Consider the following 72089-nt stretch of genomic DNA (forward strand, 5'->3'; position numbering starts at 1 on the left):
GTCATTTGGGCTGACCAATGCCATTTCAGACTTTAGGCCCACCCTGAGAAAAATCAAAATTTGAGATAAGAAAAGAGGTAAAAGGAAGAGTAAAAGAAATGAAACAAAATGTAAACGACAAAGGTCTAAGGGGGTATTTTAGGATTTTGACTTATGAAATAATTTAGGTAACTAACTAAGAAGTTTCTAGGAATGAGGTGTAAGTCCTGTCTAGCAAAAGAAATTAAAAAGGGTTGGGTGTGAGGAGTAAACTATAAAATTACCTCTAAGAGCACTGAAACACTAGAAATCTTTCAAGTTTTCACTGAAACAAAGGAAGAAAGGTATGTGGTTGTATATTGACTAGATAAAAAATATTTAAGTGTCAATTTCTTGGCATCTTAAAAGCTGTTTGAAATCATAAAGTTTGCTATTTGTTGCTAGACACTAGTTGATGAGCTCTATTGTACCGACCTGGTCGGTTATTTTGAGTGTTGTAGCCCCATTCCCCATTTATTACTTATTACATGCTCTTTTGTCATTATGTGATTTTTCGGGATAGTTGGTTTGGTTCCGGGGATATTTCGGAATGAGTTAGGACACTTAGTCCCAAGGTCGGAAGCCTAAGTTAAAACAATTTATGGGATATTAACTATTGAGTAAATTACAACGGAATGGAGTTTTGATGGTTTTGATAACTCCATATGGTAATTTTGGACTTAGGAGTATATCTGGATATTGATTTGGAGGTCCATAGATGATTTTGGATTTAATTGGCGAAAGTTGGAAAAATAAAAGTTTGACCGAGAGTCGAATTTGTGGTTACTGGACTCGAATTTTGGTTTCGGAAGTTGGAATAGGTCCTTTATATTATTTATGACTTGTGTGCAAAATTTGAGGTCAATCGGAGATGATTTGATAGGTTTCGGCATCGATTCTTTGAAGTTGGAAATTCAATAGTTTCATTAGGCTTGAATCGATGTGAATTCATGGTTTTAATGTTGTTTGATGTAATTTGACTCTTCGAGCGAGCTCGTATGATGTTATAGTAATTCTTAGTTTGTTTGGTTGAGTCCCGGGGGTCTCGGGTGTGATTCGGATCATGTTCGGCGCATTTTGGAACTTTGATGAACTACAAATTTATGTTGCTGGTTTCCTTATATGCGATCGCGAGGGGGATATCGAGATTGTGAAGAGTTTTGTCACTGATGGAAGATTTTTCTATGCGATCATGAGAATAAGTCTGCGATTATGGAGCTTTGGCATTTAATGAATCGCGAACGTGTAAGTTGAGTCACATCCGCGAAAAAGAAAAGAAAAGGCTGGGAGTCCACGAAATTTGTTCCTCAGGATCGTGTGAAGGGTTCTGCGATCGCGTAGCTTGAGGAGACTATGAATCGCGTTCGTGCATGGGATTCTGTGTTCACGGAGAGGTAATTTGGCAGCCCGTCAACCTTTGCTTCGCGATTGCGAAGAAAAGCATCTGGGTAGACTTTTAAATATTAAAAATGAGGGTAGAGTTATATTTCATAATTGGACTTTGGGAGCTTGGATTGAGGCGATATTTGGAGGTATTTTCAAGGAATTGATTGGGTAAGTGATTCTAACTTATATTTGGTTAATATACATGAATCTATAATTGTTTTTATCATTTAGTTAGTGTTTTGGGTTGGAAAAATTATAGAAACTTCATAGGCTTCAAAATTGAGGATTTGAAGGTCGAGTTGTGATCAGAATCGAGTAATTTTGGTATGGTTGGACTTGTGGTTGAATGAGTGTTTGGATTTTATAATCTTTGTTAGATTTTGAGACATGGTCCTTTGGTTAACGTTTTGAGTTGACTTTTTGACTTTTGCTTAAGAACTTAGCTTTATCATTTGGAATTGATTCCTATAGCTTGTGTTGATTGTATCGAGTTATTTGTGGCTAGGTTCATGGCGTTTGGAGGCTGATTCGCATGGCAAGGGCTTATTAGAGTAGATATTGCATGGTTTGAGGTAAGTGACACTTCTAAACTTGTTTCTGAGTGAATGAATCCCTGAATTATGTGTTACGTGGTTGTGTTGAGGTGACACACATGCTAGGTGACGAGCATGTAGGCATGCACCATGGTAATTGCGACCCGATCAATTTCGTGGTAATGTATAGTCATCAAACCTTGTTTATATTCATGTGATCCCTATGTGTTAGAGTAATTGAGTTGCAATCCATGTTAGAAATCATCTTAGGATTTATGTTTATCCGGTTGAGACCCATTGGGGTGATTTCTACTGCTGAATTATTTGCTTAGATGGCAATTTTGTTCTCAGTCACACCCGTCATTTGCATATCATATCTCAGTCTATGTTACTATTTATTTTCGTATCATATATTATTGTTTGGGCTGATCGGCATGAGATTTGTGAGCCCGGGTAACTGGAGAGATTGATGATTGAGTTGGGGCCTGAGAGCCGTGTTGTGAGTGAGATTTGTGGATCGGGCTGCACGCCAGAGTAGGCCTTTTAGGCTTTATCATTATGGGATCGGGATACATGCCGCAATAGGTCAGGTTGGCTTATTATTAGCGCTTGGGCAGGATACCCCTCCGAAGTCTGACATACCAGCACTGAGCGCAGGTACCGTATAGGGCAAAGTGACTGAGTGTGATGAGAGAGAATTGAGACAGTCAGATTGAATACTCTGAGGGTGTGAGTACATGAGGTTCTCATTGTGTTGCATCACATGTAACTTGCACATTGACATGTAGATATACAGATGTATTATCTCTCATATCAGTCATACTTAGCATATTTTATCTGAATTGAGCTTAACTGTTAAATCTAATAGCATGTCTACATTCCTGCATTGTGTCTATGTCATATTTCCTGCCCTATATGTATTCTTAATAATATGTATTTGGATTGTATTGGTTGAGCTCATCACTGCTTTCAGCCCACAGTTAGTCTTGTTACTTATTGAGTACATTGGGTCGGTTGTACTCATACTATACTCTGCACCTAGTGTGCAGATCCAGGTACTTCAGAGCATGGTGGTTGCTAGCTTTGGAGCTTTATCTATAGGAGACTATTGAGGTAGCTACTTTGCCGTTCGCACACCTTGATTCTCTCTTTTTTTTAGTTATTGTACTGTTCTATCTTTCTAGACAATGTTTAGCAGTCAGATTATGTTGTCAGTTAGATGCTCATGTACTTAATGACATCCAGTTTTTTAGGGATATTGTAATGAGTCGCGATATTTTCTTATCATTATTTATGATATTTTTACCCTTTAGTTTATTTTACTATGTTTCCAAATTTAAAGAAGTGTAGTTTATTGTGAATGTCGGCTTGCCTAGCATTGTGATAGGAACCATCAAGACATGTGAGATTTGAGTCATGACAAGGTTGTATTAGAGCCTAGGTTACATAGGTCTCACGGGTCATGAGAAGGTTTAGTAGAGTCTTGCGGATCGGTACGGAGACGTCTGTACTTATCTTCGAGAGCCCTAACCATTGGGAAAACTTTACTTTTTTGTATTCTTGTCATGCGAATGTTTTGATTCCGGAAACTAAACATCTGATATTCTATTCTCTCACATATGATGAGGACGTGTGCTACCGGATTGGGCGGACGGCCACCATTACCACCAGCTAGGGCCACGAGAGGTCGGGGTTGCGGTAGAGGCCGAGATGTAACTCGTACAATATCTAGAGCAGCACCTTTAGGTCCACTAGTTGCTCCAGCTCAAGAGCATATTCTAGATGTACTAGAGCCGATGGGACCAGCTCAGGCACCAGTTGTGCCCATTGTGATCCAAGGCCTTCAGGAGGCTCTAGCCCAGATATTGATTGTTTGCACTAGTCTTGCTCGGGCGGTTTCAGTTTCGTCCGTGCCAGGCACTTCTTAGGCCGAGGGAGGTGCTCAGCCTCCCGCCGCCCATACTCCAGAGCAAGTCATGCAGGGACGTTAGACACCGGGGCTACTACCAGCCCAGTCGATTACAGTTTCTCAGGCCCATGTAGGTCTCGTTATGTGTGATGAGGAGCATAAGAGACGAGAGAGGTTCGGGAGGCTCGAGCCTCCATCATTCAGTGGGAATGAGTCAGAGGATGCTTGGGACTTCTTAGATAGGTGCCAGCAGATTCTTCGCATGGCGGATATTCTGGAAACTAGTGGGGTCTCATTTAAAACTTTTAAGCTGATGGTGGGAGACCTATGAGCAGAGCAGGCCAGCCAATGATGCAATACTTTCATGGCACGAGTTCTCCGCTCTCTTCTTGGAGAAGTTTATGCCACCGACCCACGAGGAGGAGTTGCATAGGCATTTTGAGCAGCTATGCTAGGAGGGTATGTCCGTGATCCAGTACGAGATGTGATTTTTAGAGTTGGCTCGTCATGCAACTTGGTTGATTCCCACAGAGAGGGAGAGGATTAGGAGGTTCATTGATGGCCTCAACTATGGACTGCACTTTCTTATTACTAGAGAGAATGTATCAGGTGCTATGTTTGACGAGGTGGTTGATACTGCTTGGCGGGTAGAGTTGGTCCGTAGTGAGAAGCGTGTGGAGAGGGAGGCCAAGAGGCCTTGTGGTTTGGGTGGTTTCAGCGGTGTTTCTTATAGGGGTCAGTCCCACTACAGCATAGATCGTCTTTACATGCCTACTCAGATGGCTCGTCTGGTTCATCGTGGTGCATCTGCTAGCCATGGTTAATATAGTTCACGTTCGGGTCAATCATCTCTCAGTGCCCTTCCAGCTCAGACTTCATCTTGTTCTCCATTAGTTCAGGGTTAATCTGTACCAGGTTCTTCTAGCAATTATTCTGGTTCTTGGGGTCCGATTTAATCTCCACCACCATTGACATATTAGAGTTTCTACGAGTGTGGGGAGTTTGGACATGTGAGGAGGTATTGTCCCTGTCAGTTGGGAGGTCGAGTTCAGTAGAGGGGTCAGGCTCTGACTTCTGCACCAGTAAGCTTACCACCCGCTCAGCTAGGTCGGGATGGGGCTCAAGCAGCTAGAGGTCGCCCTAGAGGGGGAGCCGATCAGGTGGCGGTCAGGCTTGATTCTATGCTATTCCATCCAGGCCATAGGCCGTTGCTTCAGAAACAGTGATCACAACTATTGTCTCAGTATGCCAGAGGGATGATTCTATATTATTTGACCTTGGTTCCACTTATTCATATGTATCATCATATTTTGCTAGTTATTTGGATATGCTCCGTGTGTATTGGTTTTGTGTGGTGACTATTGGGGGATTGGAGACTAGAGTTGATCTCTTATTGCTTAGTAAGGTTGATTTTGACGTGATTTTGGGTATGGATTGGTTGTCCCCATATCATGCTATTTTTTATTTTCATGCTAAGAATGTGACGTTGGCGATGCCGGGATTGCCGAGGATCGAGTGGAGAGGTTCCCAGGATCGAGTGGAGAGGGTGATTTCTTATTTTAAGGCCCAACAGATAGTTGGGAAGGGGTGTCTGCCATATTTAGCCTTTGTGAGGGACGTTGGTGTTGATACTCCTGCTATTGATTCTGTTTCGGTAGTGTGATCCTTTACAGATGTGTTTCCTATAGACCTGCTTGGCATGCCACCCGACAGGGATATTGATTTGGGTATTGACTTGGTGCCGGACACTCAGCCCATTTCTATTCCTCCATATCGTATGGCACCAGCAGAGTAGAAGGAATTGAAAAGGCAGCTTCAGGAGCTTCTTGATAAGGGATTTATTAGGCCTAGTGTGTTGCCTTGGGGCGCACCGGTTCTGTTTGTGAAGAAGAAGGATGGTACTATACGGATATGCATTGACTACATGCAGTTGAACAAAGTTACAATCAAGAACAAGTATCCTTTGCCCCGCATGGATGATTTATTTTACCAGCTTCAGGGAGGTAGAGTGTTCTCTAATATTGATTTGAGGTCTAGATATCACCAGTTAAATATTCGGGACTCGGATATTTTGAAGACGGCATTTAGGACCCACAATGGTCACCATGAGTTCCCTGTGATGTCTTTTGGGATGACCAATGCCCAATAACATTCATGCATCCGATGAACAATGTATTCCAGCCATATCTTGATTCTTTTGTCATAGTATTTATTTATGATATCCTGGTGTACTCACGCAGTCAGAAGGAGCATTCCCAGCATTTGAGGATTGTATTATAGAGGTTGAGGGTAGAGAAGATTTATCCCAAGTTCTCCAAGTGTGAGTTTTGGCTCAGTTCGGTGGAGTTCTTGGGGCACGTGGTGTCCAGTGAGGGGATTCAGGTTGATCCGAAGAAGATAGAGGCGGTTCAGAGTTGGCCCAGACTGTCCTCAACTACATAGATTTGGAGCTTTCTCGGTTTGGCTGGTTATTACCGTCGGTTCGTTCAGGGTTTCTCGTCTATTGCATCGCCCTTGACCAAATTGACCTAAAAGGGTGCTCCATTCAGGTGGTCAAATGAGTGTGAGGAGAGCTTTCAGAAGCTCAAGATTGCATTGACCACAACTCTAGTTCTAGTTTTTCCTTCAGCATCAGGCTCTTATACAGTGTTTTGCGATTCTTCTCGGATTGGTATTGAGTATGTCTTGATAGAGGAGGGTAAAGTGATTGCTTATGCTTTACGCCAGTTGAAGCCCCATGAGAAGAACTGTCATTTTCATGATTTGGAGTTAGCAGCCATCATTCATGCATTAAAGATTTGGATGTATTATCTCTACGGTGCACCTAGTGAGGTATTTACGGATCATCGGAGTCTCCAGCACTTATTCAAACAAAAGGATCTAAATTTGAGGCAGCAGAGATGATTGGAGTTGCTAAAGGATTATAATATTACCATTCTGTGTCATTCCGAGTGTCACATCCCAAAACTGAGGAGCGCGACCGGCGCTTAGCAGAGTGAAACCGGCCAAGCAAGCTTGTTAGATACATTCTACCCGACTCACTTACAATCAAGAAAAGACATGATTTCATCAATTATACAATAGGTGATCATACCAGCACATTACTAAGCCAATTCATTAGGGACCTCATTATTAAGTTTTAAGGTACATACATCTTGTGATTCACCCGTGATCAAGAAAAAACATGATTTCATAAATTATACAGCAGGAAGTTCATACATACGATGCCAAATCGTTTGATTAGCCATTACACCTTTAAGTCTCAAAATACATAATTCCTATAGTTTGAATGGAACAAGTGATCAAACACAACATAACTGGTTTAACATTCCCAACACCCATAAACAACCCACATAGTGTCTACGGAGCCTCTAAAGATACAAAAGAGAGTGAAGATGGTGCCGGCAACAAGGCCTCGGCTATACCTCAAAAAGTGACCACAATATAAACAAAAGGTACAATACATGACCCCGAAATGAAATGGGGCTCACCAAGTCCGCTGGGAAGATGATGATGTACCACTAACTGCGATCAACATTGTCTGCTATATAACCACCTGCATCCATATAAAGATGCAGCGCCCCAGTAAAAGGGACGTTAGTACCATCGAATAGTACTAGTATTTAAAGCTAAAACACCATCTTAATAGAATGGACAATAATACAAGGGGAAAACAGTCATGAGTTCAATAAGAGCTTCAAAACAATACTAAAATATCAAGTAAGGATCACATAAGTTCCCAAGTCAATTTCCATCTTATTAGGTTGTGTAATCTTTATTGCCATTCAAAATAACACTGTGTTCTTACACGGAGTCCGATCTCGACACGATCGGCTAGGTCGTCTCATTTGAGACATCAACCATATCCATAATTTTAATTATCATTTCAAGCAAAGTTACCACCATGTGTGAGGCATGGCATCCGATCATGGCCCGATCGGCTAGGCCATCTCACTTGAGACATCATCCTTTCAATTGTTCAACTCAATTCACATTTCCTTCCCATCTTTCATTACATGGCACGAGTAGCCTCATTTATTAAGTCGTTCTTGGCACTTGGCCGTATCTTACAATTCAAATCTTTCCCTTTTTATACATTCAAATAACAATATCATCTATGTCAATAAGTCCTATCACATAAGGCATTGCACACATAATGGAAAAATCTTGGAAAATCTTAATCACACGGAGGCTTTTCAATCAAATTAGGTTAGCAAGCTTTATTCGACACTTGACATGAATTCTTAACCTTTCTCAACTTATATTCCTCATTTCAAACACATTCTCAAATAGCATGATGACACGATAAACATTTAAAAAAAATTTGAACATAAATCTTTCAACACAACACATTAAGGCAGCCAATTCTAGTATGATCAAGTTAGGAACTTACACCAAATACTTGAACACCAGGGGATTCTAAGAAGAAGAAAGTTAGCCATACATACCTAAATTGAGCTTCTTTAAACTCTACAATGTTCTGTAATTCTTAGCAACCTCAATCTATTTTGGAAATATAACAATTTGAAATAAAATTAGGAAGATGATCGTGATTCTAGCTCATTTGAGCATTCTATCAAACACTAGGTGCACATTAAGTCTCTAAGGTCCTTTTAAAGAGGATTTCACCAATCCACAACCTATCCTTCACCATTTTTGGCTCAACAATATTCCTATACCCGTTGATAACACATGCAAGAAAGATAACAACTCCAATACCCATGAACTTTCTTGATAATTGCCCATTTTTTAGTTAGAATTCGAAATTAAGGGTTAGGGTATAGAATATTACCTCAAGGATGAAGATCTAGTGTGTTTTCCTTGTTAATCTTCAAAGATTTGTGTAAGAACTGAAGGATGATTTGGTGAAGATCACTTTCTCACTCTAGGGCTCCTTCTCTCACTCTAAAGCATTAGGTTTCTGCTCAAAAATGACCCATTGCGTGTATTTAATGAAGTTGGGTCGGGTTATAGTGATAAAAGAATAGATACTCTGAAGTTCCGGGCCGGGCTACAGACCGCCAGGCTAAAGCCTGGTCTTAGCGTGCTACAGGCCTGGCCTCGCCAAGCTAAAGCCTGGTCTTATACCTGGCCTCGCCAGGTCAAAATATTTCAACTCCCCAATGCACTGTTCAACCCAAAAACTCCGAAAATACAATATATTAGCCTACCTTGGCACCACAAAACCTTAAATTACTTAGTGAAATTTTTTGGGGCCTTACACCGGGAAGGCCATTGTGGTGGCCGTTGCCTTGAATATAAAGGCGGTAAGTATGGGTAGCCTTGCATTTATTCTGGTAGGTGAGAGACCACTTGCATCAAATGTTCAAGCCTTGGCCAATCAGTTTGTGAGGTTAGATGTTTCAGAGCCAAGTCAAGTTCTAGCTTGTGTGGTTTCTTGGTCTTCCTTGTATGAATGCATCAGAGAGCGTCAATATGATGACCCCCATTTGTTTTTCCTCAAGGACACGGTTCAAAACGGTGATGCAAAAGAGGTTAGTATTAGGGATGATGGGGTGTTGCGGATGCAGTGTCAGACTTGTGTGCCCAATGTGGATGGACTACATGAGTTCATTTTTTTGGAGACACACTGTTTGCAATATTCCATTCATCCGGTTGCCGCAAAGATATATCAGAACTTGAGGCAGCACTATTGGTGGAGGAGGATGAAGAATGATATAGTGGAGTTTGTATCTCGGTGCCTAAATTGTCAGCAGGTGAAGTACGAGCATCAGAGGCTGGGTGGATTGCTTCAGAGGCTTGAGATTCCGGAGTGGAAATGGGACTGTATCACCATGGACTTTGTAGTTGGGATCCCACAGACTACGAGGAAGTTTGATGCTATTTGGGTGATTGTGGATTGGTTGAACAAGTTTGCGCGTTTAAATTCGGTTAGAACTACCTATTCTTCAGAGCGGTAGGAAGAGATCTACATCCGCGAGATTGTTTGCCTTCACGATGTGCCAGTGTCCATCATTTCAGATCGGGACACGCAGTTCACGTCGCAGTTCTGGATGGTAGTGCAGCAAAAGTTAGGCACACGGGTTGAGTTGACTACAACATTTCACCCTCAGATGGACGAACAGTCCGAGCGCACTATTCAAATATGGAAAGATATGTTACACACTTGTGTCATGGATTTCGGGGGCTCTTGGGATCAGTTTCTTTCGCTTGCAGAGTTTGCCTATAACAACAGCTACTAATCGAGCATTTAGATAGCTCCGTATGAGGCTTTGTATGGGAGACGGTGTTGGTCTCTTGTGAGTTCGTTTGAGTCGGGTGAGGCTAGGCTATTGGGTAATGACTTCATTCAGGATGCTTTGGACAAGGTTAAGTTAATTCAGGATCAGCTTCACACGACGCATTCTAGACATAAGAGCTATGCCAATCTTAAGGTTTGTTATGTTTCTTACTTAAGAGGATTGGAGAGGTGGCTTACAAGCTTGCATTGCCACATAATCTATTGAGTGTTCATCAAGTGTTTCATGTTTCCATGCTGTGGAAGTATGCCGGTGATGTGTCTCATGTTTTGGACTTCAGCACGGATCAGTTGGATGGTGATTTGACTTATGATGTGGAGCCGGTAGCCATTTTGGATCGACAGGTTCGAAAGTTGAGGTCAAAGAACATAGCTTTAGTGAAGGTGCATTGGAGAGGTCGGCCAGTCGAGGAGGCTACTTGGGAGACCGAGTGGGATATGCGGAGCAAATATCCACACCTATTTGAGACTTCGGGTATGATTCTAGACCCGTTCAAGGATGGACGTCTATCTAAGAGGGGGAAGATGTAATGACCCGGCCGGTCGTTTTGAGTGTTGTAGCCTCGTTCCCCTATTTATTGCTTATTCCATGGTCTTTTGTCGTTATGTGACTTGTCGGGGTAGTTGGTTTAGTTCCAAGAATGTTTTGGAATGGAGTTTTGGTGGTTCTAATAGCTCCGTATAGTTATTTTGGACTTAGGAGTGTGTTCGGATATTGATTTGGAAGTCCGTATATGATTTTGGCTTGAATTGGCGAAAGTTGAAAAAATAGAAGTTTGGAGAGTTGAGAAGTTTGACCGAGAGTTGAATTTGTGGTTACCGGACTCGGATTTTAGTTCCGAAAGTTGGAATATATCAATTTTGTAATTTATGACTTGTTTGCGAAATTTGAGGTCAATCGGAGTTGATTTGATAGGTTTCGGCATCGATTGTAGAAGTTGGAAATTCATTAGTTTCATTAGGCTTGAATCAATGTTTGATTTGTGGTTTTAGTGTTGTTTGATGTGATTTGACACTTTGAACGAGCTCGTATGATTTTTTAGGACTTGTTGGTATGTTTGGTTGAGGTCCTGGCGGCGTTGGTATGTTGGGTTGAGGTCCTGGCGGCCTCGGGTGTGATTCGGATCATGTTCAGTGCATTTTGGAACTTTGAAGAACTGTTGATTTATGTTCCTGGTTTCCTTTTACGTGGTCACGAATGGGATATCGCGATCGCGGAAAGTGTTTGTCACTGATAGAAGATATCGCGGACTTTGGCAGTTAATGAATCGCGAACGCATAGGTTGAGTCGCGTCCTGACGAGCTCGGAACACACACTTAAATTATGTTCGCTAGTCAAAGATAGTATAGTATAATATCGTATCCACGGGGATTGGAGTTAAACAGTATTTTCATAGTTTCTAGCTTGATTTCTATCGAGGAGAATCAACAATTGAGATTTATATGATGAATAACTAAAATTAACTAAGAATCTAAAGATATTAACTAATGACAATCGAAATAAGGAACAAGCAAAGAAATTGTGTTACTCCATGAAAAGTTGGGGTGCCTCTTACCCATTGCGTTAAAATTGTATTTCCCCGCAGCATTTACTTCCTTAGTTGAGGCTTGATACTCGTGAGTAGGGTGTCCTATTCCGCATATATCACAAGCTGCATGAGGCTCACTTTATATCTAGTCTATGGTTAGCTTTCGTATTTCTTTGGCCATAGCATCAAGTTGTACCTGCGTAGATGTCTTATCATCAACTTGGTGAACACTAGTTGATCTTCTTCTTTCAGCTCTCTCATAGGGCCACTGATTAGTATCTTCAGATAACTCATCAAGAACTGTAACTATCTCCTCTGAAGTTTTCTTCATCAACGGGCCTCCAGCTGTATTACTCAATGTTCTACGTGAGGCCGGTGTCAACCCATCCCAAATATTCCTGGATTTGCATCCAGAGTTCAATTCTGCTATGTTTAAACTTTCTAACAATCTCTGTAAACCTCTCCCATGCTTCAAAAATAGTTTCATTCTCTTTCTGGCAGAAGTTATGGATTTCTCTTCTAAACTTAACCGTCTTAGTTGAGGAGAAATATTTATCAAGGAATTTTATTGTCATCTCCTCCCATGTTCTAATTGATCTCGTAGGTAAGCTTCGAAGCCACTACTTTGCATCATCTTTAAGAGAAAAGGGGAATTCCCTTAGATACACTGCATCTTGTGACACACCATTGTATTGAAAGGTGTTCATAATCTCCTTGAACTCCATTAGATGTGTGTTTGGATCTTCTATTGGCTTCCGTCTGAAGACACAACAATTCTGAAGGGTCTGAAGCAACCCTTGCTTTAACTCGAAATTATTTGCTGCAATTGGAGGTGGTCTAACACTTGATAAACCTTGATTGTAGACCAGTGTACCATAATCGCTAAGTGGTCTCCCAAGCATGGGAGCTATATTTTCGAACCGGTCTGTACCCAAAGGTTGATTTTGAGTAATTCTACGACCCATTTCTTATTCGCAGATAATTTGTGCATCTCTAATAGCTGCTTCTTCTACATCCCGTGTAACTTGTTTTCGTCGTTGGGATGCCTCTCTTGCAGCCAAATCCACATTATCTTCACCATTTCCAGCAATAAGTTCTTTGGTTGAGGATTTCCCAACCTTTTCTGTTGTCTCTGTGAGATTTCTTTCCTTCTTCAGCTGTCGCAGTTGGTTTTCATTTTCTGGCTCGTATGGTAGCACTTCCTTTGCCAAAGTTCGAGTCATGCACCAATCTAACTTATAACCTGCGCTCAGTCAAAGAACACCAAACGTAAGAACAGAAAAATAAAATAATAATAAAAATTCCTGAATTAGCACTAAAAACTATTTCAAACACTGTTGATTTCCAATTCCCCGTTGCAGAACCCTTCATGCGATCGTGAAGAACAAAACGCGTGGAATCCTAGACTTCTCTTTTCTTCTTCGCGGACGTGATGGTAGGCTATAATCTCGTATTTTAGTCACTTATTTCCATCTAATTTACTGCACTTTATTCATTTTGAGATTTAATTGATAGTGTTTTGCACTAACTGTGTGTTGTATACCTTATAGGAGTGATTGTGAGCTATGTAGATGTTATGGAATGAATTCGAGTGATTTGGAGCTTTGAAGTCTGAGTAAAAGCCCAAGGGATTAAGCCGGGATCGTGTTTGGAGTCGAGGACCAAATCTGAACGGCAAAATTTGAGATTTGAGCCGTACTCTGAGAAAAATGCACTCGTGCGGTGCGTGGTGCGCCGCGACTGTGTAAATATCTGTTGCCTGTCAGAACTAGCTCTCTATATTTCCCCAATAATGCCCCGCGTGGCACTTCGCCCTATGCGGCATGCCTGTGCAAGTCTTACAGAGTGACAAGCCTATTTTGGCTAGGAGAAGGTGATTTCGTCTGGGCCCGACCCTACTTGGTATACATACATGGAAAAACGTTATTTTTTGGACTTTTGACATATTTAAGACCTAAGGAATCTAAGGAGGAGTTGGAGGAGCAAAAGCACAAGGATTTCATCATTCCTTCCTCACTTAAGACCCGAGTTTGGTTTGAATTTATGTTTTCCTATGCTTTTACTATATTTGTGATGAATTACTCCATATTTATTGAGTAGTTCTCTTTAGTGTTTGATGGATTTGGTGTATTGATGATTGTTTGTGGAATATAGCCCTAATTTTATGTATTGTAGCGTTTTGGATGATTTAACTCTTACATATATATTCACTTGTTCATGTAACCGAGAGAGACATAACTTGTGATATCTTTGCATTATATTGTTGGTTGAGTTCATTAATTATTAATCGAAAGAGGCTAGGTTAATCATTGATTAAACCTATCCTATCAAAACACTATATTTTCCCACTGATAACTTTCTTTGCTTATTCCTTATTTCGATTGTCAATAGTCAATAGCTTTAGATTTAATTTTAGATATTCATCATATAAATCTCAATAGTTTATTCTCCAATCCATATGGATACAATATTATACTATACTATCTTTGACTAGCGAGCATAATTTAAGTGTGTGTTCTGAGCTCGTCAAATTTTGGCACCGTTGTGTAGCTTGGGAGACTGTGAATTGTGTTTGCGCGTGGGATTCCGCATTCTCGGAGAGTTAATTTGGTAGCCTGTAAAATTGTTCTTCGCGATCGTGAAGAAGAGCATCTGGGTAGACTTTTAAATATCAAAAATAAGGGTTAGAGTTATATATCATAATTGGTCTTTGGGAGCTCGGATTGAGGCAATTCTTGGAGGGATTTTCAAGGTATTGATTGGGGTAAGCGATTCTAACTCGGATTTGGTTAATATACATGAATCTATCATTGTTGTTATCATTTAATTGGTATTTTCGGTTGAAATAATTGGGAAAAATTGTAAAAACTTCATAGGCTTAAAAATTGAGGACTTGAAGGTCAGGTTGTGATTAGAATTGAGTAATTTTGGTATGGTTGAACTCGTGGTTGAATGGGTGTTCGGATTTTGTAGCTTTTGCTGGATTCCGAGACGTGTGCCCTGGGTTGACCTTTTGAGTTGACTTTTTGACTTTTACTCAAGAACTTAGCTTTATCATAGAGAATTGATTCATATAGCTTGTGTTGATTATATCGAGTTGTTTGTGGCTATCGAGGCGTTCAGAGGCCGATTCGCGAAACAAGGGCTTATTAGAGTAGAGATTGCACGGTTTGAGGTAAGTAACACTTATAAACTTAGTTCTGATGGTATGAATCCCTGAATTACGTGTTATGTGGTTGGTGTTGAGGTGACACACATGCTAGGTGACGGGCGTGTGGGCGTGCACCGTGGTAATTGTGACCCGGTCGATTCCGTGGTACTGTGTAGTCATCAAACCTTGTTGCTATTCATGTGATCCCTATGTGTTAGAGTAATTGAGTTCCAATCCACGTTAGAAATCATCTTAAGCTTTATGCTTATCCGGTTGAGACCCACTGGGGTGATTTCTATTGTTGAATTATTTTCTTAGATGGCAATTATGTACTCTGTCACATCCATCCTTTGCATATCATATCTCAGTATCTGTTACTATTTATTGTTGTATTATATATCATTGTTTGGGCTGATCAGCATGAAATTTGTAAGACCGAGAGACACGAGAGATTGATGACTGAGATGGGGCCTAAGAGCGGTGTTGTGAGAGAGATTTGTAGATCGGTTTGAATGTCGTAATGGCTCTTATGGCTTTATATATATTATTATTACATGTATTGGGTTGCACGTCGCAGCAAGCCTTTTAGGATTTCTTATTATGGGATCGGACTGCACTCCGCAACAGGCCAAATTGGCTTTATATTAGTGCTTGGGCAGGATCCGCCCCTCCGGAATCTGATATACCAGCAGTGAGCGCAGGCACCGTACAATACTGAGTGACTGAGTGTGATAAGTGATAATTGAGACAGTTGGATTGAGTACTCTAAGGGTGTGAGTACATGAGATTTACATTATGTTGCATCACATGTGACATGCGCATTGACATGTAGATATAGAGATGTAATATCTCTCATATCAATCATAATTGGCATATTTTATCTCAATTGATCTTAATTGTTAAACCGGATATCATGTCTATATTCCTGCACTATGTGCCAACAGTTTATGAGTTTCTCTAAGATATTATTGTCATACTTCTTGCCCTTTCAATTTTCTTAATAATCTGTATTTGGACTGTATTGGTTGAGCTCGCCACTCTTTTCAGTCCAAGGTTAGTCTTGTTACTTATTGAGTACATTGGGTCGGTTGTACGCATACTACACTCTACACTTCGTGTGCAGATCCAAGTACTTTTGAGCACGGCGGTTGCTAGCTTTTGATCTTTATCTATCGGAGACTATTGAGGTAGCTGCTTTGGCGTCCGCAAACCTTGATTCTCCTTCTTTTTAGTTATTATACTATTCTATCTTTCTACACAGTGTTTAGCAGTTATATTATGTTGTCAGTTAGATGCTCATGTACTTAGTGACATCGGGACTTTGGGGGATATTGTAATGAGTCGCGGTATTTCTTATCAGTATTTATGAGATTTTTACTTTTGAGTTTATTTTACTATGTTTCCAAATTCAAAGATGTGTGGTTTATTGTGAATGTCGGCTTGCCTAGTATTGCAATAGGTGTCATCACAACATGTGAGATTTGGGTCATGACATCTATCCTCTTCAATTTTTACCTTTATTGGCTATTTATTGTAGTAGCCAATTTTGTTAAATGACTATGTTTATAATGATTTCGTGATTATTAGTAGTTAAATGTGTAGAATATTTTCAAATGACTCTTGTGACAGAAATTATCACTTGCTAAGACTAATGGGCCTACCCCTAATGACCCATCTCTCTCTTATAATCTCCTTCAAATACTAGATTAGCTTTAGGCTTTGGCAAGGCTGACTTCTCAGGCCCACTTGGGTTCGCTTGAATCTGCCCCACCAGACTGCGCTTCACGTGAAGCACACCTTCGGCTAGAGAAGAGTAAGAGGTAAAATGGACCTTGAACTTTTGCCCAGGCCCAATAATTCGGGGTCCTCAGGGACCTACAGTTGTTCTCGTTGGGTACTAACATCAGAGATGTGAGTTATTTGAAACTGGGCCCTTCACTTAGGCCCGGTCGCTCACCTCAATTTATCTCATGAGCCACATGACCCAATGTCATGCATATATCAAATTTCACTGGCTTGCCTCAATCCAATTCATAAAAAATGTGATCATTTTCGTGAAACGATTTAATCTCTTGTAAGCGCATAACCTTTATTAATTGAATCAGCCCATATTTCAAATTCACGTAAAATCACAGAATGGGAGATCCTGTAATCGATTTTGGCAATTTTAGTCTCATTATCAAATCTTTGCATCAACTTCCCACAGCAAAAAATAAATTTCATTACTTTTTGACCTTCACATGCAATCTCAAACTTAGGAAATTGATCAACGTACGAACATTCGTAATTGCTTTGGGCGTGATTAATTAATAAATCGTCACATTTATGGCTATGGTTCATGTGGCATAATTGTGACATTAAAATCTCCAATTCAAGTGTGGGCTCGCGTACCTTGACCCTTAACTTCAAATAAATAAAAAATAAATATATTATAAATCGTGGGTGCGTTTTACGTGGCGTGATTTGGAATATGTGCAAAATAATAAGGGCACGACATCGTGACTTGTTTTAAATAAGCTCCATAATTACTTTAAAAATATATAATTAAAAGCGGCAAAAGTTAAAATGCATATAAGTCTGAAACCATGCAATAATTAAGATAATTAAGCCAAGTATAATTTGTTAAGAGACCATGCTAAAACCACAAAATCTATGAGTGCCTCACACTTTTTTCCGGTTTAACAGAATTTCTTACCCGATCTTCTATATTTTGCGGACTATAAGAAGTGCCATAAATTTCTTTAAATTGGGATTTAAAATAAATTGGTGACTTGAAATACCGTAATTATTTATTCCAAGTGGCGACTCTTTAAAAATAAATAAAATAATTTCCTTTTCAAAGAATGTCACTTAAATTGAAAAAACTCCTTTCTTTCACAATTCTCCGAAAAAAGAGAGGTGCGACAATTATTATTTTGTGTAATATTGGTATTGCTGATTTTGAAAAGTGTTGTGACATATGGACACGTGTGGTGCGACTTGATTTTAGTGTGTTGGTATTGATACACATGAGGTAGTATAAGGATAGGGATTGATATGCATACGGTGAGATAAGGTTGGATTTATATGTGTGTTGCTAGTAAGAGAATTACTTGAAGCCACACGGTGAGATAAGAGGGCTAAAACACGTGTAGCTATTTCAGAAGAAAATATTTTCAAAATAAATGCAAGGCTCACGTGGTGATAGAAGGAAGATTGTGATTGTGATTTGTGAAATGAGATTATGAGATGTGATACCTCGGTTGTGATTATTGTTTTACATCCTATGTTAAAAAGGCTTGTTGGTTGAACAGTTCTTGTTTATTTCTTCATTGTCTTACTTGTATTTGTCCGTATTTGATTACCTGTTGTTCTCATCATGTGGTCACTTCTTATTTCTTTTACCGCATTAAATTCGTTGTTAGCTTACATTATTGTACTGCTTTATTGTCAGTTATTTCCTCACTATCTATTATTAGATTATACTATGCTCTGTTCAGTTTTCTTATCCTAGTATGTGTCTGGACATGGCCTTGTCACTACTCTACCGAGGTTAGGTTTAATACTTACTAGGTACCCTTGTTGTGTACTCATGCTATAGTTCTGCATATTTTTGTGCAAATTCAGGTACATCTACGTGTGCCGGATGCCAGTGATCGTACAATTATTTTCGGAGACTTCAAGCTATATCTGCTCGACGCTCGTAGGCCTCAGACTCACCTTCTATTATTTCCTTTACTACTATTTATCCTATTATTAGATAGTGTTGTATTAGAGATTTTAGTATATTTTGTAGAGCTTATGACTTAGTTCCACCGGTCTTGGGAATTTCGTTACTGATGTTCTGTTTTGGAGTTATCATGAGCTTTATCGATTTATTTTATTATTTTTGTTTGTTATTTCTGTTAAGCTATCAATGAATGTTAGGGTTAACTAGTCTTAGAGACTAAGTTCCACCACGACGTCCTAAGGTCAGGAAATTGGGGTCGTGAAAACATTCATGTAACGTGACAAGTTGAATATGATAATTTCTTTGGGATATATATTGTTCCTGTTATCATTATATCATGTGTTGTTATTGATATTGGTCTCTGATTAGTTCTTCTAGGCTCGTCACTACTTTCAACCCAAGGTTAGATTTTTACTCATTGAGTACATGGGGTTGGTTGTACTCAGACTACACTCTGCACTTTGTGTGGAGATCTAGGCACTGCCGGGCGCAGTGATTGCTAGAGTCGTGTAGGTACCAGCTATTGGGAGATAACAAGGTAGTTGTTATGACGTACACAGACCTTGAAGTTCGCTTCTTATATTTTTCAAATTACTATTATACTGTCCAGATAGTTGTACTGATGATTTGACTTTGTATTTTGATATTTAGTAGCGCTCATGTACTCGTTGACACCAGGTCGTTGGGATGGTTGTAGCAGTATTGTTGTTGTTTTCATTATATAATTATGATATTTCCGCTATTTAGCTTATTAAACTATAATATTTCAAATTCATAGTTGTTATATGATTGTTGCTTTGCCTAGCATGTAGTGTTAGGCACCGTCACGATTTCGGTTGGAGTTAGGTCGTGACAATCCAGAAACAAGTAAAAATAAACACAGCAGTTGTCCTAACGTGAATCAGATGCTAAATGATCCTGAAACTCACCTTTGACAAGCCTAGTAAAATGCTTGCGAGATTCCAATCATGATAGCCTTTTGAATTACCTTATTTGACCTTAAAATGAGAGATATATAATGTTTTAAAGTTTTAAGGGAAGTTTAAAATTTATGGAGGAACTTAGGGACATAACCGGTATTTTTTGAATTGTCGCACCAGAAATTTGCAATTGTAAAATTGTAACGACCCGGCCGATCGTTTTGAGTATTTTAGCTCCCATTACCCTATTTATTACCTCCTCTATGTTAAATTTTGGTTATGTGACTTGCCGGGGTGGTTGGTTTTGTTTCGGAATGAATTGGGACACTTAGTCCCAATGTTGGAAGCATAAATTGAAAGAGTTGACCGGAGTTTGACTTTTGTGTAGACGACTCCAAAATGGAGTTTTGATGATTTCAGTGGCTTTGTATGGTGATTTCTAACTTAGGCGTATGCCGGGATATGGATTTGGAGGTCTGTAGGTTGGTTTGAGGCTTTTTGGCAAAAATTAAAAAGTTGAAGGTTTGGAAGGTTGATAGGTATCACCGAGGCTTGACATTATTGATATCGGGCTCGGATTATAATTCTGGGAGTTGGTATAGGTTCGTTGTGTCATTTGGGACTTGGATGTATGTCCGGACGGGGTCCCGGGGGCCCTATGTGTGATTCGGGTTGAGTTTGAACTCATTGGAGACATGATGGATTTTGAAGGCCTGCTGAGTTCTGGTGCAATCGCACCTCTGCACTTTGGGCCGCAAGTGCAGCACAGGCCGCAGAACTGTGATTTGGCCTGGTGCACAGGTTTCATAGGTGCGGATGAATACGCGCAGGCGCGCAACCATAGAAGCAGGAATGGTTTCGCAGATGGAGAAGTGGTCCCACATGTGCGCTTGGTCGGGTGCCTAAGTGGAATCCGCAGGTGCGGAAGTTTAACCGCAGAAGCAGAGTCGCATATGAGACGGGGAGGCCACAGGTGCGGAATACTTGGGCAGAAATATTGGAGATCAAAGGTTTTGTTCCATTTTTCATCTTTTGAGTTAGAAAGCACGGTTTTGGGCGATTTTGGAGGGGATTTTCAGGGATTGGATTGGGGTAAGTGTTTTTGACTCGGATTTGCTTATTATTCATGATTCCATCATAGATTTTATCATTCAATTAGTGTTTTGAGTTGGAGAAATTGGGGAAAATTTGTAAAAAATGTCCTAAACAATAAATTGCGGGTTTGAAGGTTGATCTCAGATCAAAATTGGATAATTTTTGTATGGTAGGACTCGTCATTGAATGGGTATTCGGATTTTGTAAGCTTGGCCAGGTTCCGAGATGCAAGCCCGGGGTTGACTTTTTGACTTGACTTTTTGACTTTCTATAATTGAAACTTTATTATCCGGAATAGCTTTCTATGATTTATATTTATGGTATTAAGTTATTTTGGCTAGATTTGAACCGTCCAGAGTTGGATATTGGCGGGAAAGGCTTATTAGGGGATTGATTTGGCTTGTTTGAGGTAAGTATCCTCCCTAACTTTGAGTGGGGGAACTACACCTTCGGATTTTGGTTGAATGCGCTATTTGTATTATGTGGAAGACGTGTACGCGAGGTGACGAGTGCGTACATGGGTTATATGTGGTATTTGACCGATTTAGGATATTTAAACTCTTTTCATGCCTTTAGTTATATTGTCATAACATGTTATAACATTCATTGTTAACCTACCCTTACATGTGTTAATCTACCCTTACATGTTTTATTTGAAATTATTAACACTTGTTCCACCTCTTACTTGATTATTTTGCCCTTATATGTTGTAGTTGAAGTTATTGCCTTCCTTATTGTCTTATTATTTTGTTAATTGTTGAATTACTTTACTTGAAGTTGTTATTTCATGGAATATCTTCTTATTGAGTTATTGGTATTGAAGCTGTAAAAGTCGTTATCACATTGAGGTGAAGTTGTTAATTGTTGAGATATCTTTCTTGTTGAGCTACTCACTTTTATTTTGTTATTGTTGTAATTCTTGTACACATTGTGACGGAGCCATGGGCTATTTGTTGTTGAAACATTCGTATTGTTGATTCTTTTAGCAAGTTGTGGCATATGCACACTTGTGGTGCGAGTTGTGATTGTGTTGTGATATTTGGTGAATTCGTGACCTTGCACGAATTTATGCAAGGTCTGGTGATTGATTGGGCTGTGAGGTTAAGAGAAAAGAGAGAGGAAGGGGAACGAGAGGCGGCAGGGTGAATGACAAATGAATTAGGGTTAGGGGTCTGGGAGGCCATCTCTAGGGTTAAAAATGGGAGACAGAATCTAGGCCGTTGGATCTGATGATCAACGGCCTTGATAATTTGGTCATTTAAGATTTTTGGGGAGGAATTTTGGTGGCCGTTAGATTATAAGATTTGGACGGCGGAGATGAGAACTCTGGGGCGGGCGTTTAAAAATCAAAAGAAAATCGGAGATTAAATGTGAGTCATCGATCAGATGAACCAACGGTTCAGATGCGTGTGCGTTTGTTTTTTGAGTGATAAGAAAGGGTGACGTGGCACGATCTCATTGGTTCAATGAGAATGGCATGGATTGCCAAGTTGGAAGGGGATGTGGTGTTTGGACTAGGTCAATTCCGAATTGGGCCTGTGTATTAGGGTGGAACTAATTTAGGAAAGAGCAACTTTGTATTTAATTAGGAATTGCAATTCTAGCCTTTTAGTTTTTTAAACCCCCTTTAAAATTAATTTAAATAAACTTAATTATCTTTAATAAAATATAGTAAAAATTATAATCATCAAATATACTACTAATTATTGTAATTAAATATTTATAAAAAAGATACTTTATCTTTCCAAATGATAAAACTAATTTTCAACTGTTAACATAGTAATCTAATTAATCAACATTTAAGAAATAATTCGTTAAATTAATTATAAAGCCTATGATATTTAAAATAGTAAGTATATTTGTAATTATATAATGCTAATACTAGGTTATTAATTTCAAAACTAATGCTAATTAAGTTTTAAAAAATAGGTATTTATTGATGGAAAATACATTCAAAACATTCATTGTAAATATTTAAGTATAAATAAATGAATTTTAAAAGGAGGGTCAAAATTGGCCGTCAACAAACCCCATGTTTCATTTGCGAGACCTGCAGTTGATCAAAATTGTGGGATTTCGGAACGTATCTTCATTCATCACACTTTAGAATCCTAGACTCGGTATGAGGTAATTTTGAGGAGGAATTTTCACATACAACTATTGAGTAAGTGATTTTAATCCATTTTCAATTATATTACATGATTAATTAACAGATTTAACCTCCAATTCATGGAATTTGAATAGAATTTTTGGGGGATTTTGTTTATGTTTTAAAATATAAAAATTTGAGATTTGAGAGTAGAATTGGACTCGGATTGAAAACAAAATACATATATGGACTCGTGGGGTTATGGGTAGGCGAGATCTACCCTTGGACTCGTGTTTTGACTGGGCGAGCTAGAAATTGACTTTTGTTGACTTTTGGTGAATTGTGTAAATATCTTAAGTTTAATTATCAAAATTGGTTTCTCTTGCATTATTTGATGATATTAAGTAATTTTCTTTTATATATTTGAGCCGTGCGGAGGCAAAGTTTAAAGGAAAAGTTATTTTTGAGTGTTTATTTGGCTTAGTTGAGGTAAGTATCTAGCCCAACTTTTTTGTGAAAGAACTACCCCGTAGGATTTGGATTAATTGCACTATTTGAATTTTGTGGAAGTCGTGTACATGAAGTGATGAGTGTATGCACGGGCTTATATGTCAAAATTAACCGATTTAGACTCTTAGTTTATTCTTATTTACATTTAATTGAAATTGTTATTACATGTTATATCTTTCATTGTTGACTTATCCTTATTTGCATTTTATTGAGTTGTTATTACATGTTATATCTTCCATTGTTGAATTTATTTTTATGTGCATTTAATTGGATTTGTTATTACGTGGAACATCTTTGTTGGTTAAGTTATTCTTCCATTTCATTGGGTTGTTGTTGAGACTCTTGTATACATTATTGATGAGCCATGGGCTATGAGTTGTTTTGATATTGGTATTGTTGTATTGGCAATATTATGGCATATGGGCATGTGTTGGAGCGTATGCGTGGAGATCGTTCATAGGTTGGAGCGTATGTGTGGCCAGGAGAGGGAGGCCAAGAGACCTCGAGATTTTGGAGGATTTAGTGGTTCCTGTCGTGGATTCAGCTCGTCATGGTAGAGGTTATGTGGGTGGAACAATTCATTGGGCACTTCAGGCTACTCGCAGTGCTCTAGCTATTCCGAGGTCTCAGATCGCCCATTATGCACATCCGCTTTCTAGTGCCCATCCTGCATGGCCTTCAGCGGTCATTCCAGCCGACCGGGTTAGACTTTGTTCCAGCAGCCATGCCCGTAGAGAGGTTGTTTTGAGTGTGGTGATACTAGGCATATGTTGAAGGATTGTCCCAGACTTAGGAGGGGTGCACCTCCAAAGGTTCCACAGGGTTCACAGGCTATGGTTGTTGCTCCAGTTGCCACTCCACCTACACAGCCAACTAGGGGTAGAGGTTAGACAAGTAGAGGTCGTCCTTGAAGAGTAGGCCATGCTTGTTGGTATGCTTTTTCGGGTAGGACCGAGGCTGTTGCATCAGATTCTGTCATCAAATGTATTGTTCCGGTATGTCATAGAGATGCCTCAGTTTTATTTGGTCTGGTTCCACGTATTAGTATATGTTGTCTTGTTTTGCTTCATATTTGGATATATCTCGTGATTCCTTGAGTACGCTTGTTTATGTGTATATAACTGTGGGAGTTTCTATTGTGGTAGAATGTGTTTATCGGTTGTGTTTGGTCACTATCTGAGGTTATGAGACCAGGGTTGACCTTCTACTACTCAATATGGTGGACTTTGACGTGATATTGGGTATGGATTGGTTGTCACCCTATCACGCTATTCTGGATTGTCATGCCAAGACTGTGACATTGGCTATGTCGGGTTTGCTGTAATTGGAGTGGAGAGGTATATTGGATTATATTTCTAGTATAGTGGTGTCTTTCCTGAAGTCACAACGGATGTTTGAGAAGGGTTGCTTAGCATATTTAGACTTTGTGAGGGATGTTAGTGCTGATACTCCTACTGTCGATTTAGTTCCAGTAATGAGATATTTCCCAATGTATTTCCAGTAGACCTGTTGGGCATGCCACCCCATAGGGATATCGATTTTGGACCTGATTTGGTGCCGGGAACTCAACCCATCTATATTCCTCCCTATCGCAGGACACCAGTAGAGTTGAAGGAATTAAAGAAATACCTTCAGGAGTTGCTTGATAAGGGTTTCATCCCACCGAGTATCTTGCCTTGGGGTGCTCAAGTTCTGTTTGTGAAGAAGAAGGACGATTTTATGAGGATGTGTATTGATAACAGACAGCTAAAAAAGTAACAATCAAGAACAAGTACCTACTATCGTGCATTGATGATTTGTTCGATCAGCTTTAGGTTGCTTGTGTATTCTAAACTTGAGGCAACAGAGGTGGTTAGAGCTACTAAACAACTATGATATCACTATTTTTTATCATCCCGGGAAGGCCAATGTAGTGGTCGATGCTTTGAGTAGGAAGGCTGAGAGTATGGGGAGTCTTGCTTATATCTTAGTTAGGAGAGACTGCTAGCATTGGATCATTAGGCTTTGGCCAACAGGTTTGTGAGGCTAGATATTTCTGAGCCTAGCCGGGTTCTTGCTTGCATGGTTTCACAGTCTTCTTTGTTTGAGAGCATCAAGGCACGTCAGTATGATGATCCCCACTTGCTTGTCCTGAAGCACACGATGCAGCATGGTGATGCCAAGGAGTTTTCCATTGGAGATGATGGGGTGTTGTGGATGCAGGGCCGGATTTGTGTGCCTAGTATGAATGGGTTGCGTGAGTTGATTCTTGAGGAGACCCATAGTTTGCGATATTCCATTCACCCCCGTGTCGCAAAGATGTATCAGGATTTGTGGCAGCACTACTAGTGGAGAAGAATGAAGAATGATATTGGGGAGTATGTAGCTTGGTGTTTAAACTGCCAGCAGGTGAAGTACGAGCATCCGAGACCGGGCGGTTTGCTTCAGAGACTAGATATTCCAGAGTGGAACTGGGACCGTATCACCATGGATTTTGTTGTTAGACTTCCACGGACTTTAAAGAAATTTGAAGCAGTATGGGTTATTTTGGACAGACAAACCAAGTTTGACCACTTCATTCTGGTCGTGACTACCTACTCTTCAAAGCAGCTGACTCGGATTTATATTCGGGAGATTTTTCGTCTTCATGGTGTGATGGTGTCTATTATCTCTGATCGAGGCATACAGTTCACATCACATTTTTGGAGAGTTGTGCAGCGTGAGTTAGGCACACTAGTCGAGCTGAGCACGACATTTCATCCCTAGATGGACGGGTAGTCCGAGCACACTATTAAGACCTTGCAGAACATGCTACATGCCTGTGTTATTGATTTCGGGGGTTCATGGGATCAGGTTCTACCACTCGTAGAGTTCGCCTAAAATAATAGCTATCAGTCGAGCATCCAGATGGCTCCTTACGAGTCCTTATATGGGAGGCAATGTTGTTCTCCGGTTGGAAGGTTTGAGCCTAGGGAGGCTAGGTTGTTGGGCACTGATTTGGTTAGAGATGCCTTGGAGAAGGGGAAGTTGATTTAGGATCGGCTTCATACGGCGCAGTCCAGGCAGAAGAGTTATGCTGATCGAAGGGCTCGTGATGTAGCATTCATGGTAGGTGAGCGAGTTTTTCTCAAAGTTTTGCCTGTGAAGGGTGTGATGAGGTTTGGGAAGAAGGAAAAGTTGAGCTCTCGCTATATTGGTCCTTTTGAAATCCTTGAAGGAGTGGGTGAGGTGGCCTACAGACTTGCATTGCCACCCAACTTATTGGCAGTTCAACCGGTGTTCCATGTTTCCATGCACTGAAAGTATTATGGTGATCCATCACATATATTAGATTTTAGCTCAGTCCAATTGGGAAAAGATTTAACTTATGTTGAGGAGTCGGTGTCCATCTTGGACAGACGTGTTCAGAAGTTGAGGCCAAAGAACATTGCTTCAGTTAAAGTACAATGGAAAGGTCAACCGGCCAAGGAGGTGACTTGGGACACCAATCATGACATGTAGAGTTGTTATCCTCAGATTTTTGGCACTTCAGGTATGTCTCTATGCGCATTTGAGGATGAACGTTTGTTTTAAGAGAGGGAGAATATAACGACCTGACCGATCGTTTTGTGTATTTGAGCCCCGTTTCCCCTTTTGATGCTTCACACATGTGCATTTGTGGTTTTGTGCTTCACAACCTTCCCCTTTTTGGTTTCGTTTCGGGAAGGTTTGGGGTTGATTTAGACCCTTTGGTTCTTGGTTTGGTAGCTTAAGTTAGAAATATTGACCAAGGTTTAAATTTTATGAAAACCACCCCGAAATGATGTTTTGATGACTCTAATAGGATTGTAAAGTGATTTTGGACTTAGGTGTATGCCCGGATTTGAATTCGGAGGTTCCTAGGTTAATTTGGTTTATTTTGCCGAAAGTTGGCAATTTGAAGGTTTAGAAATTTCATGAGTTTGACCATAGGTTGACTTTATGGATATCAGGTTTGGATTTTGGTTTTGCGACTTGTAATAGGTCCGTTTTGATATTTGGAAGTTGTCTGCGAAATTTGGTGTCATTCCGAGTCGGTTCGATAGGAATCGGACGCTTGATTGTTATTCTAACGATTCTTGAGTTCATTATGAAATTTTATGTGTTCTGATGTTCGATTCATTGTTTTGGATGTTATTTCGGTATTTTGATCATGCGAGCGAGTTAATATGATGTTTCTAGACTTGTGTGGATATTTGGTGTGGAGCCCTGAGGGCTTGGATAAGTTTTGAACGTGTTTCACATTGGTTTTGGCTTGTTTTCCATCAGTTGGTGTGTTGGTTATGTAGTTATCGCAAATGCGAGCACCAGTTTGCATTTGCGGTCACCATTTTTAAGAATAAATTATTGCATTTGCGAAGGAGTTGTGGGATGGCAGGCTTCGTATTTGCGAAGCCAGCCTCGCAAATATGAAGGGAACCTGTACTGGGATATTTCGCATATGCAATCAAATGGGTCGCTTTTGCGAAGTCAGTGTCGCATTTGCGACATCCCCTGGGATCTGCAGACATTTCTTTTGCGATGGATATTTCGCATTTGTGGGGTTCGCAAATTCGAACCCTAGGTTGCATTTGCAAGACCTGCAGCTGATCAAAATAGTGGGATTTCGGGACTTAGCTTCATTTATCATATTTTAGAACCCTAAACCCGGTGGGAGGTGATTTGAGGAGGGATTTTCACATACAACTATTGGGTAAGTGATTTTAATCCATTTTCAGTTATATTACATGATTAGTTAAGAGATTTAACCTCTAATTCATGGAATTTGAATAGAATGTTTGGGGGAATTTGTCTATGTTTTTAAAAATGAAAATTTGTGATTTATGAGTCGAATTGGAGTCGAATTTGAAAACAAAAAACATATATGAACTCATGGGATTATGGGTAGTCGAGATCTATCCTTAGACTCGGATTTAGAACAGGTGGGCCTGGGGTCGACTTTTGTTGACTTTTTAGGAATTGTGTAAAGCTCTTAACATTAATTATCGGAATTGATTTCTCTTGCATCTTTTGATGATATTAAGTCATTTGATTGGAGTTGTGTGGAGGTGAATTTTAAAGGAAAAGTCATTTTTTAGTGTTGATTTAGCCTAGTTGAGGTAAGTATCTTGCCTATCTTTATGAGGGATACTACCCCGTAGGATATAGTTTAATTGCACTACTTGAATTGTGTGGATGACGTGTACATGCGGTGATGAGTGTGTACATGGGCTTATATGTGAAAATTGACCGGTTTATAATCTTAGTTTGTTCTTATTTGCATTTAGTTGAAGTTGTTATTACATGTTATATCTTTCATTGTTGACTTTATCCTTATTTGTATTTTATTTAGTTGTTATTACATGTTATATCTTCCATTGTTGAGTTTATTCTTATGTGCATTTAATTGAAGTTGTTATTACATGGAACATCTTTCTTGGTTGAGTTACTCTTCCGTTTCATTGGATTGTTGTTGAGACTCTTGTATACATTATTGATGAGCCATGGGCTATGAGTTGTTGTGATATTGGTATTGTTGTTTTGGTAATGTTTTGCATATGAGCAAGTGTAGTGCGAATTGATTACTCTGTTGTGATGAGATGCACATGCGGTGGTATAATGGTGGTGATATTGATGTGCATGCGGCGAGATAAGGGAGGATTGATGCATGTGTTGCTATAAACGAAAATTACTTGAAGCCACATGGCGAGATAAGGGGCTAAAGACCGTGAAGCTATTTCAGGAAAAATATTTTCAAAAATCAATTGTAAGGCTCACGTGGCGATATAAGATTTATGATTTGTGATTATGAGATTTGGTACCTCGAGGTGATTCTTGTTAAAATCTTGTGTTGAAATGTCTTGATTATTTGGACCATCATTTATTTTCCTTAATTTACTTCACTTGTATTTTTAACTATATTCTAATTATTTTGATGCGTTATCACATGTTTACTACATGTTTTTATTTGTTGCTTCTATTTCCATTGTTAGCTTGTGTTGACATTATTTATATTGTTAGCCTGATATTGATATTCTTTCCACTGTTAGCATTATATTAATATTTGCACAAATTTTTCCGTATCTAGTGAGTGTCTTGACTTACATCGTCACTACTCCACCGAGGTTAGTCTTGATACTTACTGGGTACCATTATCGTGTACTCATACTATGCTTCTGCACACTTTTGTACAGATCAAGGTACCTCTGATCGTGCCGGACACTAGTGAGTTGATTCTGACATTTGCGGAGACTTCAAGGTATACATGTTTGATGCTTGTAATCCACGGAGTCACCATATGATATTATCTTTACTACTGTTTATCTTCTTTTCAAAATAGTATTATATTTAGAGATTCTAATATATTAAGTAGAGCTTATGACTCCGTACTACTGATTTTGGGGTTGTATAACTATTGCTCGATTTTAGCTACGCTATTTCATTCATCAGTTTAATGTTTAATAGTAAGTTGGTTATTTTTGTTAAAACTTATCATGTGTTAGGCTTAACTAGTCTTAGAGACTCGGTGCCATCATGATTCCTAAGTTGGGATCTGGGATCGTGACACAAACAATACTGGTGTACCCCAAGGTGACACACTAGCCCTGATAAACCCCTTATCCAGCAACTCTTGTATTTTCTCCTTCAATTCCTCAACTCAGTAGGAGCCATGTGATACGGTGAAATAGAACTAGGCTAGATGTCTTGTGCTACGTCAATATCGAAGCATTATCCCTTTCGGGTGGCATGCCCGATAGATTTGTAGGAAGCACATCCAGAAACTCCCTTACTACAAGAACTGACTCAACACTAGTAGTGGCAGCACTAACATCTCTGACAAAGGATAGATACGCTAAACATCCCTTCTCAACCATCCGTTGAGCCTTCAAAAATGAGATCACTCTGCTAGGAGTACAACCGAGAGAACCCTTCCAATCCAACCTCGGCAACCCGATATAGCCAATGTCACAGTCTTAGCGTGATAGGCAAGAATAGCATGGTATAAATATATCCTATCCATTCCCAATATCACATCAAAATCCATCATATCTAACAATAAAAAGTCCACCTTCATCTCAAAACCACATATAGTGACCATACAGGACCAATAAAGTCGATCTACCACAGTAGAATCCCCAACCGGTATAGATACATGAACAGGGGTAGCAAGCGAATCACATGGCATATCAAGATGAGAAGCAAAGTATAACGATGCATATGAATAAGTAGAGCCAAGATCAAACAATATCGAAGCATCTCTGTGGCACACAGAAATAATAACTATAAGAACAGCATCAAAAGAAATAGCCAAGGTCCTCCCTAGGAACTCATAACATCTGGCCTAACCTCCACTAGACTAAGCTCCCCCTCTAGGACGACCACATCCTAGATGACCTCCACCCCGAGCTGGTTGAACGAGCGGTGTAGAAACCTATGAAGGAATCATAGTCTGTCCTCCCTACTACCTTGAATCTCTTCAATGACGAGGATAGTTGTCCTGACGTGCCCCAGATCTTCACACTCATAGCAACCTCTTACCGGATATGATTGCAAGGATTGATTCAGACAATATAAGCCAGAATATCCACCAGAAGTACCTAGTATTGATGAACCCTAAATAGATGGAGCACGATGAGAACTCTATGCTAGAATTGCACTGAAAGAAGACTGCACAGAAGCTCCTCGACTGGGTAATAGGGTAAAATAAGTTGCCATGCTAGAATGACCTCTTATGATGTAGAATCAACCGCCTTATTCTATCCTCAACCACCTATAATCAACTAATGTTTTATTGTCAACCCCCATTGATATTTCAATCTAAATAAGATTTTGTTGCAACATCACATACGAGTCTATTGAAAATCACTGGTTTAGGTAGTTAATTTAATGTCAAATGTGAATAAACATTGGCAGCCAATATGCAAAGGACTTGTCTAATTACTTAAAATTCATATGTCATGATCCAAAATCCCAACCACGAGGACAACCAAGAATAAACTAGGATTCATTGATGAAACCATCACTTCCAAATGCATCATCTCCGTCCTTTAATGCTTGGAATAGATGAAATGATACGGTCATATCTTGTCTATTAAATTCACTCTCCAAAGATATTCTTGAGAGTGTTCTTTATTCAAAAACTGCCAAAGAGATGTGGAAGGAGGGATAACATATTTGGGCAAAGCAATGCAGCTTTACTCTATCAGTTGCAAAAGGAACTTAGTGATTCCGATCAAGAACATTCTAATATTATTGGGTACTACATTAACGTTAAAGAATCTGGGATGAATTAGATAGTTTGGATACTTGTTTACATTGCAGTTGCGAATGCTCTTAAGGAAGAAAGAGTACATCCCTCAGATCTTAGCAAGATGGTAGACTCATTTAGTTTTCATGGGTTTGAATGAGTCTTACTCTCATATGAAAAACTACTCTCATAGGATATTTACTTCTCAGTACCAATCATGCTTAGTCATTGTTAATCCAGGAGGAGAAACAGAGGGAAATGCATGTCACTCAACATTCACTTGACTCTGCTTTAATGTTTGTTATTTAACCACAACAAAATTTGTGGTCAAAGCAAATAAAAGAATAATTCGGGTTTCTAATAGCCAAGTTTACTTCACTTTTCCAAATATAAAAGAGCAAAAAAATGGAAAGCGGGACTGAGAGAATAAGGAAATAGAAATCTTATTGATAATTGCAGCTTTCTTCCAATTCATAGTATTACTTTATGATTTTCTCGATGTGGATACAAGATACGGTAAGAGAATTTATATAAGAGTACAATTTGTAACAGCTCGTCCTTTTTAATTCCTCCTCGTTACTAACATTTATTATATTGATTACCCGTTACATGGGTGATTTGTAATGGTTAAGGTAATAATGACCAATCACGCATAATCAGGAATTATGCTTTCCATATTCATGGCTATTAATGATCCTTCCATCTTTCTGGCTTCTAGTATCCTTAATTATCCATTCTGTTCATATTTCCTCTTTTCTTGCTAAAAGGCATGATATCCTTGTAAACGATACCATGGCTATTAATTATGCCTTCTCTGTTCTTCATTCTTATTTATTTCTTTGACTTCCATACCACCTGTCAGCATACACTTTCTGAATATTTTGGAAGTGGAGAGTTTATTTATGGCAGAAATATTTTGCCGCCTTTTCCTGATATCATTATGACATGCATCAGAAGTGAAGATACTTATGTATGTTCCATTTAATTCTCGAGATAAGTGTCTTATTATGATTGGCTCTGCAATTTGTAGCGGATTTTTAGGGCTTCTAAGGCTTTGTCAGTTCGATGTGACAGTTCTATGATGACGGTCCATAGTTATTTTTTTCCCTTATAAATACCATATTATCAGCCTTCTAAAACTTCTTCTACTCTTTTTCGTTTTTACCTTCTTCGCTGAATCCTCTTAGCAACTTTGGTTTTCTCTATGTATCTGCCTTTCCTCAACAACGGCTTTTAAATCTTCTATCCCTTCTGCACCTTCTGAACCTTATCGTACTATAATAGTATACGATCTCCCTTCCACTATGGATTTATTTAGGAGTGGAATTAAAGGTAGTAGGCTTCGTAGCATAGGTTCAATATCAAGTCGAAACACTTCTTCTTCTAGAAGAGTTCTTCAAAATCTACCTCCTCTTGCAAAACCAAATCCTCTATTACTCTTAGATCCCTTTCCTCAGAACGAACCATTTCCAGGACCCTTACTTTCTGAAATCGTTCCCCATGAGTTTTATTTTGTTTCCGACTGTGAGGCGTGGAACAAAGAAGTTACTTCCATAGCAATACTCAATACTGTAGACTGCTATTCTTCCCTCATAAAATCTGGTCTTCTTCCTCTTGTCGTAAAGAGTGTTATTGAAAACCTGATTTTTCCGATCATAGCTCCTGGTGTTGATCACCGTATGACCACCTACCGTAAAGTTTATTCGTCCATCTACACCTACCCTTTTACCCTAGGATTTCAACTCCCGATGGATCTAGTGATTCTGCAATTTTGCCGCTACTTCAATATTTTCCTAGAGCAGATAGGCTCGATAATTTGGAGCGTAGTAGCATTACTTGGCTACTTGTCGGGTTTTAGTTTCTACCCCTTTCACTTTTCAACATCTCCTTCATTTATATTCCCAAAAACTCTTTCGTGTGGGTATTTTAACACTCAAAGCAAGGTGTAAGCGTGTTTTGGTTGGATGTGAAGGTGATTGTGACCGGGGTTGGTATAGTCGGTTCGTGGTTGTCCCAACTTTTGAGTTGGTGGGAGAAGAAAATATGCATTTTCTCGAAAAGTGAAATTTTACCCATAAGTATTTTCTTTTTCTTTTGCTTTCTGCTATCATTTTCCCTTCTTTCTAACCTTTTCGTACATTGTTTTAGCCATCATGGAATTCTTTGGTGAACTTCCTAACTTTCGTGGTTGGATTGAACGAATATTTTCTGCTGCTCCTGTGGAGCAAAGAACTTGGAAGTTTGTTTTCCAAAAGTTTGATGGAAAGTCAAAACCCACGGTATGACCTTTTATTTTACCATGTGTACTTTTTTCCTCGTTTTTTATTTTGACATCCTTTTCCTTTTAGTTTTCAAGATTTTGAATCTGCGGAGTTTATCCCTCTCCCACTCTTGCAGTTAGACTTGATGTCACTAGAGCTCATGAGCAGATCTTAAATGTGTCCTCTTCGAAGAGGAAAAATAAAGAACCCTTGCCTCCGATGAAGAGGAAGAAGAAGAAGAAGGTTGTTTAGTGAAGAAACCTCAGGTTAGGAGGCAGTTGTTCTCGAAGATGAACCAAGTGCCCCTCAGAACTAGCCTTCGAGGTCAGTACCTATTCACTTGGTCGATGAACCTAAAGATTCCCCGCTGGTGATTTTAGAGGAAGAAACTATTGAACTCGCTGTGGACCCTCCTCCAATCCCTATTGAGAAGCTCTTCACTCAAGGATTTGAGGGTGATGAGGCATTTGGCTTCGTTTCTGAAGAGCCATCTCTCGCCACTCTTTCCATGAGCCCCCTTGCACCTGCTGCTGCACCTCGAGATGAATTTGGACCTTCTACCAAGAGCGGAATGAAACAAGTTACAATCAATGTCCCCGAGGGTGTCAGTCTGCAAAAGAAAACTAACTGGGTTGTGGTTTGGTTGAACCCTCTGACTGGCCCCCTTGAGAGGAAAAAACTTGATTCTCATTCCTTGGTCACTCTGATAAGCGATATAATCCATTCTTCTCTCAAGGTATATCTCTCTACCCTTAATCATTTCATTTATTCCTTCTCTAGGTTATAGTATCTTTCTTCTCTATTTTTTTGTAGATCAGCATAACATTTAGCGGTGGTGAAAGCATTGGCTAACCAGGCAGAAAAGGAGAAAGCAAGAATGGAGGCTTCTTTTGCTGAGCAACATTCAAGGGAAACTGAAGAGATTCGAAGTTTGAACGAACTTTTGAATCAAAAAGAAGTGTATGCGGGTGAATTAGTTCAAGATTGACACAAGTTCGAGAAGACCTTCGTGCCTCCTCCAGCAAGATTAAGCTCCTTGATTCTGCATTGGAACCTTTGAAGGTTTCTTATGATGTCGTTGATGTTGAGAAAGAGGAGCTAAGGGTTGAAATTCAATAACTAGAAAAAGACTACGAGGCTCTCTAGGATAAACTTAATCTAGATGTGAGTTGGACCTTCCTTAACACTCGTCCTGAAACTTTTACTAAGGCTAGCCAAGAGGGATTTGTTCTCAAAGCTGACCTTTCCATAACTAAAGAGGCTATTGAAACTACTCAGCAACGCCATAGTTTCTCCACACCAGAGAATGAAAGCTCCAAGGGTGATTTAGGCAAAGACGATTAGTAGGCAGATCCTCAGTCTTCATCTTCAAGTCCCCTAGCTGATCCTTCTTTTGCTCCTTCCCAAGATGCTCCTTATTTTTTTAATAGATGTTTTTGATGTTTTTGTTTGTCTTTTGGAGACATTAAACAATATCAATATCAACTCTTTAGCATGTTTTTATATTCTTTGTTTTTGTACTTTAATTTTTCGAGATGTTTTTCGCATTATCTTAGTAGAATGAATGATTCAATATGTCGTGATTAAATTCACACGGTCTTAATTATAAAAGAGGGTCCTTTTATGTAATCGAAACTAATGAAGATGACGTCTCATCCTTATATTGGTATAATAATATGACGTATGAAGTAATTTGAGAAGTTTTTATTTGAACTTTCAATTCTTCACTTCCCATTCAATCTTTGAGCTTCAAAGTTTTCTTCTTCAAAGTTTCTTCAAAAACTTTCCTCCAAACTTTTGAATTTTTCTTCTCTGGGACACGTTTTTTCATATGCTTCTTTAATAAGTATAGTCCCCCAGTGTTTGAGCTTTGAAGTATAAAAATATGAACACTGGATCAACTTCCCTCCTTGGTCCTTTCCATGAAAAATGAATTACATATGAGAGTCGGGGTGACTTTTTAGATAAAGACTGCTTAACCTTTCCCGTCAGAATTATTGTAATCTTGACCGAAAATAATTAAGTATTCTGCGTATCTTTTTGGGTCTAATGTCATCATCTGATTTGGGTTAGCTTTGTGTCTATCATCTAAAAAGGTTAGTAAAATTTAAATGAACAAATAAATAATGAATTTTGAGATACCTGATCGTGGGTACTTGCTCAAAGTAATACTTCTTCAAGTGTATTGCATTCCAATTAGAAGGTAATACTTTCCCATCTATGGTCTCCAACTTGTATGCTCCTTTCCCAGCAATGCCTCGAACTCAATATGGTCCATCCTAACTCGGACCTAATTTCCCTGCATTTACCGCCTGTGTTGACTGAAACATCTTCCTAAGGACGAAGTCCCCAATCTTAAAATCGAACATTTGCTTTTCTGTTATAGTATTGTTCTATCCTTTGATTTTCTATTGCCATCCGTATCGAAGCTGTCTCCCTTCGTTCTTCTTCCAAATTCAAATTTGTACGAAGTTCCTCCTCAAGTCTCCTTCTCCACTCAAATTAGGGCTTCAGTGCTATAAACAAGTGAAATGGTATTTCTGTCATACTTATTTTAGATGTTGTTCTGTAGGCCCATAATACCCCAGTAGCACCTCAGGCCACCCGCCTTTTGCTGCTTCAAAATATTTCTTCATACTATTGACGATTATTGTATTTGTTGACTAAGCTTGTCTATTAGCTATGGGATGATATGGCGTTGATGCTTTTGCTTTTTCAACCTTTGAGAAATTTGGTGTCCTTCGTTCCTACGAATTGCGGTCCATTATCGCATACAATCTCCTTTGGAACCCCAAATCTACATATTATATTCCTTCAAATGAAGTCTATAACTTCTTTTTCTCGTACATGTTTAAAGACACATACTTCTACCCACTTAGAAAAGTAATCAATTTAAATTAATAAAACCATACCTTTCCCAGTTCTTGCGGCAAAGGACCTATGATATGTATTCTCCACATCATAAATGGCCATGGCACGATAACTGAATTGAGCAATTCCGCTGGTTGATGCATATTATTTGCATATTGTTGACATTTATCGCACCTTCTTACGAAGTTTTCTGCCTCATCTTTCATTTTTGGTAAGTAATACCCTGATCTTATCTGTGTTCTAACTAATGATCTTCCACCAGCATGATTCCCACAACTTATTTAGTTTGCGAGGGCTGAAAGCATCGAGCTAGTAGTTCACCAAATATTTTTTTGATACAAATTACTTTCTATTAAATAGTATTGAGCTGCTTGCATTCACAACTATTGGGATTACTTTTTGTCCTCAGGTAACATTTCGTACTGCAAATATCTCATGAATTCATTTCTCCAATCCCGCATAAAATTATTAAAATTTACCTCGTTCTTAGTTTGATCGACTGGTGAGTGGAATAAATTCACCATGATTGCATTTTCTGTATTTTGACCCGTGGGCTAGTGATCCCAGATTTGCCAATGCATCAATCTCTGCATTCTCCTCTCTTGTAATATGAATGGCTTTCCACACTCGGAATTGATGCAACAAGTTTTGAACCTTTTCTAAGTATTGCTGCAGTATTTCTCTAGCCACGTAATTCCCTTGTATTTGATTTATCACAAGCTGAGAATCACTCTTGATTTCAATCTGATCAATTCCCATCCCTTTTGTAAGCTCCAAACCTGCAATTACTGCCTCATACTCGACTTCATTATTAGTAATAGGGTCATATTTTATTGCTTGCTTAACAATTTCCCCTGAAGGTGAAATCAAGCAAATACCCAAACCTCCTCCCTTTACATTTGTAGATCCATCAGTGTATAGAGTCCAAGTCCTCATATTAGATTCGGTAGACGCTTATACCTCATTTTAAGATTTAGGAAGTCAACTCGAACTAATCTACTACAAAATCTGCATGTACTTGTGACTTTATGGCAGCCCGTGGCTGATAAACAATATCATATTCACAAAGTTCTATTGTCCATTTGTCTAATTTTCCTTATAATTCATGTTTATGCAAAATATTTCATACGACAGAAATTGGATGATATTGAAAATAACATCGTAACCTTTTTTATGTCATTATTAATTCTAGCGCCAGTTTTTCTAGATGAGGGTATAGTGTCTCAGCTTCAAATAATGATTTACTAACATAATAGATAGGAGACTGCGTACCTTTTTCTTCTCGTACCAATACCGTGCTTACGGCCACTTAGGATACGACTAAGTAAACGAGTAATCTCTCTCCATCGCTAGACTTTGATAGCAAAAGTGGTTTTGACTGGTATGCTTTCAAATATTTTAGAGCTTGTTGGCAGTCATCTGTCTGTTCAAACTAATTTTGCTTTTTCAATAACGAGAAAAATATGAAACACTTCTTGGAGGATCTAGATATGAATCTCCCAATAGCTACTACTCTCCAAGCTGGCCTTTGTACTTCCTTTTTACTTCTAAGTTCATCCAGTATTTCTTCGATTGACTTAATCTGAGCCGGATTTACTTCAATCCCCATGTTAGAAACAAGATAACCCAAAAACTTACCCGCACACCAAAGGTGCATTTCTCAAGGTTCATCTTCATGTTATATTTGCGAAGTATGGCAAAGGTTTCATTTAAATGCCTGAGATGATCTTATGCTTCTGCTAATTTAACTAGCATGTCATCAATATAGACCTCAATGGTTTTTCCCAAATATTCTTGAAATATTTTAGTCACCAACTCTTGCACGTAGCTCCTGCATTCTTTAATCCAAAAGGCATGCCTTTATAACAATAAGTCCCCCTGTATGTAATAAAAGAAATTTTTTGTCTTGTCCTGGGGATCCATTTTTATCTTATTACATCCATAATAAGCATCTAAAAAGCGTAAAAGTTCATGACTAGCAGTAGAATCGATTAATTGATTTATATGTGGTAAAGGAAATGAATCTTTGAGATATACCTTATTTAAATCAGTATAATCTACATATACTCGCCATTTTCTATTTTTCTTAGATACTACAATTGTGTTGGCTAACTAGTTAGGGTATTTTACCTCACGAATTGAACCAATTGCCAAGAGTTTACTTACCTCCTCTTGAATTACCTGATTTTTGAATGCTCCATGCTTTCTCTTCTTTTGTTTCATCGGTGGATGTAGTCATTACCTCTGGTGGGATACCTATCATGTTTGAGTGCGACCAGGCAAAACAATCAGCATTAGTGCATAAAAATTCAATTAACTTACTTTTCAACTTCAAGATTAAGTTTGTCCCGATATAAACTTTTCTATCGGGCCAGTGGATGAATAATATAACAGCTTCGAGCTCTTCCATAGTTGATTTAATTGTTTCATTCTCTTCTGAATCCTGAATCACATCAGGTCTTGAATCCATTTCTACCTCATTCCTCGCACCTCCACTTGAGGTAGAAAGCATGTTCTCCTGAGTTGGATATAGTAATTGCTATTTTTTATCCCCGTCTTTGGTCGTTCCACTTGCCACAACAACCGTATTAGTTTCTCGTGTTTCTCGTTGGTCTGACCTGATCTGATAAATTCCCCATTGTGATGGGAATTTGATAACCTGATGTAAAGTTGATGGTATTGCATCCATATCATGAATCCATGGCCTCCCTAAAATCATGTTGTAATTCATGTTTGCATCCACCACTTGAAATTTGGTATCTTTCACTACACCCTCGGCAAAAGTGCATAACGTAATTTCTCTCTTTGTTATGACACTTGAATTGTCGAACCTAGACAAAGACCAAGCCTTAGGTATTACTCGATCAATTGCTTGCATCTCGTTGACCACTGTTATAATTATAAAAGTGATAGAGCTACTTGGAACAATCAAAACCCATTTGACATTAGTATCATGAACAAGTAAAGAGATTACCAGCGCATCATTGTGAGGGATGAACAAGCCATCGGTATCCTCATGGTTGAATGCTATGTGCTCTCCCTCTAAGACTTGTCGAATCCACTTCTCGTGGGTCACTGTGATTTTGGTTGTTCTTTCTGCTGCTGTGTATATTACTCCATTAACCTCCTCACCCCTAGTTATTACATTTACCATCCTCTTTGGTAAAGGGGGCTTCGATGTCTCTTCCCTATTTTTCATATAAGACCGCTTACCTTTCTCACTAAATAGGTCGGTGAGATAGCCCTTTTTTAATAAATAATTATCCCCCGCTTGCAGAGCCTGCAATCTTCAGTTCTATGACCATGATCATTGTGGAATTCACACCAGAATTCCTGACTTCTTTTGTTAGGATCTGATCTCATCTCTTTGGGCCATCGTACCTTATCTCTTATGCCTCTTAACACTGATACTAACTCGGAAGCACTGATGCTGAAGTTATAATCACCTATTTATTATCGAGAATTCTGATCGTTGTTTCTTCTCATATCCCGTTCCTTTAGAAATCGAGAAGAGGAACTTGCTTCCTTCTACCGTGATCTCTAATCAAACCGTGCCTATTCCAGTTGCGGCCTAAGATCCCGCCCTGAATGTCCCATATAAGATTCGTACCTATTTTTTCTAAACCTCCATTCTAGTTCTGACTGTCTAGACCTGAACCTATCCTCCATCGCTGGTTGGGATACTGTATTTTCCTTTATTCTAAGTTTTGTGCTATACCTTTTATAAACATCATTCCAAGTAGTTGCTCGAAACTCCCACAAACTCTCCTTTAATCATCTCGTGGCTTCTGAGCTTCTCTCACTCAGGTTGCTGGTAAATGTCATTGCTGCGCAATTATCAGGTACGCAAGGTAACATCATCCTTTCTCGCTAGAAGCGATTAACAAATTCTCTCAGCAACTCTGTACTTCCTTGTTTTACCTTGAAGATATCTTCCATTTTTTTTTCTACTTTTTGATCCGGAATGTGTTTTTATAAATGAATCTGCAAGCTCAACAAAAGAGTCAATTGAATTTTCAGGTAAAAGAGAATACCATGTTAGTGCTCCCTTCGTAAGGGTTTCACCAGATGTTTTCAACAATGCCGATTTGATTTCCTGCTTGGTTAAATTTTGGCCTTTGAACCCTGTGATAAACATAGTAACATGATCTCGTGGGTCAGTAGTCCCGTCATACTTAGGAATATCGGGCATTTTAAACTTTTTTGGTATTGGTAGTGGTGATGCACTTGGTTTCCATGACTGTTGTGAATATTTGTCTATATCCACTCCGTTAATCACTGCGGCACTCCATGTATCTGTTCTATTTGCTCATTTTGTTCCTTGATCTATTTCTGCAATGTTAGAACTAGATTTAGTAAATTAGCATTGTTTGGCATACCTCACCCTCCGGCTCCAGACGTATATGGAATTTCTCCACTTCCAGAGTTTTCGAGGCCTGAATGAGGATTTTTCACAGTTGTATTAACTGGTGGTGGAGCCTAAACAACACTTGGAAATCCACTCGCAAAAGCTCATAAAGCTTCACCAATCTGGTGAATTTTCTCTTGAATGTTGTGGAGAATTAGTGGGTGTGTTGTGTGAAGGAGTCTCTATAATGACCTCACCGGTCGTTTTGTGTATTTTAGCCTCGTTTCCCATATTTGATGCTTTATACATGTGTATTTATTGTTATGTGACTTGTGGGGGTGGGTGGTCTGGTTTCGGAGAAGTTTTGGATTGAAAGGTTAAGTTGTGAAGGTTGACAGGAGCTTGACTTTTGTGTAGACGACCCCATAACAGTGTTTTGATGGTTCCAATTGGTTCATATGGTAATTTTGGGCTTAGGCGTATTAGTGGATTTGGATTTAGAGGTGTAACGACACGACTTATCATTTTGAGAATTAACATTTTGTTCAGTGACTTAAGGTCCCGAGCAACTTCGTAAAATGTATTATGACCCGCGTGTGTGGTCAAGTTTGGTTTTCGAAAGATTCAGAATTAAATTGAAAGAACAATTCTTATTTTAAAGCTTAAATGAAAAGAGTTGATCGGAGCTTGACTTTTAAGCAAACGACTATGGAATAGAAATTTGATGACGTCAATAGCTTCGTATGGTGATTTCGGACTTAGGCGTATGTCCGGATTTGGGTTTGGAAGTCCGTAGGACAATTCGACGCATTTTGGCGAAAGTTGGAAAATGGAAGATTTTTAGAAAATTTGATCGGGAGTTGACTTTATTCATATCGGGGTCGAAATTCAATTCTGGAAATTGGAACAACTCTATTATGTCATTTATGACTTGCATGCAAAATTTGAAGTCATTCCGGATTGATTTGATACATTTCGGCACAAGATATAGAATTTGGAAAATTTCATAAACTCATAAGTTTGATTCGAGGTGCGATTCGTTATTTCGGTGTTGTTTGATGTGATTTGAGGCCTCAACTAAGTTCGTATTATGTTATGGGACTTGTTGGTATATTCGGACATGGTCTCGAGTGGCTCGGGTGAGTTTCGGAGTGGTTTCAGACCATTTCTAGGCCATTTTAAACTGCTGGTTTTTGGCTACAGCAGTGTGCATCGCAAATATTTTTGTTGTACAGGGCTGGCTTTGAAAGCTTATATCTCGTAATCTGTAAGAAATTTAGAGATGATCCAAAACTGAAAGTCGTATCCCTTTGAGTCTAGTTTTCAGAAATGTAAACCATTCATTATTTGGACATTTGTACATAAAGTTATGATCGATTAATTGAAGCCTGGTACTGCAGTTGTTTTGCCTGGCAGTGTCCATTGTAGAAATTTCTGATGTATATGGCTGACTTTGAGAGCTTATATCTCGACATCTATAAGGAATTGGAAGATGAGCAAAACATGAAAGTTGTATCCCTTGGTGTCTAGTTTCCAGAAAGTTAAACCATTCATCATTCGGACATATATGAGAGAGTTATGCTCATTTCCGTATCTGGAAAGACTGCTATTTTTCTTGGACTAAGGCAAATCGCAGGTGTCAAATGCCATTTATAAGTCTCAAATGTCAAATGAGACTTGCCTGGACAGATTCTTAAAATGGGGGTTTCGCCCATTTTAACATATTTGGAGCTTTGGAGGCCGGATTGAAGCGATGTTTGAGGCGATTTTCACCATATGGATTGGGGTAAGTGTTCTATATCCAAAAGTGATTATACTTCATGATTTCATGGTTATTTTCATCAATTATTAGTGAATCAAATGGAAGAAATTGGAGAAATTTGTAAAACTCTTCAAGAACGAAAATTTAAGATTTGGAGGTCGAGTTGTTATCGGAATTTGATAAAATTGGTATGGTTGAACTCGTATCGGAATGGGTGTTTGGATTTCGTAAAAATTTTGTCCGATTCTGAGAGGCAGGCCCCGCTTTTGACTTTTGGTTGACTTTTAATGTGAATTTTTAAGTCGACGTTTTATTATCCGAAACTGTTTCCGATGAATTTTAATGAAGTTATACAATTAATTTATATAGATTTGAGCTATCCGGAGGTCAATTCAAGCAAGAAGGCTTTTTTGGAATATCGGCCTAACTTCAAAAAGGTAAGTATCTTGCCTAACCTTGTGTGAGGGAATTTTCCCTTAGGCATTGAGTCTTATGTGGAAATTGTGTGATTGAAAACCATGTACGCGAGGTGACGAGTATGTACTTGTTTTATATGTGCAATTTATACCGGTTATAATTTGTAGACACCCTTATGTATTAAATTGGAAAATTGTTGGAACTTAGTAAATCCTTGATTTGTCATGCCTCATTCCTTTTTTGTCGAGTTTGTATTTTATATGATAATTTGGGGTGATTTCCACTTAGATTTTTATGTGAATTCGGTGGGTTTGTTGATTTGATATTTCTTGGAATTAATTACATTATAGATTTTCCATCTGCAAATAATTAATTATATAAGTTTAAAAAGAGGCATTTGTATATTTATCTGAAATTTAGATTTAAGAAGGTGTTGTCCTGTGCTGAGCTATTTTTCCATCTTGGTTATTGTTTATGCGGTTTTATATAAGTTGTGTGAGCCTTGGGGCTATCTGTTATGAAATTTAATTGATTACATTGTACTCTTGGAAAGGTTGTGGCCTACGGGCAATTTGTAATTACGAGTTGATTATGTAGTGGTGTTGTGATAATCTTTTGTGTAAATTGTTGTGTGATTTGGGTTACTATTATACAACATATAAGGGTGGCATTTCATTGTTAATATTATGCAGGTATAAGAGTGGCATTTCATTGTTGTTATGTGTGTTGGGATATTGTCTGGGCGGAGTGATAAGGAAGGCTATTAAACTGAGCGATAAGGGAGGCTATTATAGGAGCGATAGGAGTGGCTATAGGAGCGATAAGGGTGGCTATTGATATTGTCTGGGCGGAGGGATAAGGGTGGCTATTATTATGGAGTGATATGGGTGGCTATAGGAGAGATAAGGGAGGCTATTATCAGGGATGATACATGATGATGTGGGATTATTGTGTTGGTGATTTTTATATGATGTTGTGATATTCCTGGTGTTTATTTTTATCTCTTGTGCAATTTGTCTTGTTGTTTCGGTAAACTTGATAACAGTATGATTCATGTTGAAATTGTGAGCCTGTGGCTATTGCCGGGCGGTTTATATTATTGGCACGTGAGTTGTCCGTGCGGTTATGAAGAAAATGTGGGCACGAGGTGCCGGAAATAATATGATGATTTTATTATTGGCATGTGAGTTGTCCATGCGGTTATGAAAGAAATATGGGCACGATGTGCCGGGGAAAGTATGATGATTTTATTATTGGCACGTGAGTTGTCCGTGCAGTTGTGACAGAAATATGGGCACGGGGTGCCGTGAAATTATGAAAGTGGACTGAGACCCGTAATTTTTATAATTATGAAATGAGATGTCACATGGTGACTTTTGCTTGAAAGGAATTATATTCGAAAGATTTTACTTGAAAGGAATTATATTCGAAAGATTTTACTTGAAAGGAATTATATTCGAAAGATTTTATAAATTCGTAAGATATTTATTTGAAGGAAGTATATTCAAGTTATATTTAATTGATTATATTCTAATGAGTTTTATTTGAAAAACTTATGGATAAAGGATGTATATTTTGAAGGACTTGATTAATTGGTTGTGCTTGTGTTTATTATTCGTTTGAGCAATATTTATGGTGTCTTGCTGCCTTGTTGTTTATATTACTAGTTGATTATTGTTGCTATCATTGCTATTTGTCTTTCTATTATTTTTGTATGCTATATTGCACAGGATATTTGACTAGTGAGTGTCCTGACTGTACCTCGTCACTATTCCACCGAGGTTAGTCTTTATACTTACTGGGTACCGACTGTGGTGTACTCATACTATACTTCTGCATATTTTTGTGCAGAGCCAGGTATTGGAGATATCACAGTCGGACAGAGGTTAGAGTGTGATCGCAAGGATTTAAGGTAGAGCTGCTTGATCGTCGCAGTCCCTTGGAGTCTTTCCATTTTTATTGTACTGTCAACTCTTATTCGAACAGTATTGTATATTCGATCCTTGAGATCATTGCATGTATTCAGTTAGAGTTCGTGACTCAGTATTACCAGTCTTGGGAGGTTGTTATAATTGTTTTCGCTTTTGATTTCGACACTTGTATATATATATATATATATATATATGGTTCGAAATGTAATTGTAATCGGCTTACCTAGTCTTAGAGACTAAGTGCCATCATGACGCCTGAGGTGGGATTTTTGGGTCGTGACAAGTTGGTATCAAAGCTCTAGGTTCATAGGTTCTACGAGTGACGAACGAGTAGAGTAAGTCTTTCGGATTAGTACAGAGGCGTCTGTACTTATCTTTGAGAGGCTACAAAACTGTTAGGAAATTTTCACTTTTTTCATTCCTGTCATGCGGATTTGTTGATTTTGGAATTTGAGCCTTTATATCTCTATTCTCTCACAGATGGTGAGGACATGTGCTACCGGGTCAGCTCAGTAGACACCCGCGCATACTGCTAGAGCCGTAAGAGGCTGGGGCCGAGGCAGAGGCTAAGGAAAGGCAAGTGTCATAGCTAGAACACCGGTCAGAGGGGCAGTTAAGGAGCCGTCAGTAGCTCCAGTTGGGGGACAGACACCAAAGACACTTGTTGTTACCCCAGGACTTCATGACACTTTAGCACAGTTCCTGAACATGTTTGTTACATTGACTCAGGCGAGATTGATCTTAGTTTCACCAAATATTTCACAGATTGGGGGAGGAGTTCAGATTTCTACCGCCCGTACTCTAGAGCAACATGTTCATATTGGTCAGGTTTCGGGTATAGTACCGGAATAGCCTGTTATTTCAGTTCAGCCTGAGGTCAGGTTAGAGGCATCAGAAGAAGAACAAAAGAGACTTGATAGATTTAAGAGGTGTAGTCGACCTACCTTCAGTGGCACAGCTAGCGAGAATGCCCAGGGATTTCTAAAAAAGTGCCACCGTATTCTCCATACCATGGATATTGTGGAAGTGAGCAGAGTTGCCTTTGCTACATTTCAGCTATCATGAGCAGCGTATCAATGGTGGGAAGCTTATGAAGAGTGCAGACCAGCCGATGCAACACCACCAACTTGGGCTCAGTTTTCGAAAATATTTTTGAAAGAGTTTGTTCCCCAGACTCTTCGGGATGCATGGCGCACAGAGTTTGAACGGTTGCGTCAGAGCACCATGACAGTGTCAGAATATGCTATCAGGTTCAGTGAGTTAGCCCGTCATGCACCTATCTTGGTTTCTACAGTTAGAGAGCGAGCTTGCACATTCATCGAAGGGCTCGATTATGATTTTAAAATATGTATGGCTCGAGAGTTGCAAACTGACATTCTATTTCAGCAAGTAGTAGAGATTGCCAGAATGTTAGAACGTGTTCGAAGTGAGGAAAAGGAGTCTAAGGAGGTCAAAGGTTCTCGGAACACTCGGGGATTCAGTGGATTCTACTCTCCAGCTATGACTCATCATGGCGGAGGCTCGAGCAGTCGGTCAGCCCAGTCCACAATTCAGAGTACTCGTAGTGCTCCAGTTAATACTTTTAGTACACCACCGGCACAAGGTTCTTACAGTGGTTATTCCAGTTATTTGGCACAGAATCAGTATGAGTAGTCATGACCTCAAAGGGGTTTTTATGAGTGTGGTGATACCAGACACATCATGAGAGATTGTCTCAGACTTGGGAGGGGAGAATTTCTTCAAAACACTCAGGCTACAAGCTTTATTCCAGTTAATACTCCACGTGCACAGCCAGTTAGAGGTGGAGGACAAGCAGGTAGAGGGCCCCACATTATCCATCTAGAGGATTCACTATATATGTTTTTAATCTATTTTTGGGTTGGTGTTAGTTTTATTTTTTGCTGGCAATTATAGAAGGGAAGCGGATAGGAAGTATCATGGCGAGTAGAGGATATGGAGTGTTGCCATGGGAGAAGAGAGGGACGTCACAGGTGATAATGGAGGGATAAAACGGTTTTAGGTAATTTTGTTTTGCATATCTCATATTTGACGTTTAAGACCTCTTGCACGAACAAAATTAGTTTAGTAGAGCTCTGTTAGATAATAGAATTTAAATTTTTAATATAAAATTATTTTGATAGTAAACGTTTTATCCCTCAAAGTAAGAGGGAAAAAAAAAAGGACAAAAGTCTTTTTTTTGCTGTAAACTCTTAATGGAGCTCCTACTTAAACAATTTCACGTAGTGGAGGAGCAGATTTGGATTTTTAGTCGTTTACCCTTTTAATTAGACTAGTCTTCGGTTTCGCGCGATGCGCATGTAACTTATCTCAATGAATATTAATTTATTTAAAATTTATGTTTGAGTTATAAAATAAAAGTGTAAGTTCCTGAAGAAGATCAATCATGAATGTTGGATACATTATGTCTTGTATTGTTTCATTCACGTTTTTTCCAGTTTGGATTTTAACCAAGGTAAATTTTAATATTATACGGTAATAGATTTTGCTCTATTTCTTAATTTCTTGCATCACCAATGGTCTTTCTATGAAAATAATTTATGTACCCTAAGATTTATTTGAGCTTGAAAAGAATTTTACTTGTATTATGAATTTGGAAAAGAATATAATTGGATTTTTTCTAATTAATTAATTTAAATCCTTAATTATTTGTTCTTAATATTTAAAAGAGATAATTATTTTTTGCTTATCCGAATTCTTATAATTAGCTCATATAAAAATTATAACTACATTTTTATTCAATACAATTTATTTTTTCAGATTGTAGAAAAGCTAAATGGGTGGAAATTCATCGATGCAAGACATATTCCAAAACAATAGAAGAAAGGAAAGGAAAATGGTATTTGTTACAGAATTAATAATCACTAAATACCGAAGTAAAATTTAAAATTTAAATTTCTAGAAACCATAATTACCTTTTGTAGTTAAGAAACCCATTTATATTCAGCTAAATGTATCATAATAGTTCATTTAAAACTATTGAAAGTTAAAAATATAACATTGAGTAATATTATTAATGTAATTGTCTATTATATTTCAAAAGATCTTGATATAAAAAGAATTTCATATAAATCGAAACATAAAAAAGTTATTAAAAAGTGCATCACCTTCATTATTATTCATCAACCGAAATATTTTAATTTGAGTATTTATTGATGAAATATTAAGGTAGTTTTTATCCTAGTTAATAACAGCATTTTAATTACCTTAAAACTACATCATGAAGACCTGGACAAAGATTTCATAGTCATTTACGTCCTCTTTCTCTAATCTTTTTATTCCTTTTTATGGTAATTAAAATTTTATTTACCAAGGAAGAACATACAATCATTAAATCTTTTTATTCTTTCATGCATTTATTTTATTTATTATTTATATATAATTTAAGTGCATGATTTATATAAAGTAAAAGTTTAATATTTTAAAGTTCAAAATATTAAGACTTTCTACATTGTCTTTAGGATAATAATTAAATAGCTATTAAATGAAGTATTTCTTAAAGTAATTAACACATATTTTAAGGGATTTCAGATTCTCTTTTTAGAAAGATCAGGTTTGAAATGGTAAAATAATCATTAGTTTTAAAATCTAGGTTCTATTCTAGGTAAATATTAATTATTTAATAGTATTGTATTGGATATTGTATAGAATTAAAAGTATAATAGGTATTATATCTCTTATCAATGAAAGGATATGAGAGACAAACGTGGTAAAAGTATGTTAATGGTTATTTCTTTGGTTGTACTGATTTTTATAAGTTAAACTTTTAATTGATTTTGAAATCCTAAATATTAGTATTCGTATCTATGATGACCCGATAGGTCATTTTCAGTTTTAGCCATCACTTCTGTGTTTCGAAACCTCGATTAGCTCCGTTTTATACTTTCTCGATTTGCGTGCACAGATCGTGTCTTCTTCTGAAAGGTTTTTACGTGAAAAATTGAGAAAAATATGAAATCGTGACTTAAAATTTATTTGAATTGACTTCGGTTAACATTTTGAGAAAACGGACCCGAATCAGTATTTTGACTGTTCCGATGGGTCCGTATCATGATTTGGGACTCGGGCGTATTCCCAAAATCGAATTCGAAAGTCCCTAACTTGAATTAATACAATTTGTTTTAAACTAAAAATCTAAAGGTTTAAAGAATTTTTAAGTTTGACCGTAAGTTGACTTTGTTGCTATTGGGTTCGGATTTCGGTTTCGGAACTTAGTATAAGTCCATTACAGTATTTATGACTTGTCTGCAAAATTTGGTGCAAAACGGAGTTGATTTGACATGATTCGGACGTCCGGTTGAAAAATTAAAATTTCCTAAGTTTCTTAGAAAATTTCATTAGTTTTGGTGTTTGATTCTTAGCTCTACGTGTTATTTTAGTGTTTTGATCATGCAAGCGAGTTTGTATGATGTTATTACACTTGTGTGCATGTTTGATTTGGAGCCCGAGGGGCTCGGGTGAATTTTGGATTGGCTACGGAGTGATTTTGGACTTAGCAAAATAGCTGGTGCAATCTGTTTCTGGTGCTGGACTGCAGATCTAGCATTTGCGAGGTCTGGCTCGCATCTCGCTTTTGCGAACAATGTGTCGTATTTGCGATCATGGGACGGGTTGGGGAGAGTTCGCATTTGCAGACTCTGCATCTTCGCAATTGCGAAGAATTTGGTCGCAATTGCGACCACTGTCTACTTGGTGCTTCTTCGTATTTGCAAAGTATTGTTCGCATTTGCGGGCTGCCTTTGTTCGCATTTGCGATAAAAATATGCATTTGCGGCGACAGCAAGCTCAGTGGCTTTTTCCCATTTGTGAAGGATTGATCGCTTTTGCGATCATCGCAATTGCGAACTATGTGTCGCAATTGTTATAACTGCAGCCGGGGTAAAAGAGGGGGGAAACGGAAATTAGCTCATTTCTTTCAAACTCTCAACCCTAAACACCCTATAGGCGATTTTCCCAAGAGATGTTTCTCCTATATTCATTGGTAAGTAACTTTAATCCATTTCGTTTCAACTACCCATTACATTTCATAAGTTTTCAACATCAAATCTAAGATTCTCATGGTAGAAATTTGGAATTTGGATAGAATTAGAATTTTTTATAAATTTGGGATTTAGACCTCGAATTGAGGTCGGATTTCGAAACTAATTACATAACCGGGCTCGGGGGTGAATGGGTATTCGGGTTTTGGTCCGAATTTTGGTTTTCACCAAGCGGGCCCGGGGTTGACTTTTGTTGACTTTTTTGATAATTATCTAAATTGAACCTCTTTCATTCGTGGGTAGTTTCTAAGGCTTCTTTTGAATCGTTTGGTTAATAATTTGCTAGATTTGTTTGGTTTAGAGGCTTGTTCGAAAGGCAAGGTCGTGGTTGAACTTTGAGTTGATTGCAGAGTGAGGTAAGTGGTGGGTCTAATCTTGATTTGAGAGAATTATGAACCCTTGAGCTATGTGCTATGTGAATTACATGTGTAGCGGCGTATACGCGAGATGACGAGTGTATATACGCCGTCAAATTACTTGTTTCCATGACTTAACCGTTACATTACTTTTTTTTCCTATCTTCGTTGCCTTTTATTTTTTTTGTTAATTAATACTATGTCTTGTCTTCATGCCTTAATTGCTACATGCTTATTTGACTTCCATGCCATAATTTCTACTTGCCATTTAGCATTTCTTGTATTAAAGTGTCCATCCCCTCTCTGATTCCATACTTATTTACTACTTATCTCGATTTGTTTCCCTCATATATCTAAATTATCTTATGCCTTGTTGCCTTACAGTTTCGTATTGATTGTTGCCTTCATTGAAGTAGTTTCATTTATACGTATTATTAAAAGTAGATATCGTTGAGTTGGTAAAGTTGAGACACCCGAGTAGTTTGAGCCTCTTGATTATCATGTTATTCTCCATTGCTCGTACAGTTTTTCTCTTGATGTATGATTTCTTGTAAATCTTAGTCATTGAGTTACTATTGTTAATTGACATTGCTTGGGGAGCGGGTTGCACACTGCAATGGAAATTGAAAATAAATGAATTGAAAAGGGTGGAATAAGGATGGACTATGATAGTGACAGATAACTTTATGGAGGGGTCGTGGGTAGTTTCTAAGGCTTCTTTTGAATCGTTTGGTTAATAATTTGTTAGATTTGTTTGGTTTAAAGGCTTGTTCGAAAGGCAAGGTCGTGATTGAACTTTGAGTTGATTGCGGAGTGAGGTAAGTGGTGGGTCTAATCTTGATTTGAGAGAATTATGAACCCTTGAGCTATGTGCTATGTGAATTACATGTGTAGCGGCGTATATGCGAGGTGACGAGTGTATATACGCCATCAAATTACTTGTTTCCAAGACTTAACCGTTACATTACTTTTTTTCCCTATCTTCGTTGCTTTTTTTTCGTTGCTTAATACTATGTCTTGTCTTCATGCCTTAATTGCTACATGCTTATTTGACTTCCATGCCATAATTGCTACTTGCCATTTAGCATTTCTTGTATTAAAATGTCCATCCCCTCCCCGATTCCATACTTATTACTACTTGTCTCGATTTGTTTCCCTCATATATCTAAATTGTCTTATGCCTTGTTACATTATAGTTTCGTATTGATTGTTACCTTCATTGAAGTAGTTTTACTTGTACGTATTATTAAAAGTAGATATCGTTGAGTTGGTAAAGTTGAGACACCCGAGTAGTTTGAGCCTCTTGATTACCATGTTATTCTCCATTGCTCGTACAGTTATTCTCTTGATGTATAATTTCTTGTAAATCTTAGTCATTGAGTTACTATTGTTAATTGATATTGCTTGGGGAGCGGGTTGCATGCCACAACATGAATTTAAAAGGGAGGATTAAGGATGGACTATGATGATGACAGATGATTTTATGGAGGGGTCGGGTTGCGAGCCGAAACAGATTTGTTTAAAGTTGATATTGTGGGATTGGATTGCACACCGCAACATGTTGATGAAAGTTATATTTGTTGTGATTGTTGAATTGGCCTCAGTTATTGAGATGAGTTATATGACTGGTTATTCGGGACTCTCTGCTGGTTGAATTGAGTTTCGTTGATATGAGTTACCTGCTTTACTTCTATTCCTCTCTTTCTGTTATTATTATTATTATTATTGCTTACACGTTAATATAAGTGACCCGCCTTAGCCTCATCACTACTTCGTCGAGGTTAGGTTCGGTACTTACAGAGTACATAGGGTCGGTTGTACTCATACTGTACTCTGCACTTCTTGTGCAGATACCGGAGTTTGTCCCAGCGGCGTACCGTAGACTTGCTCGATCCAACTACTTAGAGGATACTTGAGGTATAGTTGCACAGCGTCCGCAGCTCTGAAGTCCCCTTCTACTTCTTTTAGTTCTTCATTTGATTCAGACAGTTACGTTTATTTCAGACCATTATTTGTAGTATCTTAGACACACATGTATTCATGACACCAGATCCGAGGTTTGTATTTGAATTGTGTCACTTATTTGCTTATTTATCTTGTTTAAGACTATTCAATTTTTTTATTGTCATCGTATTTGAAGTATGTTAAAAATAGTTAATAAATACATCTAATGTTGGCTTGCCTAACAATTAAAATATTAGGCGCAATCACGGTCCCGAGGGTGGAAATTTCGGGTCGTGACAAGTTGGTATCAGAGCACTAGGTTGCCTAGGTCTCACAAATCATGAGCAAGTTTAGTAGAGTCTGGAGGATCGGTACAGAGACGTCTGTACCTATCTTTCAAAGGCTATGTAGTTTAGGAAAAATATCACTTCTTTCTTACTTTGTCGTACGATTTTATTCTATCATTGATGATTGAACTATTCTATTCGTATTCTCTCGTAGATGGCGAGAACACGCACGGCATCAGTAGCGGGGCAGGAGCCAGAGCCCCCAGTGGCAGCTACGACCAAGGGCAGAGGTCAAGGCCGAAGTCGCGTCAAAGGCCGAGATAGAGGCATAGCTCAGCCTAGAGCTCAGGTAGCAGCACCCGCAGTGGAGCCTCAGGTAGATTTTGATGAGGAGGTTCCAGCTTAAATTGTACCCGTCGGACCGACTCAGGTCCCAGAGGGGTTCATAGCCACTCTAGTGCTTCAGGACACTCTAATCCATTTGGTGGGCCTTATGGTGAGTGTGGCCCAAATCGGTACATTCCCGATGGCACCAGCTGTCTCTCGGGCTGGGAGAGGAGCACAAACCCCCGCTACTCACAACTCGGAGCAGGTGGCTCCCCAATATCGGACTCCAGCAGCCCAGCCAGTTGGGGTGGTTCAGCCGGTTATTGTGGCACATTCCGGTGATAGGCTCGCTTTGTCTTCTGAGGCTATGTTGAGGTTGGATAAATTTATCAAGCTCTTTCCAGTTCACTTTAGTGGCACACCTTCAAAGGACTCACAGGATATTTTGGACCGTTGCCAGGAGGTGTTGCGGAACATGGTATAGTTGAGACCAATGGGGTCGATTTTGCCGCATTTCATATGACTGGTTCCGCCCGGAGATGGTGGAGAGATTATATGTTGACTAGACCAGTTGGGTCGCCTACACTTACCTGGGATCAGTTCTCTCACCTATTTCTAGAGAAGTTCATTCCTGTCACTCTGAGAGAGGAGTACCACAGGCTGTTCGAGCGTCTTCAGTAGAATAGTATCATCGTCACCCAGTATGAGACTCGATTTGTGGACCTAGCTCGCCACGCCACCATCTTGATACCTACTGAGAGGGAGAGAGTGGGGAGATTTATTGATGGGCTCACTTACACTATCAGGCTTCAGATGGCCAAGGAGACTAGGAGTGACATTTCTTTCCAGACGGCCATAGATATTGCTATACAGATCGAGTTGGTTCGTGCTCAAGAGAGGGGGCCAGTGTCAGATAAAAGGCCTCGACATTTCGGTGGGTTGAGTAGCGCCTCATTTGGAGGCAGGGGTTCTTTTGGTAGAGGCAATCCTCCTAAGCCGTTTCAGTCAGTTGTTCATGTAGTCCACAGTGCTTCGGGCGATTGTGGTTCTTACGGGTCTCGTTCGGAGCAGCCAACATTAAGTACACATTCAGATTCTATTAGTGCACCACCACTCCAAAGTTACTACAATGGCTATTCGGACCGTCAGGGTCAGTCCTCATTTCAGCAGCCTCAACAGTCGAGGTGGTGCTTTGAGTATGGGGGAATAGATCACATCAGGAGGTGTTTCCCTAGATTGGCGAGCAGTAAATCTCAGCAGGGTTCTTGTGCCATCATACCGGCACCGGTTGCCCCACTACCCACGCAACCAGCTAGAGGTAGGGGTTATACAGCCAGAGGTGGAGGCCAGCCAACTAGAGGTCGTCCTAGAGACGTGATTTAAAGTGACGGGGTCCAGCCCCGATGTTATGCTTTCCCAGTCAGGATTGAGGCCAAGTCATCTAACACCGTTATCATAGGTATTGTTCCAGTTTGCCATAGAGATACTTCAGTTCTATTTGATCCGGGATCTACTTATTCCTAGGTGTCATCCTATTTTGCTTCATATCTGGTTGTGCCTCGTGATTCTTTGAGTGCTCCTGTGTATGTGTCCATACCTGTGGGAGATTCTATTGTTGTAGATTGTGTTTATCGCTCGTGTGTGATTTCTATTAGGAGTCTTGAGACTAGTGTAGACCTCTTACTTCTTGATATGGTGGACTTTGATGTTATATTGGGTATAGATTGGCTGTCACAATATCATGTTATATTGTACTGTCACGCCAAGGCGGTGACCTTAGCCATGCTGGTGTTGCCTCGATTAGAGTGGAGAGGGACTCTTGGCCACTCTACTAGCAAAGCTATTTATTATGTGAAGGCTCGATGTATGGTCGAGAAGGGATGTCTAGTTTATTTGGCCAATGTCCGTGATTCTAGTGCGGGGGTTCCTTCCATGTATTCAGTACCAGTTGTTCGTGAGTTTCTGGAGGTGTTTCCTATAGATCTGGTGGGGATGCCACCTGACGGGGATACCGGGCACTCAGCCCATTTCTATTCCACTGTACCATATGGCCCCGCCGGAGTTGAAGAAATTGAAGGAGCAGTTGCAAGATTTGCTTGATAAGGACTTTATTAGTCCTAATGTCTCGCCATGGGGTGCGCCTGTGTTGTTCGTGAAGAAGAAAGATGGATCGATGAGGATGTGTATAGACTATCGACAGTAGAACAAAGTCACTATCAAGAACAAGTATCCGTTGCCGAGGATTGATGACTTATTTGATCAGCTTCAGGGTGCCAAAGTGTTTTTGAAGATTGATTTGAGGTTTGGCTACCATCAGTTAAAGATTAGGGCATCTGATATCCCTAAGACGTCTTTTCAGACTCAGTATGGGCATTATGAGTTCCTAGTGATGTTATTTGGGTTTACAAATGCCCCAGCAGTATTTATGGATTTGATGAACCGGGTGTTCAAGCCCTACTTGGATTCTTTTGTGATCGTATTCATTGATGATATCTTGATTTACTCCCGCAGTCGAGAGGAGCACGAGTAGCATCTTCGGATTGTACTTTACACTCTGAGAGATAGCCAGTTATATGCCAAGTTTTCAAAGAGTGAGTTTTGGTTAGATTCAGTCGCCTTTTGGGGGCATGTTGTATCGGCAGAGGGCATAAAGGTGGATCCTAAGAAGATTAAGGCAATTCAGAACTGGCCTAAACCTACTTCAGCTACAGAGATCCGTAGTTTCCTAGGTTTGGCGGGTTATTATCACCAGTTCGTGGAAGGGTTTTCATCCATAGCAGCCCCATTGACTAGATTGACTCAGAAGGGTGCCCCATTCAGATGGTCGGATGAGTGTGAGTTGAGCTTTTAGAAGCTCAAGACTGCTTTGACTACGACACCAGTGTTGGTGTTGCCCACAGGTTCGAGATCCTACACGGTGTATTGTGATGCATCTCGTATTGGGCTCGGTGCAGTATTGATGCAGGAGGGCAAGGGGATTGCGTACGTGTCGTGACAGTTGAAGGTTCATGAGAAGAATTACCATGTTCACGACTTAGAGTTGGTAGCCATTGTTCATGCGCTAATGATTTGGAGGCACTATATAGAGGTGTGAAAATAAAATTTTATTTCTGAGTGTGGTCTCGTCCAATTTCACACCTCAATTCAAGGTTATGAAAACGGTCGATGCAATAATAATACCCAACAAGAGTCGAGGTTGAATTCCGCAGGGAACTATAGATGGGAGTTAGTAGTATATATCGTAGCGTGAAAGTTTGAATATCTAAGTTTATTCTTCCACAAAATGGGGTTGTTTTAAACTCTAATTTAAAACTACAATTGCAAGTTAGGAAATAAAACTAAGAGATTGTTTTTATTGTTTTTCAAATGTTGTAAAAACCGTAGGGCTATGACCTTCACCTAGGTGTTTCCCTAATGGGATATAAACCTTAATGCTTGTGTTATTGATCGGGGTGTATTATAGCTATCAACACTCAATTACCCACTCAATACCTCTCGGTCAGAAAGTGATTTTACCCAATTTGGTTTTCTTAAGTTCAAATGTGTATTGAACAAAACGGTTGATAAAAGCTCAAGTCGGGTTATTACTATCTTTAGGTTGAACCCTTTAATTGGGATTATCAATCTCTCGATTAACCCAATTTCTTGTTAACCAAGTTTTCCTAAACTAAGTCTATCTTTCTCAAGTAGAGACCAAGTCAAATAGGCATGAACTGATGTTTGCAACCATTAATTCTACAAACAAAAGCAAGAACATGGCTAAATAATAAATACCCAACCCTAAACAAGCATTAAATCAAATACCCATTAAGTTTATACACTAGGGTTGGGTCACAAACCCTAGTAAAAATCTAGCTACTCATGCTTGAAATGAAAGAAATAGAAGAAGAAATAATAATTAAACTCATATTGCAAGATCAAAATGATAAAATCTAAGTTAAAATAGCTCAAAATATGAAAAACTACTAAAAAGAGTAAAAGGAAACGGCTACTGTAGCAGTTGATGTCAAAAGTTGACCTAAAAATGTGAAACTCGTCTATTTATACAGGGCTGGAAATTTCAGACAAAAATGCCCTTAGGGAGGTTCTGCGGCTGCACAATTCCATGTGCGGTCCGCACTTGTCTTCAATTTGTTAGGATTGGAAGTCTGCGGCCGCATAATTCTAATATGCGGCTGCAATGCACTCTTTCTGCGGTCCGCACTTTTACATGTGCGGGCTTACCTTGCTCTTATGCGGTCCGCACTTTTACATTTGCGGCCGCATAGCTCTTCTTCTGCGGCCGCACAATTATTTTACGGTCTGCACTTCTGGGGGACTTGGAATGCACCTTCTCCAAACTTTACTCTGGCTTAGCTTTTAGCGACCGCATAATTCATGTGCGGATCGCACTTTTCACCAAACTTTGATGGCTTTTCCTTCATAACCTGCGGCCGCAGATGATATTCTGCGGCCCGCACTTTTGAGCTTCTGTGCTTTTTATGTCCTTGAGTTTAGATTACTCAAACATTTTTGAGTTGGATTTTATCTCAGAAGTTCATCCTCCAATATTCCTGCAATTAAGCATATTTTATTAGTTTTTGGGAACACAATTAAACATTTTTGGATTAAAACAAAAGTTAAAAGGCGCTAATAAGTAGTCAAAATCCCCACTTATTAACGGATCATCGGAGTCTACAGTATTTGTTCAAATAAAAAGATCTCAATTTGAGGCGAAGGAGGTGGTTGGAGCTGTTCAAAGACTATGATATCACTATTTTATACCATCTCGGGAAGGCCAATGTGGTTGTCGATGCCTTGAGTAGAAAAGCAGTGAGTATGGGTAGCCTTGCATACATCCCAAATGGTGAGAGACTGCATACAGCAGATGTTCGGGCTTTGGCCAATCAGTTCGTGAGGTTAGATGTTTCAGAACCCAGTCGTGTGCTAGATTGCACAGTCGCTCGGTCTTCCTTGTATGAGCGCATCAGAGAGCGCCAGTATGATGATCCCCATTTGCTTGTCCTTAAGGACACGGTGCATCACGATGATGTCAAGCATGTTACTGTTGGAGATGATGGGGTTTTGAGGATACAGGGTCGTATTTGTGTACCCAATGTGGACGGGCTTCGTGAGTTGATTCTTGAGGAGGCCCACAGTTCCCAGTATTTTATTCATCCGAGTGACTCCAAGATGTATCAGGACTTACAGCAGCATTATCTGTGGAGGATGAAGAAGGATATAGTTGCATATGTAGCTCGGTGTCTAAATTGTCAGCAAGTAAAGTACGTGCATTAGAGGCCTGGTGGTTTGCTTCAAAGGTTAGAGATTCCTGAGTGGAAGTGGGAGTGTATCACTATGGATTTTGTTGTTGGACTCCCACAGACTCAGAAGAAGTTTGATGCAGTGTGAATCGTTATGGACAGGCTGACCAAATCAGCACATTTCATTCCAGTGGCAGTTACCTATTCTTCAGAGCGGTTAGCTGAGATCTACATCCGCGAGATCGTCCGTCTTCATTGTGTGCCCGTGTACATCATTTATGATCGAGGTACGCAGTTCACCTCGCACTTCTGGAGGGCCGTACAGTGTGAGTTAGGAATGCAAGTTGAGTTAAGTACATCATTTCATCCCCAGACGGACGGACATTTCGAGCGCACTATTCAGATATTGGAGGATATGCTTCACACTTGAGTTATGGATTTGGGGGGTTCTTGGGATCAGTTTTTGCCGCTTGTGGAGTTTGCCTACAACAACAACTACCAGTCTAGCATTCAGATGGCTCCCTATGAGGCATTGTATGGGAGGTGGTGTCGTTCGCCAGTTGGATAGTTCGAGCCGGGGGAGGCTCGGCTGTTGGGTACAGATTTAGTACAGGATTCCTTGGATAAGGTCAAGATTATTCGGGATCGACTTCACACCGCTCAGTCTAGCCAGAAGAGTTCCTATCGTAATTTGAGACTCGGGCGTATGCCCTAAATCGAATACGGAAATCCCTAACTTGAATTAACGCAATTTGTTAAGAACTAGAAATCTAAAGGTTTAAAGAATTTCTAAGTTTGACCGTAAGTTGACTTTGTTACTACTAGGTTAGAATTTCGATTTTGAAACTTGGTATAAGTCCATTACTGTATTTATGACTTGTCCGTAAAATTTTGTGTAAAACGGAGTTAATTTGATATGATTCGGACGTTCGGTTGAAAAATTAAAAGTTCTTAAGTTTCTTTGAAATTTTCATTAGTTTTGGTATTCGATTCATAGTTCTACGTGTTATTTTGGTTGGTTTAGAGGCTTGTTCGAAAGGCACGGTCATGGTTGAACTTTGAGTTGATTGCGGAGTGAGGTAAGTAGTGGGTCTAATCTTGATTTGAGAGAATTATGAACCCTTGAGCTATGTGCTATGTGAATTACATGTGTAGCGGCGTATATGCGAGGTGACGAGTGTATATACGCCGCCAAATTACTTGTTTCCATGACTTAACCGTTACATTACTTTTTCCCTATCTTCGTTGCTTTTTATTTTTTTCGTTAATTAATACTATGTCTTGTCTTCATGCCTTAATTGCTACATGCTTATTTGACTTCCATGCCATAATTTCTACTTGCCATTTAGCATTTCTTGTATTAAAATGTCCATCCCCTCCCCGATTCCATACTTATTACTACTTGTCTCGATTTGTTTCCCTCATATATCTAAATTGTCTTATGCCTTGTTGCCTTATAGTTTCGTATTGATTATTGCCTTCATTGAAGTAGTTTCATTTGTGCATATTATTAAAAGTAGATATCGTTGAGTTGGTAAAGTTGAGACACCCGAGTAGTTTGAGCCTCTTGATTATCATGTTATTCTCCATTGCTCGTACAGTTATTCTCTTGATGTATGATTTCTTATAAATCTTAGTCATTGAGTTACTATTATTAATTGACATTGCTTGGGGAGCGGGTTGCACGCCGCAACGGAAATTGAAAATAAATGAATTGAAAAGGGTGGAATAAGGATGGACTATGATATTGACAGATAACTTTATGGAGGGGTGGGGTTGCGTACCGCAACGGATTTATTTAAAGTTTATATTGTGGGATCGGGTTGCACACCGCAACATATTGATAAAAGTTATATTTGTCGTGATTGTTGAATTGGCATCGGTTGTTGAGATGAGTTATATGACTGGTTATTTGGGAATCGCTACTAGTTGATTTGAGTTTTGTTGATATTAGTTACCTGCTTTACTTCTATTCCTGTCTTTCTGTTGTCATTATTATTATTGCATACAGGTTAATGTAAGTGACCCGCCTTATCCTCGTCATTACTTCGACGAGGTTAGACTCGGCACTTATAGAGTACATAGGGTTGGTTTTACTCATACTACACTCTGCACTTCTTGTGCAGATATCAGAGTTAGTACCAGCGGCGTACCATAAACTTGCTCGGATCCAGCTACTCAGAGGAGACTTGAGGTATAGTTGCATAATGTCCGCAGCTCTGAAGTCCCCTTCTACTTCTTTTAGCTGTTCATTTGATTCAGACAGTTACGTTTATTTCAGACCATTATTTGTAGTATCTTAAACGCTCATGTACTCGTGACACCAGATCCGGGGAGTTGAATTGTGTCACTTATTAGCTTATTTGTCTTGTTTCAGACTATTCAATTTCTTTATTGTCATCGTATTTGAATTTTGTTAAAAATAGTTAATAAATACATCTAACGTTGGCTTGCCTAGCAGGTGAAATGTTAGGCGTTATCACGGTCCCGAAGATGAGAATTTCGGGTCGTGACAATACCTAGTTCAAATAAGGAATAATTTAATATAGAAAATATAATTGATTTGAGATTCTTAAATATTAGGAAGATAACTTAAATGACTATTTTGTATAATGTAAATATACATTTTAAAGAGTAAAAAAAATAAACGATATTTTGTTAAGAGCTTTCGTGAAATTATAGTATGTATTTTACCATATAATCCTTAATAATGATAGCATTTTAAAAAGTCTTAAAAAATAATTTTGAAAATGAGTAATTAATGATAGGGGTAAAACAAGAAAAAAAAAATAATCTTTTTTTAATTTAATATAATGAACAAATAAAAATAAAAAATATATTTTTAATATAGTGAATAAATAAAAGTGAACGTAGAGAGCTATAAAAAGCCCTAATATAATTGGTAAAAGAGAAGTGGCGAATTGGATAAGAAAAGGGTCCTGATAATTGGGGAGTTGGACCCACCAAAAGGTAAAAGACATAAAGTTTACGTTACTCGAGGTGTTTGTGGGTTTTGAGAACGATGGCTTTGGGCCTACTTCCCCCAGTAGGGTACTGGGCAGTCCGTGAACCATCCACCACCCAGGCCCTGTCAATCTTTTTGCTCCTTACTTTATTTGAACCTTACTACTTCACTAACTCCCTTGGGATAATAATTGGATTACCTCATCCTTCTTTCCATCCCCTACCATATTTGGACTTTTATTATTTTCTGAATTTCAGTTATAGACGATGAAAAGAATTGTATTTCCTCCATTTCGTTTTAACGCATTATCTCTCTTTGAATTTAACTTTACGTACAAAAAGTTTTATGCGCAAACTATCCCCTAAAAGTTAATTATTGACATTTTTCTACCGTAAGCATGAATTACTAGTCCACAAAATAGTAAATAACTGTTAAAAAGTTAAGGTCAACAGGTAACAATAACAAAGATGAAAGCAAGAAATGAAGAGAGATAAGGAAGGATTTTTTTTTTATTTCTTTCAAGTGTATTCAAGTACGTATAATATAATTCTCAATATCTCTATTCATAAAATCATACGAGGAACACCAAATTGTATCATGAACATGGCTTTAACCATTGGAATCATAACGGAAGATTTACGGAGGTGTAAAAATTACTAACATAACGGCGAGAAGCAAGAGGAAAGAGGCAGACAATAACATACAACAATAAATATAATGATACTGATAATGTAAAATTTTTTGCACAATCAACACACATAAGCAAGACTCATAAGAAAAGAAATGTGTAAATCGATTCGTTCAATACTCTCTCTTATAAATTTAATTTTAAAAGGTGTTCGAATTAACTTAGAAGCTGGTCAAATCTACTTAGAAGTATATATTTTAGCTTGTTTTGGTGTTTCGCGAATTCTGAAAATTGCTTAGAATTTTGCAGCTTAAAAACTTTTTAAGTTTGATCAAGTAATTTACCTTATTATCCCTTGCATTCTTTGATTAAAACCAAAATATCCTCTGTCAATAATTAATACCCAAAGTCAGTTTTCTTCCTTCGTCAATCTTTAATTGCCTATGAAAGCTGCCACTCTTCACAACACCTTTCTATCCCCGGTCTTGCAAATCATCCTTTGCAGGGTTGCATATGTCTCCAATTTGCACCTCATTATACTAAAATCAGATTTTTCATACTTTATTCTTTTTTTCTTATTCCATTAGCACACGTAAATTTGGAACAATCATTGACAGAAAAGTTTAAATATAAACTGCTTAATACGTTGAGAAAATTGTGATATCATATTTTAAAATATTGTACCGTATAATGATAAGATAAGGAATTTTTTTTTTAAAATAATTTGTATCTGAATTGATTTTAATTAAAAACATAGCAAGAATAAGTTTTTTTTTTATTAACAACTTCAAGAATATTTAAATTTTCTACTTTGTCCTTAATGAAATAAGAGAAATTTTCAGAAACCACTATATTTTAGTGATTATTAGCTTGCTATAGCTACCATTTACTAAATTACTTCCTATAACTATGTTTTCAGTTGTTATAGATTGTATTCGATGTATTTTTGTTACTGTATTCATGAATACAGTAGCAAAACTCGACGGAAAACAGGGGAGTCCAGCTAAGTAGAGAAAGTATTCGACTATATTCGCGAGCTATATTCGTGAATACAGTAACGAAATTTGCAAAAAAAAAAAAGAAAAGGTATTCAGCTGTTTAAAAACGGTAAGTGAATCAATTAACGCGATCGACTCCTAATATAACTTAACAAACTCAATTATAACACACAAAAATTGTAATTCCAGTTATAGAAAAGATTCTCAACCGAAAAACACCCCCAAAACAGGGCAATCTTCAGAGATTCAATCCATCATTTCTTTTTTTAGTGGTATCTTTACAAATAGATTTATATATTGAAATTATATAATTACATTGAATATAGTTAAATACATAAAAATACATTGAATACATGAAGTATAGCAGCTCATCTATAGTGCAAAAACATGTGAATACATATTGAAGATACATTTGAATACATATATACATCTGAATACATAAATTATATTAATTAAAAAATATATGAATACATTCATGGAATACAGCGAGACGGTGAATACAATGAAATACATGGAATATAACGAGATACATTGAAATACAATTGAAAAAAAGATAGTGAATACGATGAAATACATGGAATACAGCGAGATACATTGAAATACAATGAAAAAAAAAGGTAACAGACTCTTCAAGTTTCTCAGCCCCAAACTCCGTCCCCAATCCACCGATATCCAGGTCGCCACCATGTGGGACGTCGCCGCGGGTACCGGCACACTCGGAGTCGTCCAGGTAGTGAATCTCTCATTTATGCTTTGAAAATTTTGAGATCTGCACTTTTGGGGCCTTTATCATCCTTGGAAGGATCAATGGCTTCCCTTATAGCAAATCCTGTATTTGGACTTCATGAGGGAATAAATGGCTTCAATGGTATAAATTATGCCAACGCTGCATCGCCAATGGGGCTTGATCTCGACAATGGTCTGTCAAGTCCTCCACCAGTAATTTTCACAAGCTTGGCTAAAAATTTGAGAGAGATAATGGAGATGATTCAGTGGAGAATCGTTGATAGAGAGAATAGGGAAGAGAATGGCGCTGTGACAGAGAGAAATTGGAGAGAGAGAGAGAGATCATGGAGAGAGAAGTTTACTTCCTATACGGTAATTTTGTGAGAGAAAAAAAAGAAAGAAGGAGAAAGAAAAATAATACACAGCATATTTAATGGCTTAAAGATAGGAAGTGGCCATAAATAGATATTTTGCTATAAAAATTAAAAGATAGTTATAGGAGATAATATTTTAAAAGGGTATTTATTTATAATGAATGAGGTATCAACCTTTGCTATAGGAGGTAAATTTTTCATGAAATAATTACAACCACATTAAATATCTACGGTTTATTTTAGATCACAAAATTCAAAGGTTTTATTTCATTCTTAAATATAATACTGAGTCAAACACCACTACATACATTAAGAGTACTTAAATTTAGCTAAGCCAAATACTCTACCCATCTCAAATTATTTGTCATTTTAGAAGTTCAAGACTAAATATTTTTTTTTTATTTTACCCTTAATATTTATTATTTTTTAAGACTACAATATCTCAATTAAGAGTAAATATTAAATGAAGAAAGATTATATCTTAGGATACAAATAAGGGTAAAACAGTAAATTTTTTTTTCATATTTAATATTTTCTTAAGGGATGTGTAAAAGAAAAATACGACATATAATTTGAGACAAAGGGAGTAGACTCTTGTGCTAAAAGTCAATTATTGACAATTGTTTACAACGAGCATGGACTATAGTAGCATATGAAATATAGTGAAATATAGTGAATGACATATTACAAGTCGTAAATTACACACACAAAATACGGGGCGTAACATATATATATATATATATATATATATATATATATATATATATATATATATATATATATATATATATATATATCTCAAAAGATATTATCACTTTTTAATATCTAAAAACTATGTTATGAGTGACATGAAATATTTAGGACCATGATGTTTACCCTAAAATTGGATAACAATTAAATTTGTATGCGATTTTAAAGATACATGGTTTGATTCAACACAAATAATTAAGAACATTAGATAAATGTATTAAAGACAAAATAACCGATCAAACCAATTGTAATGTTATGGCCAAGCCTGAACTAAGATTGAACAGTGATCTCGTCCTCGATCGGACTCTCGGTTCGAGCCAAGTCGTGAATGAAGAACAGGACAAGTGAACAAGAACTTTATCAGTATCTAAAAGATAGAAAATAAACTTGAATTGCTTTGGTTCGCGTGCTACGGTATGTGCTACAAAAGAAAATTTTCCCCTTCATATAGTAGGATAGTTTCATCTCTAGTATAAGTCTACAAAAAGGTAAAAATCTTCCTTTCTCGTTAATTACGGATCCATAACCGATATCGAGCGAGATCCGCGAGGTGATATCCGATTAGCTGCCAATATCACGGCCCTCTATCCGTCGTGTATTGCCGTTTACCATATTTTTTGAGGTCTTAGAACTCATTCTTGGCCCGGGATGCGTCACTTTACCACATCCGATGATGAGCACATCGTTCACTTTTCCTGGATCTCGATACGAGGGGTTTCCAACCTCGATTACAATCTCGTGCATCCGTGCCTTTCTTCCGTTTTCTCACCGAAAAATCGGGATAGATATTTACCCCCGATTTTACCCATACACACATGATATATTATGTTACGTTTAGTATTGCTAATTTGCTATACATAATAATATGTCAATTTTAATTTCTGAAATTTCGTCTTCAATTAGACACTAATATTTATTTTTCACAAAAGAAATGGAAAAGTAAAAAAGGTCGGTAAAGATTGTACACATAATCTCCCAATGTACCACAGTTGTACACCCACGCCCTTAAAATTGGCATCTACTGACAAAGAATTCACTGCTCATGCACTCATCTCCTCAGCAAATAGACTCAATTGCCGACCCCATTTATAGATAGATTGCAGATTTCTAGAGCTAGTGAAGAGCAGTTGCAGCGGTTTAGCCGAGTAGGACTGAGTGCAGTGACTGATCAGTTTTCAATCCTAAAAAGAAAACCCACCACGAATAAACTGCCACATTTTATAAAGCCAGACGTTTTCATCTAAACCACTGATTTTCACGCACACGCGTCTCCACTGATTGACCTTTTTCATATTCTTTCTTTTTCTTCATAATTTTTTCTCACAATATTCTGTAATACTCCTTGGGTTGTTTCAAGAAACTGAAACAAGAGTAAAGGGTGGATAAAGGGGGAAAAAAGAGCCTAAAGTGTAGTGGGTTGTGAAAAAGGACAAAAACCCACTACGAGGTAGAGAGTTAAAAAAGTACTACTAATAGGAGCACTAGAACAGTGAATCAGACTTTCTAGACTTTTATTTTATTTTTGGGGGGTATTATTTAATTTTTCTTTTTGTTGAATAACTGCTGATATATATGTTGGTCTTTGTCTGCATGTAAGGCTTTGGGTCTTTATGATGCAAAGAAATCGTTTTGCTGAAATAATACAGTGTGAGGATTCACAAAGAAACAAAAGAGGGGAAAAAGCAAAGTGAGAGAAAAAGATGACCAAAGACCTCTATAGGCCTTTGTGTGATTATTTTTTTTGTTGCTTGTGTAAATGTTTGGTCTTGATGATGACTATTGAGGTTTCATGTCGGTTCTCAGATATGAGGGATTCTTGCTGAAAAAAAATTGCCTTTTTTTTTTTTTTTTAATCTTTCTCTTCTTCTTTGGATCCTTACTTTATGGTAGAGTTGTAAGTTTCCAAGACAAAGAAAACAGTTTCTGGGGTTGGTTAAAAATTGAATCTTGAGCTTTAGAGTTTATGTTAATGGTGGATTCAAGCTGAAACTAATCAAGGTGTGTATTCTTTGTTGAAAATAAAGTTTGACTTGTTTCTTGATGATCTTGAAGTGTAAAGTTTGAAACTTTGCTTTGATTTTGGTGCAGGAAAAAAAAAGATCTTTGTGCTAAAGAAAAGTTCAAGAATATCCAATAACAAAGTTATAATGGCAGATTATGGTTCTTTACCATCTCCAACAGATAACTGTAGAAAGACCTCTTCCTCTTTTTTTGGTTCACCAAGGTTGTTCACTGGTTTTGCTACAAAGGGCTTTCCTGATACTGAGTCTATTATGAGTCCTACTTCAATACTTGATAGTAGTAAACCTATCTCTGCTTTTAGAAACCCTTGTTGGTCTGATTCTAACTCACACACTCCAAGATCCCCTAAACCAGATAGTAGAGTTCATTGGGAGAAGCTTGACTCAAAAGGGGTTGGTCTTGGCCTTGTTGATGCTCTCATTGATGAAAAATCTGATTCCAAAGAATTGAATCCTGTGAGCAGAATGGTTGTCTTTGGCTCACAATTGAAGATTCAGATCCCTACAACATTGCCTCCCTTTTCTAGTTCCCTTACTGATTCACCACCTTCTCCTGGTGATTTTGGTATAAAGACTAGAAATTCCCAGTTGGGTTCTTTTTCCCCATCTCCTATGAAGAAATCTCCATTTGGGTCCTCAAATTCTAACATGGACATCCCAAATTCACCAGGGGCATTCAGTAGTCTCTCTGCCGCTGAGATGGAGCTTTCTGAGGACTACACTTGTGTCATTTCATATGGTCCAAATCCACGAACCACTCACATATTTGATGATTGCATTGTTGAGAGCTGTTGTGGTGTTGTTAAGTACTCTGCTTCAAGAAAAGAAAATGAGCATTTTCCCAGTCTGCCAATGAGCTATCCCTATCCCTATCCCTCTGGGAGCTTTCTCAGCTTCTGTCACTCTTGCAAGAAAAATCTTGGATTAGGGAAAGACATTTACATGTACAGGTAACCCAAATTTTCTATTTTAAAATTTCAAACTTGCCTATAAGCTATGCTCATATTTTGATCGGTTTATGAGTTTATTAATCTGGTCATGAGGGTGAGATTTTTCCCTTTTCATGATTTAATTGTTATTCGAGACTTGTTTTAGTACTGTTTCTTGGGCATGGTAATCTTGACACATCCTTACAAATTTCTTGTAGCATTTAGAGTTTCTCCAAAGGTTCTGTATTCTGTAAAAGAGCATTTAAAATAGGAGACTATTTTAAAGTATCTTATATGTTTAAGTTTAATGGTTTATTTTAAAGTACTTGATAATTTCAGTTTATAAGTTTATTAATCTGGCATGACTCATGAGGGTGAGATTTTTGCTTTTCTTTTTCACGACTTAATTGTTGTTTGATACACCTTTTTAGAACAGTTTGCTCTAGGACAAGGTAATCTGGACATTCTCTTTGCAAATTTCTACTAGCATTGAGAATTTCTATAGGGCTCTGTACAATATTATCAGAGACTAAATCTAAAAGTTACCGTAGATGTTAAAGTTTCACACCTTGTTCTGCAATCTTATATTTAGTACCTTAAAGATTAGTAATACATCGATTAAAACTTTTGAAATTTTCCTTTTTGTAAGAACAATATGTGATGCATTATGTCCTGAGTTGTATTTTTGTACTGTGTTCTTTTTAGAGGTGAGAAGGCATTTTGTAGCAGTGATTGCAGATACAAAGAAATGATGTTGGAAGAGGGAATGGATAAACCAGAGACCGATGATGTATATGGTATTATTTCCTGATAGTAACTGAGTCACTCAAGGCTGATGGCAAGTTTTATCTGTAGTAGCAACTTGCAAAAAAGAAGTGAAGGCTTTAGACTTGAGTGACTATTGCAGATTCAAAAACTGTTTTTTGTAAATTGGCATAATTGAATCTGTTTAGATGTATCTGTCTTTTTTTGTTTTTTGTTTTCGGTTTAGGGGTAAGAAAATGTCTTTGTTGAGGAACAGGAAAGCTGATGAGATAATATTAAACTGATTGATGAATTTTTATTTGAAAGAAAAGATGTAGTAGGTGATTATGTGTCTGACACTACTTTGTATGCTTTTTTAAAGTTTATATAATGATGTTGATTGATGATGTTAGAGTAAAGTTGTTGGCATTATCTTTGATTATGGTATTATAATATACACTAATCAATCCCATAATAATGCACACATCATCATAACCAATGACCTCAATTGAGTAGATTCTTTTCTCTTCTTTGGGATGTCCTCTTTCATCATTTGTTGATTGGCCAAGTTAAAGCTATTTTGACCAGGCTTTCATATTAGACAATTCAGCTAGAAACTATCATGGTGTAGTATTATACAATAAATTATTTTACCTATGCTATTGTTTAATGAGTGTGACAACCTAGATAAAATTAAAAAAGGAGATAAGGATCAAACCCTAAAAGATTGGGCTAGTGGCCTCGTGTAGCTACTACCGTGTGTTCTTTGTTAAGTTCCATATAAATTTTAAACTTATATCACTAATATATGGGTTCATCCACTTCCTGCATTGTTCATAGAATTTTTAAATTGCACTTTTTAGCTTTGTCAAATATTGAAAAAAAATAAAATTAAAAAGAGTTTAAAAGCCGATTTGACCATAGTTTTAGTTGTGCATTTCAAGTGAAGTTTTCAAAAATTCAACTTTCACCCACAAATGTTGTACTTTAACAAACTTCTTTTATTTCAAGAAAGTTACAATTACTCAAACACAGTCGAATTCAGAACCACTATTTGTTCTGTTCGGATAATATGTTAAATTGTGTCTGGCATCATTTATGAATTTAAAGTTATAGAAAAGATGAATTTTATTTTTTATTTTTTCTCAACAAGTTGTTAGTCTGTGGAAAATGTTATGAGGAGCTAATTGGCAATGTTGGGCTAATAGTCTTAGCACCAATTATATGGTGCTGAGTTTATGAACCTGTAATACGCCAAAAAACATTTAGTAGTACTAGAAAGAAAGCAGATGAAATATATTGGTCCCGAAGAGTAAAGGAAATCTGAAGGTATATGAAGATGGTTGGAGAAGAGGAAACAGGCATGGGACTGATAACTGGTGACTGATGAAATCTGAGAGAGAGCTGCAACAGTCTACAGTACTGTTGGGAATTGGGACCATTACGGCATTATGTAACTCATTTACCAACTTCCCACTCTACAGTACTCTTTTAACCTACTTCTTGGCTTCTTGCCCTTGTTATTCTCTCCAATTTTACCCCTAAAATTTTACCCCCTAGGGGCAGCAGATGCATTGTATGATAGAAGGGTAAGGATGTTTCTAAACATGTGAGACTAAACCTAGCCCGCCCATGTCTGACCCAACCCAGCCCATAAGCATATTGATCCAGCCCGTCCTCTTTAAAATTAACGGACCAAGGCTGGCTTAAACTTGTAAATTGATCGTAGTCGGCCTGAGATTCTTTTTAGAGAAAATGATGAGAAATTGGCACCATGTGACAACATATAATAGTAATTGGTATATTTTTGGCCTTAGATTATATTTGGCAATGCAGCCCAAAATAATTAGCATTATATAGCCGAATCAAAAAACCCTACTACACTATGTATTCTCTTTATGTAACCCCCTCTCTACCTCTCTCTTGTGGTCTTCCACTCCCTTTCTCCTCCCAATTCCACCACAAAACTGCCGAAAACCGCCACTCGATGGCCTTCACTGCCTCCATACTCAGTATCTCTTCTGTCTTTCTTCACTCTTATCGTTCTTGTTCGGGCAAGACTCGACACAAACAAGAATCTGTCAATATTCAAAAACTCAAGGCCACAAACTGATGAATTCATCCCAATGTGAAATACTTTTTGTTTCTAATTGTTAGACTACAATTCTTGGGAATCGTTTTTAAAGTTTGAACTTGAATGGCTAGTATGGTTTTCTTTTTCAAGAGTTAATTGACAATTGATCACGTAAAATTAAGCACAAAAAAGTCTTCTGTCATAGTGACAATTCAAAAATTACAGAGAAAATTATTTGAGGATGTTCCAAATCATGAACTTATTATTTCAAGTCGATTTTTTTTTATGTTCCTCAACGCCACGGCCGGACAAGATTTATATGTTTCTGCCAATGGAAGGAAGAGGCGAGGGTCAACATCACTATGTATCTCAGTGTTAGTGGGCTGCTACTTTTTGAAGACCATAAAGGAGGAGAAATTGGCATACAAATAAGGAAAATAAATTTTGGTATATATATTTGTGTATATCTACAAGAAATTGTGTTATACAACGAGATACACAAAGAAGAAAAATAAATTTTTTGATATACATTGTGATATACAAAGAATAAAAATAAAATTTTGATATATAATTTGATATACACAAAGAAGAAAAATAAAGTTGTGATATACATTTTGGTATACACATTATTTTTAATGTATTATACAATTATACAAATAATATAATTATTTTTGTGTTATGCATTTAGATATATTCAAAGAAGGAAAATAAAATTTTGATATATATTTTGATATACACAGAAGGAAAATAAAGTTGTGATAACATTTAGATATACATTTTATTGTTGTGATATACATTTATTAGCCATCTGGTGCCAATATTTATAACTATGGGCTTTTTTCTCCTAATTATGTGGGTACGTTGTCACACCGTGTCAAAATCCCAAAAAGGATGCTACGTGTTTTCTAAAATTTTTATGACCAAAATGCTTTATTTTTTTTAAATATAACATAATATGCCCTTTTAGAAGATTTTATTACATGGTTGCTCCCTCCTTCGTATGTGTAGGCTCCACAAAAGGCTCCTCCTCTTTTTCCTTTTTGTTTTCTTTATTTTTTTCGCTTTTTTGTTTTTTTCACTTTCTTTTATTTTTATCATTTTATTGTTGTTTTTTCACTTTGTTCTTTTCATATAATAAAATAATACAATCTTTTTCCGTTTTTATTTTTTGTGTTTTTTAGTAGTTATTTTCCTTTTTTGTTGTTTCTAATAACAATCCCTCACGTTTTTTACTTTATTTTTTTCTTGTCTTAATTTTCTTTTATTATTTGTCGCTATATTTTTTATTTTTTAAATTTTAGTTTTTCTAGTAAAATTTCTTTCTCCAAAATAATGTCACTCCCTTTTACCTTCTTTTAAAATTTTCCATTTTATTGTTGTTTTTCATTTTTTTTTCTTTCTAATAAATTTTGCCCGTTTTATTCCTTTTGAGTTAATTTTTTTTGTAGTAGTTATTTTTTCTTTTATTTATTTCATTATTTATTCTTTTTATTATTTCCAGTAATAATCCTCTAACCTTTATTGTTTTTCTTTTCCTAATTTTTTAATTGTTTTTCGGGTGTATTTCATTATTTTGCTTAATTTTATCCTTTTCTGTCCAAAACATTTGTCCCTTTTTCACTGTTATATTTTCAGTAAAATTCATTTGTCCAAAATGTTTTTTACTACTTTCTTTCATTTTTGTTATTTTTGTTCTTTCTAGTTAAATAGTCGAGTCCTAAGATTTGTATTGAAATACTTTTTA

General features: G+C 37.9%; 3 protein-coding genes across 3 annotated transcripts; 1 reads left to right on the top strand and 2 right to left on the bottom strand.

The window, feature by feature from the left end:
• Positions 1-36950: 36950 nt before the first annotated feature.
• LOC142168942 (uncharacterized) lies at positions 36951-37400 on the bottom strand. The gene has a single exon (XM_075230119.1). The coding sequence runs from the start codon at positions 37398-37400 to the stop codon at positions 36951-36953; it is 450 nt and encodes a 149-aa protein (XP_075086220.1).
• A 1603-nt stretch (positions 37401-39003) lies between these two features.
• On the bottom strand, positions 39004-39663 carry LOC107786100 (uncharacterized). Its single transcript, XM_016607536.1, has one exon. The coding sequence runs from the start codon at positions 39661-39663 to the stop codon at positions 39004-39006; it is 660 nt and encodes a 219-aa protein (XP_016463022.1).
• Positions 39664-65574: 25911 nt separating this feature from the next.
• On the top strand, positions 65575-68690 carry LOC107797185 (FCS-Like Zinc finger 8). The gene is made up of 3 exons (XM_016620048.2): positions 65575-66575; positions 66666-67548; positions 68233-68690. Exons 2-3 carry the CDS (start codon positions 66725-66727, stop codon positions 68336-68338), a joined length of 930 nt encoding a protein of 309 aa, XP_016475534.1. The 5' UTR covers positions 65575-66575; positions 66666-66724; the 3' UTR covers positions 68339-68690.
• Positions 68691-72089: the final 3399 nt, after the last annotated feature.

This window comes from Nicotiana tabacum, chromosome 14 (genome assembly GCF_000715075.1).
Source record: "Nicotiana tabacum cultivar K326 chromosome 14, ASM71507v2, whole genome shotgun sequence".
Lineage (NCBI taxonomy): Eukaryota > Viridiplantae > Streptophyta > Magnoliopsida > Solanales > Solanaceae > Nicotiana > Nicotiana tabacum.

Bases quoted from the DNA above. Each gene is read 5' to 3' on its own strand.
- LOC142168942 (XM_075230119.1), bottom strand. From the start codon at position 37,400: ATGAGGACTTGGACTCTATACACTGATGGATCTACAAATGTAAAGGGA.
- LOC107786100 (XM_016607536.1), bottom strand. From the start codon at position 39,663: ATGAAAAATAGGGAAGAGACATCGAAGCCCCCTTTACCAAAGAGGATG.
- LOC107797185 (XM_016620048.2), top strand. From the start codon at position 66,725: ATGGCAGATTATGGTTCTTTACCATCTCCAACAGATAACTGTAGAAAG. The intron at 67,549-68,232 runs GTAACCCAAATT...TGTTCTTTTTAG, and splicing joins AAAGACATTTACATGTACAG to AGGTGAGAAGGCATTTTGTA.